At 35.0% G+C, this 58,949-nt stretch overlaps 10 protein-coding genes across 17 annotated transcripts; 3 read left to right on the forward strand and 7 right to left on the reverse strand.

Moving 5' to 3' along the window:
• Positions 1-13,146: 13,146 nt before the first annotated feature.
• On the forward strand, positions 13,147-19,581 carry LOC108813304 (DExH-box ATP-dependent RNA helicase DExH5, mitochondrial). The gene is made up of 19 exons (XM_018585828.2): positions 13,147-13,567; positions 13,793-13,947; positions 14,023-14,110; positions 14,193-14,423; positions 14,520-14,615; positions 14,755-14,943; positions 15,050-15,209; positions 15,292-15,422; positions 15,566-15,733; positions 15,813-16,085; positions 16,358-16,552; positions 16,830-17,033; positions 17,176-17,245; positions 17,332-17,480; positions 17,643-17,948; positions 18,028-18,087; positions 18,186-18,338; positions 18,441-18,551; positions 18,674-19,581. Exons 1-19 carry the CDS (start codon positions 13,373-13,375, stop codon positions 19,133-19,135), a joined length of 3,396 nt encoding a protein of 1,131 aa, XP_018441330.2. The 5' UTR covers positions 13,147-13,372; the 3' UTR covers positions 19,136-19,581.
• On the reverse strand, positions 19,513-22,520 carry LOC108835668 (origin of replication complex subunit 4). The gene is made up of 16 exons (XM_018608895.2): positions 22,348-22,520; positions 22,167-22,257; positions 22,017-22,073; positions 21,868-21,915; positions 21,687-21,737; positions 21,548-21,591; positions 21,398-21,461; positions 21,176-21,262; positions 20,942-21,033; positions 20,778-20,859; positions 20,586-20,671; positions 20,390-20,499; positions 20,192-20,284; positions 20,042-20,106; positions 19,829-19,972; positions 19,513-19,724 (listed from the first exon to the last, which is right to left on the reverse strand). The coding sequence occupies exons 1-16, from the start codon at positions 22,455-22,457 to the stop codon at positions 19,695-19,697; spliced, it is 1,254 nt and encodes a 417-aa protein (XP_018464397.1). The 5' UTR covers positions 22,458-22,520; the 3' UTR covers positions 19,513-19,694.
• Positions 22,521-23,417: 897 nt separating this feature from the next.
• On the forward strand, positions 23,418-24,968 carry LOC108812770 (sec-independent protein translocase protein TATC, chloroplastic). The gene is made up of 4 exons (XM_018585116.2): positions 23,418-23,787; positions 23,880-24,166; positions 24,263-24,553; positions 24,649-24,968. The coding sequence occupies exons 1-4, from the start codon at positions 23,523-23,525 to the stop codon at positions 24,856-24,858; spliced, it is 1,053 nt and encodes a 350-aa protein (XP_018440618.2). The 5' UTR covers positions 23,418-23,522; the 3' UTR covers positions 24,859-24,968.
• Positions 24,969-25,135: 167 nt separating this feature from the next.
• On the reverse strand, positions 25,136-26,962 carry LOC108812771 (uncharacterized). Of its 6 annotated transcripts, none has more exons than XM_057008726.1 (4): positions 26,828-26,922; positions 26,699-26,754; positions 26,522-26,606; positions 25,136-26,178 (listed from the first exon to the last, which is right to left on the reverse strand). In XM_057008726.1, the coding sequence occupies exon 4, from the start codon at positions 26,151-26,153 to the stop codon at positions 25,401-25,403; it is 753 nt and encodes a 250-aa protein (XP_056864706.1). In that variant the 5' UTR covers positions 26,154-26,178; positions 26,522-26,606; positions 26,699-26,754; positions 26,828-26,922; the 3' UTR covers positions 25,136-25,400. The 6 variants fall into 6 exon arrangements, with proteins under 6 accessions (XP_056864706.1, XP_018440620.1, XP_018440622.1 ...); XM_018585118.2 differs by having other exon boundaries at positions 25,136-26,212; XM_018585120.1 differs by having other exon boundaries at positions 26,679-26,754; positions 26,828-26,915.
• Positions 26,963-30,693: 3,731 nt separating this feature from the next.
• On the reverse strand, positions 30,694-32,046 carry LOC108811682 (NDR1/HIN1-like protein 10). The gene is made up of 2 exons (XM_018583768.2): positions 31,346-32,046; positions 30,694-30,987 (listed from the first exon to the last, which is right to left on the reverse strand). Exons 1-2 carry the CDS (start codon positions 31,925-31,927, stop codon positions 30,901-30,903), a joined length of 669 nt encoding a protein of 222 aa, XP_018439270.1. The 5' UTR covers positions 31,928-32,046; the 3' UTR covers positions 30,694-30,900.
• A 152-nt stretch (positions 32,047-32,198) lies between these two features.
• LOC108811679 (uncharacterized) lies at positions 32,199-34,433 on the reverse strand. Of its 2 annotated transcripts, XM_018583766.2 has the most exons (4): positions 33,258-34,433; positions 33,061-33,156; positions 32,730-32,866; positions 32,199-32,624 (listed from the first exon to the last, which is right to left on the reverse strand). In XM_018583766.2, the coding sequence occupies exons 1-4, from the start codon at positions 34,374-34,376 to the stop codon at positions 32,474-32,476; spliced, it is 1,503 nt and encodes a 500-aa protein (XP_018439268.1). In that variant the 5' UTR covers positions 34,377-34,433; the 3' UTR covers positions 32,199-32,473. The 2 variants fall into 2 exon arrangements, with proteins under 2 accessions (XP_018439268.1, XP_056865189.1); XM_057009209.1 differs by lacking the exon at positions 32,199-32,624 and having other exon boundaries at positions 32,711-32,866.
• A 156-nt stretch (positions 34,434-34,589) lies between these two features.
• Positions 34,590-36,848, forward strand: LOC108811680 (myb family transcription factor PHL7). Its single transcript, XM_018583767.2, has 7 exons — positions 34,590-34,773; positions 34,959-35,151; positions 35,280-35,356; positions 35,479-35,521; positions 35,608-35,665; positions 35,763-35,832; positions 35,938-36,848. The coding sequence occupies exons 2-7, from the start codon at positions 35,034-35,036 to the stop codon at positions 36,433-36,435; spliced, it is 864 nt and encodes a 287-aa protein (XP_018439269.1). The 5' UTR covers positions 34,590-34,773; positions 34,959-35,033; the 3' UTR covers positions 36,436-36,848.
• LOC108811678 (probable galacturonosyltransferase 4) lies at positions 36,703-39,769 on the reverse strand. The gene is made up of 9 exons (XM_018583765.2): positions 39,585-39,769; positions 39,464-39,498; positions 39,342-39,383; positions 39,172-39,259; positions 38,929-39,089; positions 38,399-38,673; positions 37,958-38,315; positions 37,295-37,870; positions 36,703-37,167 (listed from the first exon to the last, which is right to left on the reverse strand). The coding sequence occupies exons 1-9, from the start codon at positions 39,688-39,690 to the stop codon at positions 36,892-36,894; spliced, it is 1,917 nt and encodes a 638-aa protein (XP_018439267.2). The 5' UTR covers positions 39,691-39,769; the 3' UTR covers positions 36,703-36,891.
• A 4,711-nt stretch (positions 39,770-44,480) lies between these two features.
• Positions 44,481-48,948, reverse strand: LOC108812767 (C2 and GRAM domain-containing protein At1g03370). The gene is made up of 8 exons (XM_018585113.2): positions 48,078-48,948; positions 46,752-47,993; positions 46,488-46,670; positions 46,120-46,403; positions 45,912-46,028; positions 45,566-45,828; positions 45,325-45,490; positions 44,481-45,210 (listed from the first exon to the last, which is right to left on the reverse strand). Exons 1-8 carry the CDS (start codon positions 48,424-48,426, stop codon positions 44,731-44,733), a joined length of 3,084 nt encoding a protein of 1,027 aa, XP_018440615.2. The 5' UTR covers positions 48,427-48,948; the 3' UTR covers positions 44,481-44,730.
• A 3,600-nt stretch (positions 48,949-52,548) lies between these two features.
• LOC108808824 (probable E3 ubiquitin-protein ligase EDA40) lies at positions 52,549-54,571 on the reverse strand. 2 transcript variants are annotated; one of them, XM_057007336.1, is made up of 3 exons: positions 54,339-54,571; positions 54,131-54,244; positions 52,549-54,047 (listed from the first exon to the last, which is right to left on the reverse strand). In XM_057007336.1, exons 1-3 carry the CDS (start codon positions 54,429-54,431, stop codon positions 52,845-52,847), a joined length of 1,410 nt encoding a protein of 469 aa, XP_056863316.1. In that variant the 5' UTR covers positions 54,432-54,571; the 3' UTR covers positions 52,549-52,844. The 2 variants fall into 2 exon arrangements, with proteins under 2 accessions (XP_056863316.1, XP_056863317.1); XM_057007337.1 differs by having other exon boundaries at positions 52,549-54,044; positions 54,339-54,569.
• Between the last annotated feature and the right edge of the window lie 4,378 nt (positions 54,572-58,949).

Below are 58,949 nucleotides of genomic sequence, written 5' to 3' on the forward strand. Positions count from 1 at the left end.
CAAACTCGAAACAGACTCCTACATTGATGTCAACAAACTGACTCAGTTTAATGACTTATTCAAACTCCTAAAAACCAGGAAACTTCAACAACTCGATGACTTGCCTCTCACGCATAGCCGTTTATTCTTCACTATCTAACCTTTAGCTTTTAGCTACTCTGATCCCCAAAGACCAAACCAAATCAGAAGGCCCTCGATGATTGAGTTTCGGAACCAAAACAAGAATTTAAAAAGAACAACATCTAATGACGGTTCTTGTGTTGGGTGAAATTTCATCATGTTAACACCCAAAATTTTATTCTTATAGATCACATCAACTCTAAAGTCTCAATCCTAGGGTGGAATTTCATGGTAACACCCAAAATTTTATTCTTATAAAACACTAGTGTTTCTCCTGTGCTACTCACGATCAAAAAGACTGTTTTAAAATGATTTGACTATAAAATCTCAATTTTATTAATTACATATTCTAAAAATATGGATAACCTATGAATTTCTGCACTTAAACAAAAAAGATTGTAAACAGTAAAATAAAATTTCTCATGTTTTAACATAGATATATGTTTGCAGGTATTTTTTATTTAGAAATTGAGATAACACATTTAAATATACTTAAAAGTACTATATCTAATTCATTCAGTTTTATTTGTTTTTGCCTTGTAAACAATTTTTCCATAAAATATAGATCTACATTTTAAATTAAAAATAAAGCTAAATGGATTATAAAAAAATATTGAAAATTTATACTTAATGTTTTTGATATTTTGAGACAAAATATAAAGAGAGAGACAAACTTTAATCATGAAAAAAAGAATATCCTATTTAAATGGTACAATCACATTTGAGATTCTTTCACCATTTTTCTCAAATGCGTTCATTTTCCACCAAGCTCCAATAGTCTATGTATATTTTTTTAATGGTTATCTTTTATTTTTCTTTCATTTATATTCTATTTTCTTTATTAAAGTAGCAAACAGAAACTTGAGATTTCAAAAGAAAAAATAATATTTGCAACAAATGCAAATACTAATTTTCAAAGTATTTCATAAAAGAGACAGTATTTGAAAATATGATTTGTCGTCACTATTTTAAAATATTTCTACAAAAATTGAAATGAACTAATTTTTAAAATTCTGCATTTTATCCATCTGTAGCAAATAAATAACAGAATTTACATAACAGATATGTCACAAAACAGATACGAAGATCAATTTATAAATAAAATAAGTAGAGAAACACTATGTTACCTTTTTTTTTTCTTTTTGAAACTAACACTATGTTACCTTTGTTGCTGATAAATTGGCAGGGTTCTATGAAACTATGAGAATATAGACAAATGTTTGAGAAGTTTTTTACTATTGATCATTTAAAAAGTTTCACATTCGCGATATTTAAAAATCTCAGAGAAGATAAATTATAAAGAGAAAGGATGAAAATTCTTAGAAAAAATGAGGAGTTTTAGATAGTTGAAATTGCAAAAAAAAAGGAGATAAAGGAAAAAAAATTCAATTGATTGTCTTTAGTTTTTCAATATTTTTTCTTATAAAACAATGATATGGTCAGAATTTTAGTGGATAACTGGTCTGTGCTTTAATATATAAAGTATACGGATAAAAATTTAGCATGCAACTCATGTACTCTAATATTGACAAAATTTCCAAAAGTTTTAAATTAATTAGATTCGACTATAAATAAAATCTTTGAATATTTGATCACTTAGATTGTAGGATTTCTATTTGAAATGGATTTATGTTTTTTATACAGTAGTTGAGTGAAGATAGTATGATCTACTCTATTAATTTACAGTCCTATTTTTTATCTACCATTTAGAAGTTGTCATTTATTTTGGATTTGTTTTAGAATTGTAACTGTTTGGCTACTTAAATGTGGTTGGCTACTGAGATATATAGGCAGAACTTATAACTTAATATAAACCAACATAAAAATACAAAGTCCATTGGTTATGTTTAAGTTAAACCAATTCCCATGCCAAGCTTTTAGAAAGCCGTTTTTCTTTAAAAAAAAACTCCCATACCAAGCCACATTTTTTTTTCTGTGTAACATAATCCAATAATACAATAACTTCAATTAGACTTCATGTGACGATACATGATCGTCTCTGCAGTATTTATGTACATAATCATTTATGTGTCTTCTCCAATCACTACCTGTTCACAAAAAGAAATCAAATTGTTTTAAATTTTATTCAACTTTAACCATACGAAACGCTATGAACAATACAATATTGTCTGCATATAAGCTTCAATCACATAGTTTTTAGATCATGTTCATCATTGACATTACATAAAGCCAAATATTATAAATCCAAATTTCAGTTCATATCAATTTTGTAATTCGAATTATTAATATTTCTATTAATTATATACATATAATCTAATATGATAGAATATTCTAACTTCAATAAGAATATATACATCTAATCTTAACTAATTAACGTGCCATGCTAACAATAAAAATCTCTAACAATCCTTTTAATTTTAAAAATATCCTTCCTAATATTCCGAGCAGCGTACTTATAACTTAAAATATATTATTAGAAAACTAAAAATTTTAAAAATTCATTTAAAATATTAATGACAAATCAAATTTTAATTCTAAATTTATTTTATTTTAATTATAACAAAATCTGTTGAGAAAAAATTAGAAAACATTGTTAAAAGTTCAAATATAGAAAACATACTAAAAGTTCAAACATTGTTTTTATAAAATAATGTAATAATGTAGTAAAAAATCAAAATTCATGTAATCTTCCAAACTCATACTTTTGTAATTTTCTAAAGTGTTATTGAAAAATATATAATTTTGAAAATAAATGTTCAAAACTTGAAAATGATAATGTTTCAAATTTTACAAAATATTAAATCATAGATAGTAAAAAATAACTTTTGAAATACACCACGAAAAACGAACTATATATGTTCTAACAGTTTAAGTGATCTAATATTTTTAAATCTTAATTAAATAAAAACTTAATATAATAACATCCAAAATATCTTATATCAATAAATTTACTAAAATGATATGATAGATGTTACTATATATGTATATAAAATTTACTAAAATAATTTTCAGTATTATTTAAACAAAACATCATTTTAACTTATAAATCCCGAAAATACTAAAATGATAGTATATGTTAAAGTATATTTTTTAAACAGAACATGTAAATATAAATTATCTTAAACATATGTATTTCTATAATATAAATATTTTTTAAAATGTATTATATGCAAGATGTATAAATTAAAGAAAGAAATATATTTCGGAGGAGGTTCTCTATATTTGATTATTTCAGATTGTTATTTATTATACATAACTCAAAATATATTCATAAGTAAAAATAAGAGCAAAGTAAAATGTATTAAACAAATTGATATATATTAATAGTACCGAATAAGAAATTTAAACAATAATATTATAGATTTACGCAATATGTAACAATAAAATATAGTATATATTCAAAAACATTTGTGATAATATCCAAAAAATGAAGAAAAATATCCGCACAGAAGTGCGGGTCAAAAATCTAGTAGTAAATTATATTTGACCTTTTGAATATTTTGAAACGTTTCCATTTTTGTTAATATTTAAAATTAAATCTATTTTTGAAATAGTATTTTCTATCGAGTTTAAAATTTTAAATATAGTCTAATAGATATATAAAAACTTTACAAGATATTAAATTATCTCCAACCACATTTTACTTACACACTTTACTTTTTGCTATATAATAAAATTCAAAATAAATATGTTTCAATTCTATTCTATTTTTTACTCTATACGTGAGTAGAAAATGACTTCACTCCGCGAATAAAGTAATTCATTTAATTTTTGTTAATCAATCTATTTTGACTCTAAAATAAAACACCATTAAAATATAATTCAATTCAATTATAAAGTTAATCTATTTTCTAAAAAAAATAAAGTGATATATTGAAGATAGTTTTAGAATATATTTAATTTCACTATATTTTTTCACTATAAAATATAGTTTGAAGACAAGATACTCCAATTTTATTTTATTTTTACTGTATAATATAATAAAATAGTTTATTCTATAAACATATAAATTTATTTTACTTTTTGGTCATCACTTTATTTAACTATAAAATAGATATAATTGGAATATATTAAATATACTATAGAGTTATTTTATTTAAAATAAAAATAAAAAAAGATCCATTGTAGGTAGTATTATATTAGTTCTACAAAATAATCATAACCTACAACAAAATAAGTCATTAAATTGAATTAAACCTGATTGTATTCATTTGTTAATTTGATTTTCTATCCTCTCCTCTTTTCATTTCAATCTTACAAATGCATACATCGATCATCGATGCCAATGGCAGGATTAAAATGGCAGGATTTGAACGTGAATATGATTTCACATAAGGAATGGTATTCGTTCACATGACTAGAAATCAAATTCCAGCTCCATTATTGGTGGTCTATGATTAGTGCTTTAATTATGACCAATCAACTGGTCCACGATTTAGTCTAATCAAACAATTTACAGTCGATGTAAGTAAACATTGAAAAAGACAAACAAAAAAGAGATGAAGTTAAGCATCGGTTCAAAAAATAAAGAGATGAAGAAATGACAAAAAGGGTTTGTACAAGAATTGCCAAACAAGCAAATATAACGTGGTCCTACAATTTCACTACGCACCACCCAGTCAATACTCAATTTGTATTACAGGACAAATAACAATTTTTGGTTTTTCCTGAACCGGTAAATCACTGCTAAATTACAAAATATAAATTATAATCAAAATCGTCTTCAGCGGAGCGTGGCGAAGTGTGAACACAAGCACCTAGAAAGATCTGAGAGTCAAGTCTTCATGAGTGACATGTGCAATGTGAACTACATCAAGACGCGTTTTAGGATTTTTATCGTTTAAAATTCTTAGCTATCAATATCATCACCAAAGTGTTTCATCATAGATCTCTCCAACAACAGCAGCACATGTTATTTTATTCTAAGATTTGTTATAGGCAAGTATAGAAGAAGACTCTAGAAGATTTAGGTACATTATGATGATTGATGACTAATGAGTAATGAGGTCATGCCATTCAGAGAGAAAGGAACTTTACGCATGTTTTTTAATTAGCTAATTTCAAAGAAAATTCTAAGTTCATACCCTGATTAAGACTGACACTACCTTCACCTTATATTTAAGATTGCCATTATGTTAACCTTTTTCCCTCAAACCATTGGCATAAAATTAATAGTGACGTTATTAAGAGTTGCGATTACGGAAGAGAGACGTAAGCACATCATCATGTATCGTTAAGGATTAGTTGAATTTTGAATGTGTATCCGAACGCGATAAATCACACAACAAATGCTATGTCATAGATACAACTGTGAGAAAATTAGTGTTAGCAAAATTGTAAAACTGAATAACATAAACTTCCACAAAAGAACACTAATGTTTGCCACTCTCCATCTTTCATAAAGTTCATGGGAACTTGCAATTTCCTTAACTTGTTCTCCTCTCTTAAATCTTTCTGACATGTTACAAGTAACACCAATATTTGGACGTATGTATATAGGTCATGATCAGGACTATCACCATGACACCATTGATCATGCGTGCTTTTCTAACATGAAGAGAAATTACAGATTTACAGGCAATGTGCCAACTCGTCGTGGGCTTATCTTGTTAACATGCAGCTTTAACTGCAACTGAGCCCATTGTCATTTGGTCCCATAACTAATCAGCCGAGAAGTCCCTATTTTACGATTTATCTGAGCACTTCTTCCTAACCCATCTAGAAACTCTGTGAATTAATAAACAGTACAGACTAATAAATTTATTTAACTCCAAACTATAATATGATACAAATTAATAAAATAATATTTTTTAGAAAATTGTTTATAAATATGTGTTCTTATTTAAATCTTAAATTAATAATATATAAAAAATTAAATAAATATAAACTAAATATTATATTAAACACCATTGGTGCATTAGTTTGACTAAGAGTTCATTAATGCTTTTACAGCCGAATATTTGAGTCTCGAATCACAGCAAAAACAAAATTATGCAAAGAAGGCTTACAAGAGATATGCATCATGACTCAAGGAATACCGTCGAGCGTGGATCCAATAAGATGACTTAGATGATATAATCAGTCATGAATCCTCATAATACAAGATAGAATTGTCGGCTGTAATATGAAAACAAAAATATATGTATATATAATATGACTAGGGTGCAGGCGAATGAATAAATTAATAGTACAAATATATGTTAATGTTAGATTTATTTTAACTAAAAGTATCATTGACATTAATAAATTTCTCACAACAATTTTTAACTATTTATTGACCTTACATTAGTAAAATATAATTATTTATTTTCTCTCAATGTCTATTCTAGTTTAACTATTACAATAAGTCAATAATTTTTGCTTAAAATTACAGTAGTTTAGAGTAAAATTATTTTCGCTCTCAGTTATTTTGTTTGTCTCTAAAGTTAGTTTTTATACAATGCCAGTCTAATATATCTTTGAAATCGACATATAATTTTATAAATATTATTAAAATACATGCACATTCAAGCGATATATAAAAATAATTTAATTTGACTTAATTATAATAAAAATAACTGTATATTATTCTAAATTTGAAAAATATATGTAACTCAATATATTCACAAAATGACTGACTCGACTAATCCAACTTATTATAAAATCATAGATTTAACTACAATAAGAATATATAATTTTATTATAAAATTTATTTATTTTATGAATGTAAATTATAGAATGAATCAAAAAATATTAATAAAAAAATAAAATATTAACCAACTGTTACACACTTACAGTTTAGTTCTTTTGTAAATTTATTACTTCATTCTAAGCACAATATATGCTAAGTTACACATAATCTTATTAAAATATATTTACATATCTAAAACAATAACTAAACTAAATGCAAATAAGAAAATTAATCAAAATTTAATATATTTATAATAAAAATATTATAGTTAAATTCAAAGAAATAGATGCAATCCAATATATCTTAATGATAACTAAATCAACTGTTAAAACAACAAAACCGACTAGATATAACCTATCTAAAATCGTATCTCTAATTAAAGTAATATAATATTACTAATATAAATTATATACAAATTATAAATTAATTATAAATTAAAAGTAGATATCAATCAGTTACTATAGTATATTTCTTTATAGATATTTATATTTCATGCATAGACACGAGAAAATCACCTAGTATTATAAAAACGTACTATTTTGATAAAGTATAATACTTATAAATATTATTAGTAATATTATCATATTGTGTAGTTTAAATTTGTAGTTCTAGTTGTAGTTTAAAGTTTTACTTTTACTTGTAGTTCAAAGTTTTAGTTCTAGTTGTAGTTTAAAGTTGTACTTGTAGTATAAACTTCTAGTAAATTTATATACGGTTAATATATTAAAAAAAAAAAAAAACAGAAACATCAATCGAGAAGAGAAACAGAAACAGAAACTTTGAGTTGAGTCTTACCTTCAATCCAAGCAGACCATCTCCAAGTCAGCGACCTTCACAGCGAGAACATCCACCTGGCCAGAGAGCCTTTTAACCTGTTCCTGATGTAAACAAGAAAAATAAAATGAGTTAATACGTTATTTTCGCTAAACTAATGAAACACCAAAACAATAAAGCAATGCAATGAAGAGAGAAGAGATTACCTCTAGTGACTCAATCTGTTGATTGAGGATGGGCACCTCCTTGATCACCTTTCCAGCCTTCTCCAGCCGGGCAGTCAGCTTCGAAACTCGCCGTCGCACGAGAATCGCCTCTCAATCGCCTTTCGGAGGAAAGAAACCCTAGCTATCGAAGAACAAAAGAAAATGAATGGTCTCGGTCAATGCTTCGCGTAAACTCGAAAACGCGGGGCCAGTGCCTTACAAACACGTGTCTTGAACCCGTCTAAGAGCGGATCACGCGTAAGACTCGGGTCACCGAAAATTGCCCATTTTCGATTTAATTTTTCCTGTCCGGCCCTAAGAACTTAAGCTCATGAACCCTCTAAAAACCGCTAATAGGCATGCTCTTAGTATAGTTTTGATTGTCGACACACAATAAATGCAAGATTTTTTGATAATCCCAAGAAATTGCCTAAATTCTCGCTAACAACAAAACTTTTTGGAAACAATTTATATCACACGTTATTTTGCCTTCTACACCTTTGTTTAAGCATATTCTCAGGTTTCACATTCACATCCCCTATATATTAATCCTAGAACATTTCAACATTGTTTGGTAGCCACGTGTCATCATGAGAATTATTCTCATAATTATTAGAGAAATATGTTGGTCCATCTACACATATATTATAGTTTTTATTAAACAACTATTAAATTAATTATTAATATACAAAAGAATTTTCTCTATTATTTCCTTAAATAAAAGCTACGGAACTTCCTAATATGATTGACATATATATCACCATTAATGATTATGAATACTCCTTCCGTTTCGAATTATATGTCGTTTTAGAGCAAAATTTTTGTTTCAAAATAAGTGTCATTTTATGATTTCAATGCAAAATTTATTGACTTTTTATTCGAAGCTATTTTTCTATTGGTTGAAATCTGGTTTGATGTATTGGTAATGATGTTTTTATCTAGTAAATATACAAACTTAAATGTTTTATTAATCCGTGTGTCGAAGTCTAGAACGACAAATAAAATGAAACGGAGGGAGTAATAAAGATTTGATAATAATTCTTTTATCTTCTATACTTTTTGTTTAATTTTATTTGTTAAAAGAAATTAAACAATCACATTAAACATATAATAAAAAAATTATATTTTTTCTTATATGTTGTATTTCAAATTTTTTTAAACGACTATAAATTACTAAAAATGGTACAAGCCTCACATTATAAATTTTGTGATCAATGGTAACATTTTTCAGTTCAGCCCATCGTTTTTATTAGGCCTTGAACATTTTTTAGTGATTAACTAAATAAATCACGTATATAATAGAAAGTGTTTTGGTTTAAAAATTATTGCATACCCAAAATCAGTATGAACCATCGTCATTTTCGTTTGAAATTTGGTTACAATAAAAATATATGGTTGGGAAAAAATCTGAATCCAAATAACCTAACCAAATCAAATCCATAAAATAGTACAAAACTTTAATCAAATTGGTTAGATATCTGAACATGTTTAAAATTTTGGTATCTAAAAAAACAGAACCGAACCCGATCCAGACCAAAATATTTTGGGTATCCGATTATATTTGAACCAGATTTATATACTTAAATATATTATTTTAAAAATATCTAAAAGAAATATACAAAATATTTAAGATGCTTTTAAATTGTCCAAAATATTTAGAAATATATAAAAATAGTAAAATTATATATTTCAAATAACTAAACATTACTCAAAATACCAAAATACTGGAAATATATATTCATTTCTATCCAAATATTTAAGTTAAACCAATTTTTATGTTAAGTTTAAGTATTTTGGTATACATTATTCAAATTTATATGTAACATATTATTTTTATTTTTATGTTTTGAGAAACTTAATGTATATATGAACTTTAAGTTTTTAAAAAATTAAATGGATTATCTGAATCCTACCCCAAACCAAACATATAAAGATTCGAACCAAATTTGCAATAACCAAACCAAATGATATCTACCCGCATGCCATCACTAATCAAATGTAAAAAAATTATTGATAACGAAATATGTATTATTTAAAATATTTAGATACAACATATTTAAAAAAAAAGTTTATTCCGCGCAAGACGCGGGTTATCATCTAGTTATATATAGTTGACATTCCATACATATTTAATCACATATTACCTAAGCCCAAATCAAAATATTTATCTGACAGCCCAAACTATAATTATATACATTAAGGTTTCACATTCTTTTTTTGGCGGTTAGATAACAAATCCAATATTTATAACTAATTGGACTTATATTATGAAATCATTATTTCCAAAGTAATAATTGAAATTTTTATGTTTTAAAATTTTATATCAAAAATTACGTAACAAAGAAAAAATTTAAAGTGAAAGTAAATATTTATACAGAAAAAATATTTATAAGGTCATCGGGTCAAGCTATAGAAATAAACAACAACAATACAAGATTATTTTAACAATTTTTAATAGAAATTATAATTCCAAATAGGTTTATATATTTTATGTATTTATAAATATATTTTATTTGTTTTTAAAGGATGATAAGATTTTGGAATTGAAAAGAATTATGATCCACCTCCTCTATATTATTTTGATTAGGAAATTTAAAATTTATATCATAATATTTTATTAAACTTTTAATTTTAATTTTTTATTATAATTTCAAATATTAATTTTTAATCTAAATTTATGTTTAAATATTATAATACATAATTTAATATAAACAAAAAGTTAAAAACATAAAATAAATACCTGCCCGGTCGGACGGGTCAAGTTCTAGTTTTGCTTATTTGTCATGTTTTTATTAGGTTTTAACTAAATCATTGATTTTCTTTTTTTAGCTAAGTCACTAATTTATCAATTTAAAAAATGCCCTTACTGAATCTTATATATATTAAAACGAAATTTGTTTTAATAATATTAAATTTATATATTATATTACAATTTTCTTAATTTTTCTTATTTGTGTTTTTCTTATTTGTCATATTTTTATTAGGTTTTAGACTTTTAACTAGGTTACTAATTTATTATTAGTTTTGTCATGTTCTAACACTTTTAGGCAATTTTGATTATTTGTGATGTTTTATTAGATTTTAACTAAATCATTAGTTTATTATTTTCTTATCTAAGTCACTAATTTATTAATTTAAAAATACCCTGACTGAATCTTATATATATATATATATATTAAAACGAAATTTATTTTAATAATATTAAATTTATATGTTATATTAAATTTAGTTAGTTTTTCTTATTTTTCATATTTTTATTAGGTTTTAGACTTTTAGCTATCTTACTGATTTATTATTAGTTTCTAACTGATTCGTTAATTTGTTAATTTAAACAATACCCTTAATTAATTTTATATGTAATTAAAAACAAATTTTACTCTAATCATATAAAATTTCTATGTTATATTAAATATTAAATAATTAATTCTAAAATAATATAATAAAATAATCAAAATTTTTAAAATAAGATAATTCTTATATATATTGTGTTTCTTTCTGAAAAATATTTTTATTATAAAAAGTTTAATAAATTAAGATACAGAATAAATATAATTAAATATTAGTCAAGAAAAAATATTTATATAAAGATATTTTCTAAACTATTTTTAAAATATGAGCGTTTTAAAAAATTTAACACAATAATAAATATATATTTTGATAACAAAATTATTTAACATATACAAATAATTTGATGTTTGATTTAACCATTTGAAAACATAAATAATAACTTTTATGCTGTTTTTAGACTAATAAGACATAAAATAATAAGTATTGATAATAGATTATGCCAGCAAATGCGGGCAAAATACCTAGTCTATCTTATTAAAGCTGAAGTACAATTTCGGTGTGTTTGGATACTTGGATAAGAGTATTAAAAAAAATTGGTGTGTTTGGAAATATGGATTGTAGTCTTTTAAAAAAAAAATTGTTTGGAAACAAAAATAGTAGTATTAAACAGAAAAAGTAATGGGCTTAAGTTATTAAGTCCATTATAAAAGAATGTTGTCAATATATATAATAAAAATACAATATAAAGCCCAATTTAAAATACCAACTCAAATTATGGGTTTTATATTTCATATTAAGTTTTTAAAATATAATATATGTAATTATTTATATGATGATACATATTAAATACTATTAATTATATAATTACTTATATGATGGTACATATAAAATAAGATTAATTATATGATGAAATTATACCATATATAATAATGACTAAGGATGGGTTTTCAGACATCCATACGGGTTTGGTTCTGATCGGTTTGCGTTTCGGGTTTTCGAGGTCAAAGATTTCATTCCTATTAGGATGTTTTTAAATTTTTGTTTGAGTTTGATTCGGATCTTTGCGGGTTTGGTTTGGGTTTGGATAACCTATTTAAATTATTTTTAAAGTTTCAAATCACAATATATTTTAATTTCTCAAAATTTATAAATAAAGTAATATATTACCTATAAATTTAAATAACATATGTAAGAATACCTAAGCTTAACATATCAATTGGTTTGATTTAAAATTTTGGATACGAAATCAATAATTATTTTAAGTATTTTTTGGTGATTTGAGTATACTTTAACTATTTCAGATATTTGTTTTTGACTATCTATATATATTTCAAGTATTTAAACCAATTTAAAATTATAATTCTTGATGTTTTATATACGTTAAATATAAAAATAATTAATATATAAGTATATAAATCTATTTTTATATAAATTAAGCTGCACGAATACTTCGGTTCGGATCCGATTCGGTTCTCTAACTAACAAAATTTTGAATAATTCAAATATTTGATCAATTTATGGTCAGGTTTGGTACTATATTTACGGATTTGTATCAGGTATGTTCTTCAGATTCATTTTACCAAACCCTAATAATTACATGAAAAGAAAATATCAACATATTTTTTAAAATATACATCCGCGGAGGTGCAGAGATCAAAGTCTATAATCATTTATTTTAACAACAAGCCAAATAAATATGTTGATTGAATAGTAAATTAAAAAAAACTAGAGAAATACATAGTTTACCAGAGATATTCTATGTGTCGAATTTATTATAAAGAAAATTTTATTAAAATAAATAAATTCAATAATTACAAACAAATAATATATTTTTTAAGCGCGGATCAAAATCTAGTTAAAGTTATTTAAAAAGTCAAAATATCTATTGCGAAAATTATAAAGTCAAAGTCTAAAGAGAAACCCGAATTATTTTGGTTCACTTTGGTGAAATTTCCGACCGACCCGAACTAACCAGAACTCGCAGCCCTATATTAGCAGTAGGACCTTTGTTGTCTTATTTTTCAAGTCCATGAGAAAGACGAAACCCATTAATCCTCGAGTCACGAACGATGATGTAATGTCAGGAACTCGAAAACATCTTAAAATCAAATCTTTTCTTTTTTTTTTTTGTCACTGCAAAATCAAATCTTATCTTTCCTCAAGGATTTGACTTTGCTAAGTATAGGGAGTAGGAAGGGTATTTTGGTATTTGTCACCACGGCAAGTCCAGTCTGTAAGTAAAGTTCAATCCTTTCGCCGGAGATGTCGCGTTAAAGAAGATTTACTCTTTCGGTTGGTTTCTGGGAACGAACGAACGCCTTTGCTCTTTTTTTTTTCTGCTTTGGTATCTCCGATGAAGGATCGTCTCCCTCCTCCTTCCCTCTACGTTCCGCCTCACCAGCGACTTCGCTCCGTCCCTCCAGATTACGCGTTTCACCCTCTTCCTATCTCCCACACGCAATCACAAAAGCCACTCTTGCCTACTACTCGCTATGTCTCCGCCTACGATGACACCGTCTCCGAGGTTGCTCCTTCACTCCCCGACCCGGTAACTTGTCTCTCTTTTGGGTTGACCTCAAAATTCGATTTTTTTTTTTTTTTTTTGGAAAGGAGCAGTTGAGTTTATTGATCCTCCTGCAATGGTGAAGTACTTAGTTTTTGAGTTGCATGTTCTTGAAATCAAGTTTGATTTATTAACCTATTGCAAGTCGCTTCCTTTCCTACTGTGAAGTCTTGTTAATTACTCACTGAGTCAGAGATACGCCTTTTGCAGGTTGCATTTCATTGTGCTAACTTGGATGAATGGAGAAGGAACTTGTCTATGCTTTTGCGCGATTCTGCCAAGCAAGAAGTTATTTCCAGGGAGAAGAAAGATCGAAGGGATTTTGATAAACTTTCTGCACTCGCTACAAGTATGGGCTTGTATAGGTAAAACCATCCCATATCTATCAGTCACACTCTATTTGAGAAAACTTCTTTATAGAAATCTCTTTTTTTCTGCAGTCATGCATATGCTAAGGTTGTTGTGTTTAGTAAGATCCCACTCCCCAACTATAGGTTTGATCTAGATGACAAGCGACCTATGAGGGAGGTAATATCTACTCTCCTCTTGAGTCTGACAAGAGGCTTATCTTTCTTATGGTTTCTTAGAAAATTAAAAACGAAATTGATAGGTGAGTGTGGACACGGACCTTGTTAAAAGAGTTGATGCTTACCTCAAAGACCACCTCACTAAAAAACCAAAGAGGACGAATTCCTTCTCAAGAACTAGTAGCACAAGCAGTATGGCCACCGATGAAGGGCTTCTTGACCAACCTGAGCTCCCGGCTGCCAGCAAGACGGCGATGGACAAAATTCTTTGGCAAAGGAGCATACAGCTGCGTGATCGACAAGACTATTGGGAGGTTAGGCATTATCACCTATCTATTTATGTTTGGTCCTTAATTTTAACTAGCTTCACTTTCGTTGTGTTGAGTTTTATATTTTCTTTCATTGATTAGAAATCGGTAGAAGGTCAAAGAATGCTGGAATGTCGCAGATGGCTCCCTGCATATAAGCAGAGGGATGCTGTATTGTCAGCAATATCACAAAACCAGGTATGCAAAGAAGAGAATGGGGACACGCTTATGCCCAGTTGTTTGACATATATATCCAATGAAAAATTGAATATGAACTTAGACATTCTTGCTTGTTTTGTATTTGTTCCGATAACCCACCTCATTTTTGGTATGTCAGGTTATTGTTGTCTCTGGAGAAACAGGTTGTGGCAAGACCACACAGATTCCACAGTTCATATTAGAATCAGAGATTGAAGCAAACCGTGGAGCTTTATGCAGTATCATATGTACTCAACCAAGAAAAATATCTGCTATGTCTGTATCGGAGAGGGTTGCTTGCGAGAGAGGAGAGCCGTTGGGTGAATCCGTGAGTTTTCCTATATCTAGTTGGCTTGGATCCTTATACATGGAATTGTTCACTCTATTAACTGATATAAGTTCTCTTTCTTGTTCTTTCCGCAATTTTCGTGAAGGTTGGATATAAAGTTCGATTGGAAGGTGTTAGAGGAAGAGATACTCGCCTACTCTTTTGCACCACAGGCATTCTGTTGAGAAGGTTGTTGGTAGATCGAAATTTAAGAGGAGTTACTCATGTTATCGTGGATGAAATTCATGAGCGTGGAATGAATGAAGGTATACTTGTCTTGTCATGGAGCACCTCATTTTGAGCTTAGCTGGAATGCGATTTCTAACTATATTATTTTTGTGTGTTTAGATTTCTTGCTTATCATTCTTAAAGATCTCCTACCTCGCCGCCCAGAGCTTAAGCTGATTCTGATGAGTGCAACTTTAGATGCTGAACTTTTCTCCTCATACTTTGGTGGGGCAGGTGTTATTCACATTCCAGTAAGTAGGAAATGTATTATGTTACTGAGGATGTTGTCCATCTTTATGGGATGACTTTCACAATATTGCCTATCTTCTGCTGACTCGACACTGATTGATCTATCTATTAATATATTTTTCTTTTATTTTCTTTCTCACTACAGGGCTTCACATATCCAGTATGTAGTTATTTCTTAGAGGATATTCTGGAGATTTCCGGGTACAGATTGACGCCGTACAATCAAATTGATGATTATGGTCAAGAAAGATTGTGGAAGATGAACAAACAGATCCCAAAGAAAAGGAAGAGTCAAATTGCCTCTGTTGTGGAGGTATTAGAAAAAGAATACCGGTCTACCTTAGTTTAGTTGTACGTTTTTGGTCCTCATTTCTTTTTCCTTATGTAAACAGGATGCACTGAGAGCGGCCGACTTGAATGAGTTTAGTCCTGGGACTCGAGAGTCTTTATCTCTTTGGAATCCTGATTGTATTGGTTTTAATCTCATAGAAGCTCTCCTTTGCCATATATGTGAGAATGAGAGTCCAGGTGGTATATTAGTTTTTATGACTGGATGGGATGATATCAGCTCTCTGAAAGATAAACTTCAGAATCATCCAATCTTTGGCAATCCAAATCGGGTTATGTTGCTTGCTTGCCATGGTTCTATGGCTAGCTTTGAGCAGGTAATTTATTTATTTATCTCTCCTGATGACAAGTGACAACATGCATCCTATGCTAGTGGTACTAGGACACAGTATTGTAGTTGATTTGTGTTAGTTGCAGTCTGCATTGTATAATGATTGTTTGAAAAAGAAATTTTAAGTTCATCATTTGCAGAGCTGTTACCATTTTCTTCTCCTTTTCTCTCTCTCTCTTTCTTTTGCGACCGGGACGTTTGTACAGGGTGAAACCATACTTATCAGTTACTGTTTGCTTCATCTTGTGCTTGATGCAGAGGTTAATATTTGAAGAACCTGCAAATGGAGTAAGAAAGATAGTTCTGGCCACTAATATCGCAGAAACGAGCATCACGATCAACGATGTTACTTTTGTTATCGACTGCGGAAAGGCAAAAGAGACCTCCTACGATGCATTAAATAACACCCCCTGTTTGCTTCCTTCTTGGATATCCAAGGTTTCAGCCCAGCAGGTATTTCTAGTTTGTTCAGAGTTGATAGCATTTGAGGATTTGATAATAATCTTGACAGTAAATAAGACTATCCCCATCGATTAGGAGTGACCATTGGTGACAGGGACATGAATTAGTAGACCGGTTTACATAGATGCAGATATACCAGTTATTAGATGTATTTGTTTGTGTTATGCGCACTTGCATTTAAAATTCATTGGGCTATATTAGAATTGAGTATAAGTATCCATTGCCAACAATCTTGAATCTCTTGACTGCTCATGGTTTGTGATTGCAGAGAAGAGGAAGAGCTGGTCGTGTTCAACCTGGCCAGTGTTATCATCTGTACCCAAAGTGCGTATATGATGCTTTTGCAGAATATCAGTTGCCTGAAATTTTGAGGACGCCTTTACAGTCACTCTGTTTGCAAATCAAAAGCTTAAATTTCGGAGCCATATCTGAGTTCTTATCAAGGGCATTGCAATCTCCAGAACTGTTGGCGGTATGGTTAGATTTTCTTATTTAGAACTTAACTCATGTTAAGGTGTTTGCTTTAAACCAAGCTTATAGCACTGAGTGAAATAGTAATATCTTCAGTCTAATTTCTTTGGCTTCATGTATTGTTTCTTCAACTTTACCCGCAGGTTCAAAAGGCCATTGAATATCTTAAGATAATAGGGGCATTGGATGAGAATGAACAGCTAACAGCTCTAGGTAAGAGGAAAAATTCTTTCATCTGAATAATAGCAGTTTTGAGTGCAGGACTGAAGTTTATCTCATGTGGCTGAAATTCTTTGCAGGTCGTTATTTGGCCAAGCTTCCCATGGAGCCAAAGCTTGGAAAAATGCTCATACTAGGAGCCATTCTAGGCTGCCTTGATCCCATATTGACTGTTGCGGCTGGTCTTAGTGTGAGAGATCCTTTCTTGACACCTTTGGACAAGAAAGATGTAAGTCTTTCTCCCACCATGTATAAAATCAAATGCAACCAACTACGTATCATTTGTTGGTCTGTTTTACCCAAAGACATCTCGTCTTCAAATCAGATTGGTACGACGTGTTGTGAAATCTCCCTGTCTCCTGAAAGATGTGTTTGTTTTTAACTCTCACAGCTAGCAGAAGCCGCAAAATCCCAGTTTTCACGTGATCACAGTGATCATCTTGCACTTGTTCGGGCATATGAGGGGTGGAAAAGAGCTGAGGAAGAAGCTGCCGTATATGATTACTGCTGGAAAAACTTTCTCTCAGTTCAGTCGATGAGAGCTATTGATTCTCTCCGAAAAGAGTTCTTCTCACTACTTAAGGATACCGGATTAATAGATGGAACTCCAGCGACCTGCAAGTCAGGAGGAAATGATGAGAATCTTACCCGAGCAGTTATTTGCTATGGATTGTATCCAGGAATCTGCTCGGTTGTGGTGAGTACTTCACATGTCCTGCTCTCTCTTTTATTCAGCAGTGTGCATTATTGAGCATTTACTTATATGAATCATGCAGCATAATGAGAGATCATTTTCCCTGAAGACTATGGAGGATGGCCAAGTTCTTCTTTATTCAGTATGCTTCCTTCCATCCAGTCAAAATTAATAAGAGTATTACACAACACCCCTGTTTGGTTGGAAATTTACTATATTTATTTTTTGCTCTTTCTATAGAATTCTGTAAATGCCCGGGAAACAAAAATACCATATCCATGGTTGGTTTTCAATGAGAAGATAAAAGTGAACTCTATCTTCGTGAGGGATTCAACAGCTGTCTCTGACTCTGTGCTTATCCTCTTTGGCGGTAGCGTTTCCAAAGGAGACTTTGTGAGCTTCTCTGTCTTGTTTTTTTTTTGCTTGTATTTGGGTTTCTTTGTTGACTGGCAGAACTGACATAAATTTTTATTGCCAACCTCTTGTTTTTGGTAGGATGGCCATCTGAAAATGTTGGGAGGATACTTGGATTTTTTCATGAAACCTGCTGTTGCAGTGATGTACCAAACCTTGAAGAAAGAGCTTGACGAGCTGATACAGAGCAAAGTGAGTTTCATAATATCTCAAAACTAGTCAGCTCCGTTGTTGTGTGTAATTCAACTGTGTTAATATAGATCTGACCAGGGAATATACATCTGAACAATGAGTACTTTTTCAAAACTTTTCAGCTACTTAATCCCAAAATGGACATGCAAGCACACCGTGACCTCTTATTGGCTATACGGTTATTGGTCTCTGAGGATAGATGTGATGGAAGCTTTGTGTTTGGTCGCCAACCACTTCAGCCTTTAGGAACGTCGGCAGTGTCAACACAACCGACATTGGTTTCAAGGACCGAAAGTGGGCCAGGGGGTGACAATTCCAAGAGTCAGCTCCAAACAATGCTCACAAGGGCTGGTCATGCAGCACCCATGTATAAGACAAAGCAACTGAAGAACAACAAGTTCCAATCCACAGTGGAGTTTAACGGGACGCAGATCATGGGACAGCCTTGCAGCAACAAGAAGAGTGCCGAGAAGGATGCTGCCGCTGAAGCGATACGATGGCTGATGGGTGGGGGTAAGGAAAGTCATGAGCACGTGAATCATATGTCAAACCTGCTGAAGAGAAGCAAGAAGGATCACCTCTGATTGCCTTTTGCTGAGACCAATGCCTTTGTAAAAGACAACAAGAAAAGAGGCTATTTCCAAATATTTCCTGGGCGAACCTGAAAGCATAAGTGGGAAGAAAAAGGATGGACTCGGAGCATTTGTGGCATGCGACCAGATGGGGTTGAAGGGAGATAAATACTCATAATATAACACAGAAAGGGTGCAGCTAGAGTAAACTCAGTTGGTGCAAGCACACAAAGATAAGAGAGAGTTGATCTGGATATGGTGAATTAATGTGAGCATTGAAATGCGGAGTCTGTTGTCTGTTGCAATTCTTGGCATATGGTGTAATTCTAAGATGGGGTGGACACTTTATAAGATGGGGTTGAATGTTGTAGTAGAGCTGCCCACATGTAAATTTTGTAAGTTGTAGCAAGACTCTTGTAATCTGATATTGAACACGTGAGTTTTATGTTGACATAGTCTCTCCCTCTATATCAAAACTGAAAAGACTGGTTTTAAAGAAAGTAGCTTCACCATTGAAAAAAAACATACACATACATGGTCACTAAAGAACGGAGGGACAGAAACACAGAGATCAATGGTCCAATAACTTGAGAAGAATCGCCTGTTCCAGCAGAAGAAAATAAAAAGATTCACCAAGTTGAAATCAGCAAACAAAAGAGAGCATATACGAAATGGAGACAGATCATATACGAAATGGAGACTTACAGGGCAACACGCATGCGATCTCATTCCTTGATGGAGCTCAGAGGCCGATATTAAAAGCTTCATTGGACGGTATTCACCTGCCTGAGACTGTCCTCTATTCTCTGCGTAGCATATAACTTCTCGCTCTCTCAGGTGCTCAAATGCCTGTCATGCCAGCAATTTAGATCACCAACATGTTCAAACCGTGACATCTCATTAGAGCTATACACTTACACGTAGGCAGACATTTTGTGCGTAGTAGTCTGAGGTCTGAAAAGAATCGTGTATCGTCTTATACTCTGCCAAACACATAGAATCCCACGTCATTTTCACTGTGGTGAAACCCGTATTATTTCTTGAAACCAAATTAAATTAGCAGATTACCTTTCATCACACTGATGAAGTTGTATGAGTTTTGCTCTTTCACTTCTAACCTCCTCATGCATACTAAAAGATAAAGCTCCAGTATGGAACAATCTGCTTAACAAAGATGGTAGTGCCAATTGATTTAAATATGTCCCCAAGGAAAATGCATAAGAAAAAAAACGTTATCTAAATACTTTTCTAGTTGGCTTATTATACCTCTAACGGCTTCCAATTTTGGTTGCCTTTGCATACTTGAAAGTGCTGTTTTGAAGTTCTCAAGAGAGAGGAGGCCAGATTCCAAATTCATTGAAGAAACAGCGCGGAATCTAACATCAAGAGATAGCCTCAACACAGAGAAATTGACATTTATTTAAACAAGAAAGTAGCTCACTCTTGGAAATGACGAACTTACATAAACTTCAGAAAACTGTTGACAGTGGAATTGGCATTTAAAAATGTCTTCAGCATGTCTTTGAATCTCGTATCTGATGTTATACTCTGCACAGTACACAATTTTAAGAAAATCTTAGTTGGAGACAACAAGAATTGACATCATATAGAAAATATGCATGGCATAATACTGATTGGGAGTGAGTATTAGAACCTTAATCTTTTCATTGAACTGAGAAACATATCCACTGGGGAAGCTAGAGTCTGCTGGGAGAGAAAGCAGGTGTTCCAATAAACTGGAAAGATAATCATATTAGTAAAACAAGTTCCATTGGGAAAATGTTTTCTGCACATTACAGAAAAGAAGCTGTTCATTACCTGTCAATTTCTTCCCTAGATGGAGGAAGAAACAAGATTTTCCTGTGTGAAAAGCGAGATCTCACCCTTTTCTCAAGGAGTTGGTCAGCGTCCTGTGGTAAGAGATTGCATATTATAAGATTTTGAACCAGAGTACTGTACTCAGAGACATAATAATTATAGAGTTCTAGAAAATAAATTAACTAATAATAGTATTTAACCAAAGCATGCATATCTGTATTGCCATGCTCATACCAGGCGAGAACTAATTCCGACGACAACAGCTTGGGATGTCACAGATTGCATAGCATCTAGCAAACTGTACAGCAACCGTTGCTTTCCCTATATATAACCAAATATAAGTAAGTTTTCAGAAATCACCAACGTCCATTTCCTTAGCCCATCAAATGTTCTGCACTACCTCCAAACATTAGGATGGCCTGTGTTATTTTATAATAGAGAAAACGAGTCACTTGCCTGTGCAAACATGTCGAATTCATCAAGCACAAAGATGATTGTCTTATGTGCTAGTCCACATTCCCTGAAAAAAATCTCAATCAGTTCTTCTGAGTTGAATATCATCAACACAACCAAAATGCTCTTTAGCGTCAAGGTAACTATACTCACCGAAGCATAGCTATAATGAATTGCGAATTCTCATCGAATGATGCCTGAAAATGCAAAAAAAAAAAGAAGAAAAAAAAAAGAATCAAGTCAATTGCCAAACAACTAAGAGTATGACAACTGAAAAGAATGTCATATATACCATTTTGGAGAAGAGCAGGTGGTGTTCCATACACAACTGTCTAGCAATTTCCTGAAGAAAAAAAGCAATGCAAGCCAGTGAATATCACACATACATTAGGTGTAACTTAATCCACGGTCAACTAAATTTAATTCGGAAAACCCTTGGATGTGATGAACATCATTATGTCAAGCTACCAGACCTTGAATGCACAATTATCCTCACTATGCAAGAGTCCATTCAATCTGATCTGCATCCAATATTCCAAACAAAGGTTGATAGTTAAGATAAAGAGGAATTATGATATATAATTCCCAGTGTAGATGTCTTATACATAAAAATCACACATACTAGTGTTACTGAATCTGGATACTCTTCCATTAAATCACCAACAACAAGATCCAAGACCTGGAAATCATTTAAAAAAAAGAAAAAACTAAAATCAAACGCTATTAAAGGAGAGAGAGAGAATAAAGAAACAAAGGCTGAGAGGAGCAATACAGCAGCTTTTCCAGAGCCACGAGGGCCCAGAAGCAAGATCGAATTGTTGCATCCTTCCGTGATAGAGGTCGATACAATGAACTTCAACTTGCTATGATAAAAAGATTCGATTTTTTTTTTAATTTAGAGTTTAGCAAAATGAATCCAATTTACGGAATTTTCAGACAGAATCAAATCAAACCTGTAGTTGCTGTCTGAAGAACCGGAAAGTGGTCTGAAGACGAAAGTAGGATCGCAGAGCCTCCCGCGAATCAGATTTAGGGCTTTCTCTGCCGGATTCTCTTTGCCCATCGGAGAAAGGTTGGCGGGAAAAGAAATGACTCAGCCCTCCTCCTCAGTGAACCCACCGTAAGTTTGTAACCAACCAGTAGTACTGAATAGGGCTGGGCAAAAAATCCGAACCCGAAAAATCGAACCGAACCCGATCCAAAAAAATAGCACCGAACCCGAACCGAAATTGATTAAATATCCGAACGGGTTCAAAATTTTGGTATTTAAATAACCGAAACCGAACCCGAACCGAACCGAAATATTTTGGGTACCCGAATGTATCCGAAATAAATTTATATACTTAAATATATACATTATTTTTATATATAATGTATATTAAAAATATTAAAAATATATAAGATACATTTAAGTTTTCCAAAATACTCGGAAAATATATGCAAATAGTCAAAAGCAAATGTTTAAAATAGCTAAAGTATACTGAAAACACCAAAATAGTTAAATATCTATTGATTCTTTATCCAAATATTCAAAGAAAATCAATTTATATATTAAATTAAGGTATTTTGACATATATGTTATGAAAATTTATATGTAATATATTATCTTTCTTATAGATTTTGAAAATTTAAAGTATATAATGAATTTTGAAAATTTAAAAACATTTTAAATGGGTTATCCGAACCCGAACCGAACCCGCAAAGATCCGTACCGAACCCGAACCAAAATTTAGAAATATCCGAATGGGGCTGAAATCTTTGACCCCGAAAACCCGAAACCCGAATGGACTGAACCGAAACCCGAATGGGTACCCGAACGCCCAGCCCTAGTACTGAATGAAGTTTATGGGCCTTTATGGGCCTTTTCTTTCTGTGAACGTTGTCGGCTTTAAAATTTACATGAGGCGAATAGTAACCAATCGTATTAAACTAAATGTAAGTTTATGGGCCGTGATGGGCCTTTGCTTTTTCTAAACGAAGTCGTTTTTGGTATTTACATGCGGCAAACGAAACTCGACTTGAACCAATCGTTCTCTGAGGCTCTTGGAAGCAAGCAAGCAAAGCCAACAAGAGAGGATTGTATCTGGGATTGAAGAAGACAAGACATAGAGATAGAGAGAGAGAAGCGATGGGCAGCACAAGCACGGCTTCTGCTGCTCTATTTCACCATTTCCAGCTCACCAGTATCAACCTGGATTCCCCTAGAAAGCCTCCGTACAACACCGTGAGTTTCAGCAATTCGTGGAAGGAAAGTGGACCCCGACACGGTGTGACGCGACGCCGTAGCCAAAGGTTAGACCCGGTGGTCCGCTTTTCAGCTTTCGGTGAAAATTCCGGAGACTCACCTACGGAAACCACTCCAGGCGTTGGCTCTGCTCTTGAAGACAGACCAGGTATGTTAGTTAAACTCCGGTTTTCTTGTTTTGTGTAATGAATCAAGGGCTTTGTTATCTGATACATTAGTAAACATATTACCGTTGCACAGCTGTGGAAGATGCGTCCTTTGAGCAAGAAGACAAAACAAGTTCCATCTATGGATTTCTTTATCCAGATAAAGAGGAGCTCCCTGATGACAAAGAGATGACTATATTCGATCATCTTGAGGAGCTCCGTGAGAGAATATTCGTCTCGGTTTTAGCTGTGGGAGCTGCAATCTTGGGATGCTTCGCCTACTCCAAAGATCTAATCGTGTTTCTCGAAGCTCCCGTCAAAACACAAGGTGTACGGTTTCTGCAGCTAGCTCCAGGCGAGTTTTTCTTCACAACTTTAAAGGTCAGAGCACTCTTGGACTAGTAAGCTAAATAATCATATACTCAAATGAGCAAAAAGATGACTTCTTTATTGCTTTTTATGTTTGTTGTTGTTCAGGTCTCGGGTTATTGTGGGCTTCTACTAGGGAGTCCAGTGATACTGTATGAGATTATAGCTTTTGTACTTCCTGGTTTGACACGAGCTGAGAGAAGGTTTCTGGGGCCAATTGTGTTTGGTTCCTCCTTGTTGTTCTATGCTGGACTTGCCTTCTCCTACTGGGTTTTAACCCCTGCTGCCTTGAATTTCTTTGTCAACTACGCTGAAGGTGTGGTTGAATCTCTCTGGTCTATCGACCAGTACTTTGAGTTTGTACTTGTGCTTATGTTCAGCACCGGCCTGTCTTTCCAGGTGCGTAGCAATGAGAATATAAAATGTTTCAGGTTTATTATATAATTATATATACATCTTCCTCACCTGGAATATGGCTTCTCGTTCGTATACAGGTTCCAGTAATTCAGTTACTCCTGGGACAAGTAGGGGTGGTGTCGGGAGATCAAATGCTTTCAATATGGAGATATGTAGTGGTGGGTGCGGTGGTTGTAGCAGCTGTGGTCACGCCCTCGACAGACCCTGTCACTCAGATGCTCCTAGCAACACCGCTTCTGGGCCTCTACTTGGGTGGTGCTTGGATGGTCAAGCTCACAGGTCGGTGAAGAACTTGGCTGTTCAAAGAAAGACAAAAAAAAATCATGTGTATCTTGTAGAGTATATCACTTTTCCATGCAAGAAACCACAGTTTGGTATCTAAAGCGTTTATCTGAAACATAGTCTTCTTTGAATGTACAAATTTAGCAACCAGAAAAAAAGAGAACATAGATATCTCAATGGGGCTATATAAATCATTATGCGCTACGACCCATGAAAATTATATTTGTCATTGACCATTAACATGGAGACACCTACAACATGTGCTACAAAATGTCTCTCGACTAGTTGGAACAATTTCATTATATAAACCAGTTTTTAATAACACTCGAGAGCTGAAAAACAACATGGTCAATGCGTCCAGAATCATTTAGGATTGTTTTCAGTAATTTGACTGATGTAAGATGATGAAACATAAACAACGAAGAGAAGTGCCACACAAGTAAATCACAACAATATTAAAGAGTCTTTGTGCTAATGGTTGCACAACACTCAGTTCTGATGACTGAACTTAAACAAATGCACTTCCTAATGCCCCCCGTCCACATTTTCACTTGTCTGTGTTGTGCTCTCTTTTCTCATCTGATAACATTCCGTCAGTTTCGGATGCTGACTCTCTGTCATGTTTATGATGCCTACTCCTTCGCATTGCTCCATCATCCTCACTTGAAGACTCTCCCCATCGACCCCTTTTGTGTTGCCTTCTCTTTCTACTCTTTCCGCTATCCTCTGAGTCGCTGGACGAGGCTGCACCCCTGTTGTGCCTGTGATATTTCCCTCGTCTTCTTCTTCCTCCTTTCTCTTCCTCGCTATCGCTTGAAGTAACCACCTCATTAGGCCTGTGATGCTTTGCATGTCTTCTTCTGGCACCTTCCGCATTGTCATCATCAGAAGTCTGCCTTGAGCTATGCGACTTGTGCCTCCGGTGGTGCCTTATGGTCTTCCTGTGCTCGTCCTCTGACCCGCTGCTTTCGTACTCGTCACTGCTACCTGAGGACCTTCTCTTATGCCTCCTGGATTTCCTATCTTTCCTCCTGTCGCTGTCATCTGAATCAGAGTGTGCATGCCTCCGGTGCTTACTGTGAGTTCTCCTTGACTTTCTTCTCACCTGAGGGCTACTATCACTTTCAGAGCTCGATTCAGAGGCATCCCTATGTCTTCGCTTCTTTGACTTCTTCTCTTTGGTTTCAGCAGCCTTGGCAGCCGCCTCTAGCTTCTGCTCCCATTTCAGAGGAGCTTCCTTCTTCGCAAGAATCTGTCGTTTCTTCTCTTCCACCATCTGCATGAACTTCTTGGAGTCCATTTGGATTCAAAAACCAGCTGAAAATCTGCATTTTGGTATGAATACAACCAAAAGTGCATCTCACAAAAGAGAAGAAGAAACAATGTTAGCTCTTCCATCCATTAACAGTCGAAACAATCTTCAAAAACAAAAAAAAAAAACAATCTTCTTCAAGGTAAAGCACAGAGAACAACTATGAGGTTGATAAAACAACTCAAACGTATCAAAAGTAACACTTTAGCAACTCATTCAGAACGTATCAAACAGTAACACTTTCAGCAAATTGCTATTAGGGTTTTACTAATCAACTTCAATAAACGCATAAGACAAACAGATAAAAATCTAAAAAAAAGCTTTGAAACTAACGCCATAAGAACCAAACTTCTTACCTGATGCGAGTAAAAGGTAAGATTAGCCCAAGAAGAGAGGCAAGACAGAGCCTCCTGCTAAGACAAATCACAACCGATAACGAATCTGCAAAACAGGGTACAAGTTGTATTCAAGATATCAACGATAGGTTCAGACACTAAGAGAACAAGAATCAACCTATAGAAAAGATGAATTACAGTGGATTACAAGACAACTCGAAGCAACAGGTGCAAGGGGAAACCGGAACGCAGATCTATAAGATCGGTGCTCAATTAGGGTTTATATCTTGGAGAAATTGGAAATCTGACTGAGAGTAGGGTTCTTACCGTAAGGAAAGGAAGAGAGAGAGGAGGAGAAGACAACCTCCTAGGGCTTCGATTTTAGTCTTCTCGGAATGGTCTTCGAACAGATCTGTCTTCAATTTTTTTAATACCGTGTTGTTGTTTTTCCCCAAGCTATATACAACTTTTTGTTGACGACTACTTCGTGCCGTTTACGTATAAAGCTCATACACATCGTGTCGTTTACTAATGGCCGAGGAAATTTGAAAGCAGCCCTTTGACAAAAGTATCTCAAATAAAGTTCTTATCAAAGTAACATTTTAGCATTTAATGTTATTTAGCTATTTCATTAAATTTTAACATGTTAATAAATATTACACCAATTATTAACAAGGGTCAATTTGCTCTATGGCTTAAAAATGAAGAATATAATCATTTAATAGTAATCAATATTTAAAAAAAAAACAGTAACCAATATTTGATGGGACATTTTTATCACAATTTTGACCATAATCTCCCTACAAACATTTGTGCGTGCGAATGCTATGTCCAGATGACAAACTACACTAAACTATATATGTTAACTAAGTAGTATATAACATTCAATTTATAGTAATAACATCTTAATTATTCTTAACAAAAATAAAACATAATTGTTTACTTACTATGAAAGAAGAAGAAAGAAAAGAGAAAAAGAACAATGGGGAGGAAGATGAATAAGTTGGGAGGGAGAGAGGACGGGAGAAGGGAAGAGGAGGAGGATGGAGGATAATGGAGAGGTGAGGAGGCAGGAGGGAAGGAGGAAGGATAAAAGTATGGAAGAAAGGAAGGAAGAATGGAGAGAAAGACCGAGGAAGGGAGGGAGTGTAAGAGTGAAAGCGATATTGGACGAATCTATACTATTCTGATGAATAGATTAGTATATTATAATATAATGTTTATTCAAATATTGTATGAAAGCTATATACATTGTCAATATAAATACGTTTGTGAATTTCCATTAACTTAGAGTATTCATTCAACACAATAACAAAATAATACCCTTTATAAAGCATGAAATTTCAAAACGCAAATACACATTACCACTTTATGTATAAATTAGGTGAACTATTCTATTTTAATATGGTTTTAATATAGTCTAGTATAAACTTCGATCGAGATGTTTAAAATACCCGATTATTCTTTTCCAAATTATGATATATGTAAAAAAAATATGTATGTTTCTGCCAGTATAATTATTTGAATGAATGTTGATCAAAAAAAAATTATTTGAATGAATTATATTTGACATAATAGCTACATACCAAACAAAATTGATAGGGGAGAGGAAAAACGAAATAAAGGAAAGAAAAAAAAGAAAAAAAAGAAAGATAAAGAGATGATCAAATGGCTGAGGGTGATCAAGGATAAGTAATGTAATATTACATATGATATATACATAATATTATAGCATGCTTGTTACTATGTACATATACCTAATTTTTTTCTGCTATGGATATGTGTCCTAGTTCCCCTATTACCAAGCATGTGTAAATAGGAGTTTTTGGAGCATTCTTGAAGTCTCTTATTTGAGATACCTCGTTTCTTTATTTTTCATATTTCTTTTGTTTTTAAATACTTGATGTTTTGGATGATGGTACAAGAATTAAAAAATATATTTTTTATCTTAAAAGTAACATTGAAAATAAAAATCAAAACTAATTCAACCAATCATCAAAAAGATTATAAAACATTATTGGTCACACAGTTTTCAATAAAACTATAACTAATATAAAAATATCAAAACATTATCTATTTCGAAACATCCAAAACTCTTCAAAACATCATCTAATTTGGAACAGATGGAGTACTTTTTGTTTCTTATTTTCATTGATTGAACATTTATTTAGTATCTACCACTTTATATCATTTACTCCGGATGGGTTTAATCTCTGTCTTTCTTCCATAATAACTTTATCTCAAAATTATCTATTTTTTAAAAAACAATATGGCTAAAAGCCTAAGAGATCGACGGTTCAGAAAGCCAAATTGGAGATAGGAAATCAACATATAACATAGCTAAAGGTGAACTCTTCGTATCACGTGTAAACTTGTCCGCCGTTGGATTTTATGCTCTTGAAATATGTTTGATTTTAAAATCAGGAAAAAGTCTTACTATGGCAAAATTCCTCCATATGTATAGCAAATGTTGAACATTTTCATATGAGAACACAATCTTTTCAAAATTATCTATTTCAAACATCAATACCAGCAAAGTAGGGTATATCCCATATTAGTACATCCTCTAACAAGTTATTTCGGATGGGCTTAATCTCTGCCTTTCTTTCATAATAACTCTATCGCAAAATTATCTATGTCAAACATCAATATCACCAGAGTTAGTATATATTAGTCAAAAAGTCAACTTCAAATAAGTATGACATATATTAATCAAATACATATGTAATAGGGTAATTCTCTCAAATAGAAATTTTTTAAAAAATTCTCATAAAATAGCTCTCAAAAAATAAAATGATCAAAATAATCTCTTTTTGTTTTAAAATTTTTAATTTTAATTTTTTTTATTTTAAAAATTTGAACATATTCCTAAAACCTCACCCCTTAACTCCAAACCCTAAATATTAGATTAGTTAATCCAAAGGTTATAAATGCATATTTAATCTATTTTGATCATTTTCTTCTTTAAGAAGTTATTTTTGTGAAAATAAACTAAAAGGTTTATCTAAGAGAATTTTTCTATGTAATATTCCTTATATATTAAAAAAAGCATTACAATATTTTTTGTAGTCACATGTCATCACCACAATTTTTGTTGGAATTAATAAAATGTATCTATGTGTTTGCACGAATTTAATTATATAATATATTTATTATTTCATAATATGTAAAAAATATATAATACATAAAAGTAATTTATATATAATATTTTTTATGCACAAAGCGCATACCTTAATCTAGTTTGTAAGATATTGTAAGTGCAACTTAGCAAATTGTTAAATATCTAATAATACTCTCTATGTTTTATAATAAGAGTCATTTTAGGTTTTTTTATTCTATTTCAAAATAAATATCATTCTACAATTTCAATGCAACTTTATACATTAAATCTCTTTTATTTTATTTTTTTGAATAACCAATATATTTTTATTTAAATCATTTTCATTTAATTAATCATTCATTAAATAAAAATATATTATTTTATTATATAATTTTTTAATCCTCGTGAAAAGTGTCAAAGTGATCAGAAACTGAGTGAGTATTTCTTAAGCTTAAAGGCTTTGAACACATGAAAGAATGCAGGGTCAAACTACATTATTGGGTGTACTAATGAGAATTATTCACTCGACTATCTACTAATTCATACTATTAATTAAGAACAAATAATAAATTTAATGATTTTCTTATTTTATTTTGTGTGAAAAAACCTAAAATGACATATAAATTGAAATAGAAGAAACAGTTTTTAGAATTTTTCTTTTTTTGATAATTGTAGGACCCTAAAAACTTTCTAATCTCAAAGAGACTTATCCCAAGAACATTGCATCTGGGTATACAACTTATTCATCAATATATAAAGCTAAATGGCTAAGGTGAATTGAATCCATGACGAAAAATTCAGCTGAATCCCATTTGCCACTGAGCGAAGCAAGACAACTTGGTTTTAGTTCTCTGTATTCACCCCAGTAATATCCAACATTTTCAAGGTCAAATATGTTTTTTTCTCTAACAAATATAACACAAACATACATCGCCTATCTCCCTTGTCTCAAATAAAGCACGAAGCTTTTCGACATGTAGTATCGGATTAATGCGTACGTGACTATATGACTTATAAGCAAATGTAAAACTAAGAGTGGCCAAAGAAGGGATTACAGAGTGATTAATTATTAACTAGTGAAATTATTAGTGACTTCGGTAAACAACACTGTTACTACTTCAAATATCGCGTGTACAAAGGAACATTTTTTTTGGGGTCAGAATACAAAGGAACATAATAAAACAAAACAAAAGAAAAAAAATCCGATATGGATCCTTTTCCGTTTCTTTACCAGTTCAACTTTTTTTCGCAACTCCACAATGTTTTAGGGAGTGGTCAGTACTATTGTTATAAATTGAAGTTATACGCTGAGGCCATCAAAGCCACATTGCTTGTAAATCAGAGCCTGCTTCCTCGGACTAATGCCTATCCCGCAATTCACTGATACCTGCAATATCACATCAATACAATAACAAATAATAAATGGAAAGTATTAAAGACATAAAGTGTTATGTCCTGATAAGCACAAGATTAGGAGTTGTTATTTATGGGATTAGCTTTTTTTTAGCTAGTGGATTAAAGACAATGCAAAGTGGGACAAGTGGTGGTGGTGGTGTAAGGAATCCATTACTTAACAACAAATTCTTCTTCTCCTCTTTTTCTTTTTTACCCTCAATTCTTTTACTGTTTGTGGTAAATTTCTTGTTCCTCCATCTGTTCACACACTAGGCCAGATCCACAGTGGAGCTCAAGCTAAAATCCTCTACGACAGAACTGAAAAGAAAAGAGACAGAAGTTGTAAGAACCTGAACGCCCGGGGAATCGAAGTTCATGACCCGGATCTTAGCGCTAACATCTCCTTTAACAGTGAGCTCAACTCGGTCGTTTAACGAAGCGTCTCTGACAAGATCAGCCGCGTTGCCTTGCATAAGATTCACTCTATCAACAGTAATGGTCGCCTCCACGTCCCTAGTGGTATGCGCGTCTTGGTAGAATCCAGGCACCGTCGCTCTCCCCAGCGGCAAGCCTTTGTACATCACCGTGAAGCTTGACTCACCGTACCTGATCCCGACTTTGTTCGGGTTACCGGCGGTGAAGAGCATGCGGATTGTGAAGGAGAGGGAGGCGGTGGTTGGATCCGTAACGCTAGGGTTGGGATTATCCGGGGATGTGATTCCCATGTTCATCACTGCCACTTGCTGCAGATCGAACTGTGGTTTCTTCGGCTTCACCGCTAGCATCACGATCAGCACCACCGCGAGCACCACAAGCGCGAGAAAAGCGAGGAGGAGGAATAAGCAGCAGCAGCATCCCTTGAGAGATGCTGATGATGAGGAGGAGGAATAGTTTCGGTAATACGGTTGCTGATGCCTGGGTGGAGGAGGCATAATAGGTGAAATCAGGAAGCTCTCTCTGTCCTTCCTAGTCTCACTTCAATGGCGGTGCTGTGAAGGAACAAATGCTGTAATGAACAAAAGCTGTGAGAGAGAGAGAGAGAGAGAGAGCACAGTATTGACGACGAATTAATAGTCTACCATATACGATTTTAACCACAATAAGAAAATAATTAAGATTAAAGCAAGCCAATAATTCTCAATCTCACCGTCACCAAAATGATTATATACTAGTAAATAACCAAAGTCATCACTTAGATTGAGATAACTGAATGCCGGCAAAAAGATTGAGATAACTGAATTTTTGTGGTGAGAAACATATGTTTTTATGTACTAGAAAACAAACGAGGATAATAACTCAGATACAAACACACAGTAAAACACAAGCTTTCTTCTTCTTTTGTTACATATATGTCTTGTATGAAAACGTTTTGGTTGCGTTGTGTTGAAGTTGACCTGATGTTGAAAGACACTACTTCACTGGACTTGTGATGATCAATCAAGCACATATGCCAACCTGTTTCTTTTACTGATTCTGTCTCATTCCCTCTTATCTTCCTCAATATCTTCTTCCGTGTCCGAGTCAGTATTCTTGTCTAGCTTGACTAAGCTGATATCACCATCTTGCTTCCCCCCTGTCAGAGATTGACCTTCCTCGTTTTCCTCATCCACTTCTCCCGAATACGCATACCTGTCCAAACCATTATTTTCAGTAACTCTTAGCTCCCAAAACCAAGCTTCTTGTCGGTATGCTATGCTAGACAGGTACCAAAACCTTTAAGTTGGTGTAACATACCTTTGAGAGTTCTGGGACGGGGTCCAGAGATAGCAAATTATACATAACAACACAAATGCAATAACATCCCAGAAGGCAGTTATAGTCCAAGCAGTCTGCCATCGTTCATTAAACGGATCTGTTGCTTTGAAGTGCACCTGCAGGGAACAAATCATCAGGCAAGCTGGATACATTCCAAGAAAGAAGGAGATATCTTGATTTCACCACCAGTTTTAGGTCATCCTAAATAATATGTTCAAAAGCGCCTTGACCAGCAATTTTCCTCAAGTATGATTTGAGTTAATACAATTTTATTACATCAGTACCAAATAAGGCTTTGACAGGATGGTACCTCATACACTATCCAAGCAACAGAGGCAACAACCAAAACAGCAAGAGCATTTGAGAACTTCCGGTAAATATCCAACTTCACCGATGTCCGCTTCATCTGCACAAGAATCGATCATAACGAAGTTGATAAGCTACTACTCTGTTGAATCTTGCCTGAATACCTTACAGAGTTGCTAATCTGAAAAGAAAGAGATATACCTGTAACTGTTCCAGAGTTCTCGATAGAGAGGTAAAGATCCACAAAATGAGAAACGCATCCAGGAAGGCGTCAGGCAGGACAAGAAAAAGTTTCGCTCTTCCAGACACATCATCGATTATACCAACATTCTCAGCAATATCAAGCATCTCCGAAGCTACAAAGTAAGTAGCTCCAACAAGGAGAACCTTAGAAGTAAGACCACCAAGAGTGGACTTAACAACCCCAAACCCCATGGAAACACAAAGAATGAGAATCCGAGACACAGTCTTTCTAAAAGCACCAATGGTAACAACCCACGTAGTAAGCGCCAAAGGCCTCTTCCCGGTATTATTAAAATTCGCATAATCAAAGTACCAAAACACCATCTCAAGCAACCCAAGAACAATAACAACCGTTATACAATGCTGAAGCTGCAATATATCCTTCTTAAACCTCAAATACTGAAAGAACCAAACGGCGCTGAGAAGCAAATACGCAAACGACATGTACACATAGAACCTCATCAACGGAGCCATCCTACCGGGAAGGTACCCCTCTGGATTCTTCCAAACAGTCTTCCCAGTCATCTTAAGCCCCTTGAGCTTCGAATCGCAAGATATAAACAAGAGATTGTACATTCCAGTCTTCTTGATTTGAATCTCGGCGTCTTCCATCTTAGCAGAAAGAGTTTTCCCTTTGAATCGGGCGCGTAAGAGGATAGGCCATTTTGGATCGCGCGAAGAAGGGATCCTGATGATCTCTCCTTGCTTGCAGCCTTGAAGCTTGGATAGATCTGGAGTGCAGCAGATAGATCTCTGTCCGCCGTAAGCCGAGCCGCCGATGTTGTTACGATCCGAGGCCTCGAAGATCACGGCTTGGACTAGGCCGTTGCGTCCTTTTCGTTGTAAGTCGTTTTCTCTCCAGAGAGTGATGTTCTCGAATCTGATGAAGGATCGGGAGGAGGCGAAGATGCCTTCGCTGCCGCCGTAGAGGAGGAGAGAGTTGCCGACGTCGTGGAAGGGTTGGGATGGGTAGATGTGGGCGGAGGATTCGGAGACTTTGAAGTGGAAAGAGAGGAGAAGAAGTGGGAGGAGGAGAGAGAGGTGGATCAGAAGCTTCCCCGAATCCATGGTCGACATTATCGGGAAGGAGGAGGATTATCCGGCGAAGCTTTGGAAGCGGGAGAAGAGAGCAGCTGGTAGTGAGTCGCTACCAAATTGATCTAACCACTGGCCTTAATGGGCTTCACTGATCCTTACTGGGCTTAACTGGGCCTTGGTGGGGTTTGATCGAGAGATCCGGCCCAGTGAATACATGTGCAATAGTCAATGCCACAGACGCGAATTCGATCTATCGAAAGAGGCTGAGAAGGACTCTTCTACTTCGTCGCTCCTCAGGAAAAAATCGAAACTAAGACGACTGAGTGAGGTTAAGAGCATCATCGGATACAGGCAAAATCTGCATCTGATTAGATTGGAGTGTCGGAAAGACGAAGAAGAGGGACGCCGTTTGATTCTTGTATAGATCCACCCAAAGGTTTCTCCTTTTTATTTATTTATTTAGTTTCCATTTTCTATTTCCGGCATGTGATTGGGTGTTCATCTGATCTGCGTAGAATTTTAGACAAAGCCCTTAAACTTGAGTGTTCTCACTATCTTTTATCGTATTTACTTTTAAAGTTACGACCTTTAATGGACCTCGAATCATTTCTATTGCTGCAGAGATTTTGACTGCCTGATGATTTTGACCAGAAACAACTCATTAGTTTCGCTTCAACGTTTATATCTCTTAGCCTGATGGAAGCAGACGACGGTGGCAACAACTCTGGTCATGCTTCCAAACAACGTTTGCGTTGGACGCACGAGCTACACGAACGCTTCGTTGATGCCGTGGCTCAACTTGGCGGCCCTGACAGTGAGTTTCCCCTTTTTCTCTATGCTAATTTAGTAACTCATGTTTTCTGTAGTCACGAGAGGGAACTACTGCCTATCTGTTTGGTTAGGGTTACTGAATATTTGTCTTTTCTTTCTTTGATGTCAAAGGAGCTACACCTAAAGGTGTTCTTAGAGTGATGGGTGTACAAGGGTTAACTATATATCATGTCAAGAGTCACTTACAGGTATACTGCAAATGATACAAAGGCCTTGTTTATTCTCTTTTTTCTTCTTCTCCTCAGTCTTTTAAGTGTGAATGCATCCCCCAGTTTCTTTCGCTGATTTTTGTACATGTTTTTTGTCGCAGAAATATCGACTTGCAAAGTATCTGCCAGATTCATCATCTGAAGGTACGTGGACATTTAGTTCCTTTATTTTTCTCATGCTCTCTGCCGCCTATTTACCTGAAACTGGAGTTTCTTTAATTTTTTTCCAGGGAAGAAAACCGATAAGAAAGAATCTGGAGATGTGCTCTCTGGGTTGGACGGTTCACCGTAAGTGAAGTTTCATTGTTTGAGTTAGTTTTTGATGCTACCACCTGGTGTTTCTGATTTAAGTGATCTGAAAGAGGCTAACACCTTTCGATTACAGGGGAACGCAGATTACTGAAGCCCTCAAGTTGCAGATGGAAGTTCAGAAACGATTGCACGAGCAACTTGAAGTATGCCTTCAACATGCTACTCTAAGACATAATTAGTTAGGATTTCAGTGTAGCAATAATAGCATTTACTTTGCGTGAAATATGACATTCTTTACTGTTCTGTAGGTGCAAAGACAGCTGCAACTACGGATAGAAGCACAAGGGAAGTACTTGAAGAAGATAATTGAAGAGCAACAGCGACTCAGTGGAGAACTTGGCGAATCCTCAGCCCCAGTAACAGGCGAATCAGATCCTGCAACCCCTGCCCCAACATCCGAGTTTCCCCTACAGGGTAAATCTGGCAAAGAATGTGAGCCAGACAAGAGCCTTTCAGTTGAAGAGTCTCATTCATCTTACCGGGAGGCATTGACACCAGACTCGGGGTGCAACATTGGGTCTCAAGATGAGAGCGCAGGAGAAGAGAGATCATCAAAGAAGCCTAGATTGATGAGAGGTGGTGCAGCTGGTTATACATCTGAGATGGTAGTTGCGCACCCAATACTGGAGTCAGGCTTGAACTCTTCTTACCATCAGTCAGACCATGCTCTCGCTTTTGACGTTCCATCGACATCACTGCTAGGAGCTGAAAATGGACTGGACAATGTCTCAGGAGACGATCTATGAGTTGTGTGTATCAGGTGGCATCTGTAGTTGAGTGTATTACATGTAGTTTTGTTGTCTATCCTTATTCCTATTTTAGTGAGGAGTTTACTCCTAGTAAGGTGGCCACAGCTCTCTTATTATATACACTTGCCACTAGCATGAACAATGAATATATATGTCGTGTTGTGCTGTAATTTGGTAAAAACACCAACAGATTTACTTTCTTACAACACACTGAAAGTTTCTTCTGAAGCTTTTTAGAAGAAAAAATAGTGTTCTTCAAGGATATTTTCAGATTAAAAGAACAGGTATATTTCACTAATAACATCGGTCATCGGTCGTGACTATCCAAACAAATGTAGTTTACGTATCATCTACAATTTGGTTTATCATGTAATGAAGATCTCATCAAAAAAAAAAAACAAAAAAATAAAGTTTGACGCATATTACAAATGCTCTCCACTAGAGACTCTAATTCTAAGGATTGATGTTGCAGTCTCTGATATAAACGTGCTCATAGTCGACGTGCTTTGACCAGATGCCTCGATATTTTGGAAGCCCAATCTCTAGCCATGGTTTGAGGTTGCCGTTATAGTGGACCACGGCTGCTCTCTCAATATCCCTCTGGTTCACACTTGGGTTGTATCCAAGTCCCAGCACGTGCCATCTCCGCTCTAGCGGGTATGTTCGTTTCCAAAATGTGATGAGACCAGGCGGCAGCGTCCCTAGCTTCCATAATTCTCGGTCTTGATTCTGCAAGTGGCAAAACAGTTCGTGTGCAAGAGATCAACAAACATTTCCTTTAAATCAAAGACAGATGCGACATAGCACACACATCCACAAGCAACTAAACCATAAGTGAAAAGTATGTTATGCGTACCAGATTCTGCCATCGATGGTAGACCTCTGTGATGTTTTGCCTCTTCCATTGGTCCAGGTCAAAAACATTCATACCATACGCCCATCCACAAGCTCGAGGGTCGAAATTCTTGGAGATGAGTGGATTTGAGAAGTTGAGATATCTGTCGAAGCGATGAAAGCTTTCCCCACAAGTCTCTACAGCACCGTTGACATTACCCTTCAGATCAACTGACCAAAGACCAGACAGGTCCTTCTGCACAACTATATCATCATCCAAGAAGAGCACCTTGCTGAGCTTTGGGAAGATCTCAGGCAAGTAAAAACGAAGATGATTAAGGATGGATAAGTATTTTGGATTCCGGAACTTCAAGTTGGCATCTGAATTTGTGTGGTGTGCCCTGAAGTAGTAGTCTATCATCGATCGGGAACTAAGCTGTTTGAGAACAGGACTGTAGCTTGAATTCAGCCATGTAAACTCTTCAACGTTCTGAACCTGGATGGTGGCTTTGCCTGGTGGGTTTCTTAGGAACCACATCCTCATTGCCGCATAGTTGAGTCTGTCTGTGACGATGTGGAAGACATGCTTTGAGGGATGCTGCCAATAAAACCATTAAGACAGTAAGTTTTTACAGAAAGAAAACATATTCAAATGTTCAATCGGATAGATAAAATTACTTGTTACCTTTGCATTAGTTATGGTAGAGTTAACAACAACTGATGCAGCCAAAACATTATCAGAGAAGAGGGCATAGTGATAAAGCTGATTATCTTCTAGTTTCTCCTGATTTGGGAATTGTTGTTCAGACGAATTCAAAGCGTAGTAATCGGTAGTAAGGCGTAGAGGGAGGCAGTGAAGGCCCTTTGGAATCGTCTTGGCAGTCAACTGCGTCAAGAACATGGTTTGCTTCTTATGGGTCCCTAGCTGCTCCTCTGCCGAGTGGAGCATTGCACGTAGCTTCTTCACAACCGTGGAACAGTCATCTTGGATCTGCTTTCCTTTGGCCAATGTTAGCTCCATTGCTTTCAGCTTTTCTAGAGCACTGGGTTAAAGAAAAAAAAAGAAGATGACAAGAGAAGTTAATCACAGGAAGAAACTAACAGGTCATTTCTAAGGGACACTTACTTCTTTGGCAGATCCGAATCCATGGAGGCATCTGAGACAGCCCGTTGAACTTCTTTAACACGGAGACGAAGCTCTCTCACAAAATGTGGATTCGCCTTGGCAGCTGGAAGTGAAAGATAAACCTTTGCCCTAATCAGCTGATCTTTGAGATGCCTCACGTGAGCATCAGGCATCAACCCATTTCCTCCTCTCTCTTTCTCAGCTCCAGAATCTTTAGGCTCTTGCTCATCAACCTTTTCATTGGTTTTCTGGGTCAACTGAACTTGCATCCTTTCCTACAAGATGGTGAGATCGGTGCACAACTTAATTACAGTATCATTTTGGCACAACAACACCAATGGCCCATAGCATGCAATTAGGTGGTGGTCACAATAACTACTTTAGCAGCCACTGTGCAAAACAATCTACCACAAGAATAAGTCCAGTTTCTCCTAATTTACACTATCAAGCACACAGTCAAGACTGGAGACTAACAATGAGGAAAATCAATCTCAGTTACTGCATACTCTTGCCAGGGAAGTGAAACGTACCTTACTCTGGGAGGAGTCAGCAGAGACGTGTACATCACTTGGCTTATTATCAATCTCTGGAGCAGCATCAGTGACTTGTTGGATGGGATTGACAGTTAGAGACTGAGTCTCATCGTCGGTGGCCGAGAGAACTCGAGCAGCAGACAATTGGTCTCTCGTTTCTGAAAAAAGGGAATAATAACTGTGACAAAAAAGTTGAAAACTTTGGAAAAAGGGGGGAAAGAAACAAGAGGAGGATGATACCTTGCCTCCGGAGAGACGAAGAATCAGAGTCTTGCGTGGAATAGAGTACACTACCCACGACGTCTCTTCTCACCACCGCCGGAGATTCCTATAACGCAATTGAAACAAAGAGACTAAGAAGACTGAGATAAGATCTCTGAGACGAATCGAAGTAAAGGGGGAACATTCACCCGTGGAAGCAGATTTAGTCGATTTTCGTCGGAGTTGAAAGTCTGAACAAGAAACAGTAAAGCATTAAAAAAAGGAGGTAACTTTGAAGAACACATCAAAGGAGGAAGAGAATGATACTGACCAGAGCAGTAACGTCCTCGAGGAATTCGCGTTTAGCTACACAATCAAACAACAGAGAAGTAAGACAATGCGATCAAATCGATTAATCGGAGATGAGAGAGAGAGAGAGAGAGGAAACTGACAAGATGGGGTCTTGAAGGAGGCGGAGGGGTCGGTGGTGTAGAGGAGGATAGGAGCAGCGACGGTGAGGAGCAATAAGAAAAGAACAAGGTTTCGGAGCTTCACCATTGTCTTCGTCGTCGCATCAAGATCAAGAGAGAGAGATAGAGAAGAGCATCAATGTGGTGGTGAATGATTGTTCTTTCTTTTAGTGCGAGAATAGAGAACCAGGTGAAAACTAGCTGTTTTTTTTATAAAGACGATTTTACCCTTTTTACTCGGTTTAAGAGAGTTAATTAAGCGCATTCATCAATTGTTTTCGTTTCTTTCAAATCATTCAGCAATTAATATTATAAGTAGGCCTAACTGTATGATGTTTAATAATCTGATAATGATGTTTTAAGAAAGTAGATTTGTGTGGTTCAGATTCAATAAACCGACACGAGTTTAGTTGGCATATACACTTTCTTGAACTCAAATGTCTCAAAAATTCAAGAATGAGACTGTTCACTGAATATAGTAAAATACTAGATACACAACCAAGAGTAAAAGAGAAAAGACTTGTGAAGATCTAATGGATATCTCTCTGTCAAGTATACGGTAGAGACAACAATACAAGTTGTAACATAATGTTTGTCATCATCGCTCCATGTGAGACCTCCAAAAGCAACATATGTGACTCAACTTTAAAGGACATTTCATATGGCTCCTGGACTCTCGCCCCATAAGTGCATGTGGATGGATCATACGTTCTTTGGTTTCCGGTTCGTGGTCACAGAACCTGTGAGATTGATTAGACACTGTGATGGATGGATAGTTCAAGTCTACTACACTTGCTTCCTTGGGGAATTTGAACTGTCAAGTCATAGACTAGTCCGGCCATTTCCTGCTTGGTTTAGTCTGATATGCCCTGATCCGTAGTTGAATGAGTTTGCCTTGACGTAGGACAGTTGAGCAGCGGACTTACTCTGTTGTCTCTGTGTTCTTGCTACACGCGAAAGCAATAATGAGTGTGTGTATCTTTGCTTTTGACCACAAGGAACTTGAAGGGATATCACACCATCCTTGTCCATTTTCATGAGGAATAATGTTTTGTGTGCAACTTCTTTCCCTCGTCTAGAGGCACACTGATCACACTCGGGGGCTCTGCATTCAGACACAACAGAGTTACACTCTTATTTATCTTTTCTATTTATTTATTTATTTATTTATTCACTTGAAACCGCTAAAGCTTCTCCTTCTTCAAGAATGGATGCAAAGCCGTTGCTTTGTAGTAGTAATAAGATTGCGTTTGTAGCCTTCTCATGACTGCTAAGTTGCATGAAGAACAGATCAAACACTAAGAACATAGGCAAGAGGCGCACAAATAAAAAAACAAAGACTTGGAAGTCTGTCATATCATATCTTCCCAAAAAAGATCCAAGAAAGTCAAGATGAGATTCAGCTACGTGTCTAAGGGCTAAGGGAGAGATTTCCCACAGATTTTAATTATCAGATATCAAGGATATAGATCAGTTTGGTGAATACATCATCAAGCCCCCCTGGTGCAACTCTACATATTTTTGTCTTTTGGTGGTAGTTAAAACCTTTGCTTTCATCAAATAACCAGTTCAGGTTAAGAGACAATCAAAATGGCCAATGAGACCACTACACGTAACGTTTGAAACCGTGGACGTCAAAACATTGCTTTCATGAGATGTAAAAACAAAAAAAAATGTGAGATTGTGATGGTTTACTATAAGTGGAAAACTTAAGGAGAAAGATATTATCATATAGTCAAATAGCACATGAAAACTCTCCTCTTTAAATATGGGGATTGACGTCACATTAGTTTCATCATCTTTTTATAAGCTAAACACCTTCCTTTGCTTTGTTCTGAAAACTTTCAAGATAGCCCTTCTTTTCTCAGAAAGCAAAGCACCTCTTTTAAGTTTCTCTCTACATCTACAAGATATGGCAAAGGTACGAGATCATTTCTTTCTATTTCTTCATTCCCATTTGATCAAATCATATGCATCACTTGATTTTTTAAGATGAGTTTGGCCATGTGATCAGCAAACCATGGTGCTGAAAGTGCCGCCTATGAGTGAAAAATCCAGGATCAAAACGATGAAGATTGTGTCAGTAACATACGGTAAATTTATACAATCAAACATCACAAAAAAGAAAAAAAAAACACAAGCCTAATGAAAAAGAATCATACGTTTTCAGGAGTTACGGGAGTATGGTTGGAGAAAGAACAAGGGAAGCTCACGGTGGAAGGAGAGGGAGTAGATATATCTGCGCTTGTCCAAACTCTGAGGAAGAAAGTAGGCTACACTGACATCATCAAAGTCATGGTGGAAGGAGAGGGAGTGGATATATTTGCGCTTGTCCAAACTCTGTGGAAGAAAGTAGGCAACATTGACATCATCAAAGTTATTAGGGCAACATTTTCATGATGATGTGTTCTTGGGGCAACATTTGACATATGGTTTCTATTTGCGTTGGTGTTTCCGGTTTCTAGTTTAATGGATATTTCACTTGTTTGAAAATCACTAGATTTCAAGATATCTGTTGTTGGATGATGAAAGTAGCAGGAGTTACAGATTTATGAACATTCCAAAGAAATGGTTAAACCTTTACATAAAAATGTTGTTGTGACAGCATTAGATCATATACAACACCGCCCTTACCATGCCTTAAAACCCCTAAACCAACCAAAACGATATTTACTACTACTATTACTATGGTTTACTAGCTTAGATCTAGATTCGGTTTTGATAAAAATTTCGGATGAAAACGGAAAAATATATACACATAAAAGTATAAGAAACCAGCTTCAGATCCTGATGGCTTTAATGCATAACATTTATTGATGGAACAAAGGCGAGCTAGAGCGTAGTGTAAAAGAGAGCATGTCAACTAGAGATCACACCATCCTTCACAAAGGAACTTGAAGGGATCACACCATCCTTGTCCATTTTCATGAGGAATAATGTGTTGTGTGCAACTTCTTTCCCCTTGTCTAGAAACAGACTGATCACACTTGGGTGCTCTGCATTCAAACACAACAGAGTTAAAACTCTCTTATTTACTTAAAAAGAGGAAGAGAGTTTTTATCTATTTTTTTAATTAATTGAAATCACGCTATTCAAGAATGGCTTCAAAGCCGTTGATGTGTCTGTTGTATAGTAGTACTAAGATTGCGTTTCTATCGTTCTCATGACTGCTAATTAAGCAGAATATAGGCCACGCGCGTGAGATCCCAAGTAAACTTTTTTAAGTTAAGCCAACCAACACAAAATGCAGTCCTGTTAATATATATGCTCACATTCGTGACAAGAAGTTATTCCTAACAGCAAAAAGCAGGGACATGAAACAGAGACAAGATAGTAAACAATGAAAGAAGAGCTTTCCCACAGATTTTTAAGTATCAGATATCAAGTCTGAAACGCATATACCAAGATATAGATCAGTTTGACACAACTTGCTTCTACACGTTGTTGTTTTGTGGGTAGTAGTTAAACCCTTTCTTTCATCAAATAACCAATTCAGGTTAAGAAACAATCAAATGGCCAATGAGACCACTAGAGGTAACGTTGAAACTGTGGATGTGAAGACCTTTGCTTTCATGAGATGCGAAAATACAAGTCAGAGAGTGATGGTTTACTATAAGTGGAAAACTTAAGGAGAGAGATATTACCATTAGTCAAATAGCACATGAAAACTCTGTACCTACTCTTTAAGTATTGGCATTAATGTTCTTTGTTTTCAATCATCTTTATAAGCTAACCACCCCCTTTGATTGTTTCTAAGAAACTTTCAAGAGCCATTCTTTTCTCATAAAACAAAGCACCTTTAAGTTTCTCTCCACAGCTACAAGATATGGCAAAGGTACAAACAAGATCATTTTCCTTTTTTTTTTCTATATGATCAAACCATTGCATATCTGCAACACTTGATTTTTAAGATGGGTTTGTCTATGTAATGCAGCAAACCATGGTGCTAAAAGTGCGTATGAGATGTGAAAAGTGCAGGACCAAAGCAATGACGATTGTAGCAGGAACATTTGGTAAATTTAAACAATCGAACAAAATAAAATCACAAAACCACACTCGTAATGAAAAAAGCAACATACGTTTTCAGGAGTTACGTCCGTGCGGTTGGAGAGAGGACAAGGGAAGCTTGTGGTGGAAGGAGAGGGAGTGGAGATAGCTGAGCTTGTCCGAACTCTGGGGGAGAAAGTAGGCTACACTAAGATCATCTACGTTGCTCAATTCTAAGCCCTATTTTACACACCACTACTCTTATCTAATTTTAAGTGCTTTTTCTGGTTTCATGATGATGTGTTCCTGGAGCAACATTTGTCATGCTTTCTATTGCGTTTGTGTTTCCACTTTCTAGTTTATGGATAATTTCACTTGTTTGAAAATCACTAGATTTCAGTTTTCTATCTGTTGTTAAATGAACTCTGTTGCAATAGACTGCTAGTTTGGTTAAACCTTACATAAAAATGTTGTTCTGACAGCATTAGATCATTTACAACACCTCCCTTACATATCATGCCCTATAATCACTAAACCAACCAAAACGATCTTTACTACGGTTCACTAGCTTAGATCTAGTATTATCAATGCAGTTTATTCATTATCTAGCTAGCAGTTAAACTCCCTTAAGCAGATCTTTTGAGCTTGGATAACTTTGTCAATGCCTCTTCTAAGGGCTTTACTGATCTTGTCTTTCCTCCCCTGGATAAACCCACAAAGCAAGAAACCACAAACAAACAAACAAACTCAGATTCAGTTTTGAGGGAAATTCAGGATGAAACTGAATAATATATATATATATACACACACATGGAAGTATAAGAAACCAGCTTCAGATCCTGATGGCACTAATGCATACATTCATCCGATAGAACAAAGGCGAGCTAGAGCTTAGTGTAAAAAAAGCATGGCAACTAGAGAAGAGGAAAAAGCATTGAACAACAACACACGAAGTGACTACAATTTTGATCACTTTCGAAGAGGTTTAGGCAGAGCATATCACCACAATAATCACAAAAACTCTGTTTTCACTACAGACAAACAAGTCAGCTATTATATAACGTAAGAAGAATAAGGAATGCTTTTGAGCTTGAGCGCTAAATTGGCCCTCCATTTCTCAGACCAAAGTCTATATATTATGCTACTTGCTGCTGTTGTCTTGTCTGCTGCTATATTCCTTCTCCAAGAATCCAAATACCATCTTCAGCCGATCCTGCAGGTTTACAAGGATGTTCTTTGTCACTCTTTTCTGATGTCTACTGCTCTTTAGCCACTCAATCCCAAAGTATACTCGCACGTATGTCGAATTTGGTTTTGAGGCCACTTCTTCCATCTGGTATCTAAGATGGAGATTGAAATAATCTCCCAACGGAACTCCATGGAGAGTCATGACCTCTTCCACAAGCCACCCATTCTTGTCTGGCACAAGGGACTTTTGCTGTGTGCTTGTTACTTCTCCTCTGTAACGTGATATCCTCTTATCTCTGTAGTATGTCTGCCTCTCATACACATCAGCTTTCTCTGACTCCCATGGACTGCATGAATAGCTCTGGCAACACGCTCTCTCCATAGCCTTTCGATCTAATTCACCCCCACCAAACAACTCCATAAAGAAACTTACCTATAGAGTTATTATAGTCAATGCATGAGACGGTATTCAAAACTCATTATACATTCTTGCCAAAAGATTTAAGTGTCTCCATGTAACACATTAGAGTAAAAAGGAAAAACTCACCGGAACAGAGAGAGTCAAAGAGTAGACCTCAGAGAATCTGACGTCATCAATACCCAAGAAGGAACCACTCTCTTCACTTTGAAGTTTCTGCTCTGATTCCTCTTCAACAGCTTGCACTTTCTGCTCTGGCGTCAACGATTTTGCTTTCCACAGAGCCATTATTGTCCTAATGAGGACGTTGATATGAGTGAGCAAACTAATAAATAAACCATTAGGGAAAAGAGAAGGACTCGTCACTTACTTTTGTGCTACATTGAAAGACACAAAAGAATGGAAATGGAACTTAAGCCTGCCTTCCTCATCATGTGTTTTTGCGCCAATCTGCGCGTCCTTTCCTCTACCTGGTCTGAGAGTCATGACGACAGTGGGACTCCCCATCGAAGCAAGAGTGGGAGGAAGCACTTGAATATCCTCTATATCTTCCCACAGGAAAAAAAACTTCGTTTTGTTACCAAACAGGCTTGCATAAAAGCCAACTATTCTTGCAGACAGGAAAAGACGACCCTGCAGAAACAAACACTAAATTAAATTCAAAAAGGATGCAGTTGAATACTAAAACAATGTGATGAACAACAAGATATCGTCACCTGCAAAGGCATTTTCCTCTTTAAGTGGCATGTGAAGTCATTAATCAAAAATTCTTCTTGTGGGAGACCAAACAGCTTCTGAAAGGCTGAGTTTGTTTGAGGAGACCGCACATTAATCTGAAATTTCAATTTTGGCAGATAAGAACGCACATTAACGAATAAATATCATCATTAAATGTTTAACTAAGAAAGTAGTAGCCACACATACCTTCTTGCCCACTTCTTTCTCCATCTTAGTTAAATAGTCTCTAACAACATCTCCACCTCCTGTATGATCCAAGAAAACCCTCAAGTGCAGTTTGGACTGACAAGCCTGAGCGAGTTTCCCTTGAAGTGGAATCCACACATCAGCTAGATCAGATATATTAGACCTCACAAAGTTTATCTCAGCATGTCCCAATGAAACAGCCTCGTCGAAAGGTCCGTCGAAATCGTAAACCTCAATATTCAGTACAGAAGGAGGATCAGCCATCGCATCAAATTCAAATATTTCTGCACAAAAAAAAACAAGAAGATGAAAAATCAAAGATCTTAACCATTCAAGACATAAGTAAAACCATAGAGCAACCATTTTACCATTCCACTGAGGATGAGATTTCTGGAACTTGATGGAGCTGGTTCTCGTCTTCCCATTGGAAGTAAATACAATATACGGATCACAATGCCCGCTTGGATCTACAGCTGCTAGATCGACCCCTTCTATTAGAGCAACAGTTAGCAACCAACCATCTCCATGAGCTTTGATGCCATGATCACTGCCTACAATTCAAAGTTAATGATCATTCAAATACACACAGAAGGTACAAATGAGACGCCACAGTAAATAATATGAATATTTACCTTTCTGTTTTCTTGCTTGCATGAAACGTGAAATCAACTGCAATACTCTTTCGCACTGGAGAACGAGAACCCCACTAACAACAAACTCTCCAACTGAATCCGGCAAATCAAGGCCACTAAACTCGAGCCCTTGGATTGCACTAGGTAAGGACAGCATAATATGTACAAACACATACACACCAATCAAGAAAGTGGAAAACACAGTGAAGTTGGCGAAATATTGTACTGCCAACTTCCAGTCAGATTGGGGTTCAGCTTGCAAGGAAGACAGAGCTTGCTCTTTGTTCACCCCTATGTCCTTTGAATCCACAGGCTTTACATTTTGAGCCAACAAGGTTGCGTACTGTTCGAAGCTGTCTTTTAAACCTTGCCTCGCTCCATTCTCTATCATACCTTTCATCATGGTGCTCTGAAGAAAATTCAATCTCCATGAAATCACCAAACGGGAACACTGCTCCCCAGAAGGCAGCTCAGGGCCAGGAGAGATGCAGTAAAGCACTTCAACCTTGAAGGTACTTCCGAACGGCACATCCGGAGTGGAAACAATCGCTATAACAGAGTAAACCTCTCCATCCGCTTTGAGATACGTCTGCTCCTCTGTACCTTTGACAGCCTTAATAAGTTTAGTCGCAGCCTTGAGATAACTCACAACACGCTTAACACTCTCCCCTTCGTTTTCAAGCTTCCACGGTCCTATCTGAACCTCCGTGGTCCCTTGCAACTCAGTCAAGGACGTATAGAAACTCGAATCCGGTGCGAAAAGAACAGTGTTAAGATCCGATGGAGTAATCATAAACAACTGGTCAACAAGGATCCCGCCTGGTAGATTACCAGGAGTCTCATTCCCCTGATCTCTCGACTCCATAGCCTTGATAACTTCCTCAAAGGAAGCAGGAGACGACTCATCTTCAGAGAGCTCGAGGGAGAAGATCGATCTAGAGACCTCAGATGATGATGGCTCAGAAGCGTCAATGCTCCTACTAATAGACGGTGTAGGCGCTGTTACAGCAGCATCAGTAGCATTCTTCTGAAAAATCTGAGCGATTCGACCAGCCAATGATGACTTCTGCGAGTCCTTGGAAGAAGAAGCAGCGTCTTCGGATCTACAAGGAGAGGCACAAGTGGAAGAAGGATCAGCAGAAGTCTCCAACCCCGCATCAGAGGTCCTCGAAGCATCCGCAATAAGGTTCAAATCAACAACAGAGTTCTTCTGACTGAACCCTATCCCTAGAAGTATTTCACCTAAGACACAACAAACATTGATCAAGTCTCGAACTTTTGCATAAAAGTCAAAAGCACAGAGATAAGATAAGATGCTGTTATTACCACAATCTTTCTTGGAGGAGCCTTTCTTCTTGGGGAGAAGAGGATACCAAACACTGCCAAGAGACTGATTCTCGGCATCGAAGACCTGGGAAACGGGGACACGAACCTGGCCGACGAAGTCGTCGTTGAAGTACTTATCCTCGTCGAGAACAGAGACGACGAGCTCGTCTTTCAAATCGTCAACGCGGAAGGTGAAGTCGTCGCCCCATTTGGGGTTCAAGTTCTTCTTAACTACTTTGGTCCTCGACCTGTGTTTGCCGAGCTGCAGCCTGACGTAAGGATCGCTGAAGCCGTTGAGATCCATGGCGGGAAGGTTCCTAGCTTCAACGACTCTGACCTGGAGCTTCATCTCTTCTATTCACACAAACGAGATCGAGCAAGGAAGGAGAAGAAAAAAAGAACAAAAGGGTAATGAATAATGGAGCAGAGAGTTAGGAAAGGGATGGCCTTTACGAGAGAGGGCCCGCCATTGATGAAGAAGGGATCACACAAACAAAAAAAAGAAACAAAAAATCAGATAAGGATCGTAATCGTAAAAAGCTGCTTGATTGATTTGAAACAATGAATGAGGGTGGGGATTAGAGAGAGAGAGAGGAATGTTTTAGGGGTCGCCGGAGACTTATGATCAATTCCGTGTGAAGAGGGTTGAGGAGGAAGGAGAAGGCGTTGAGGATTTGACCTTTGCATTTTTGTAAAAATGAATGACCTTTTCCTATTTTCACACCTTTTCTAATTTCAATCTCTCTTTCTCTCTCTTTCTTCCACGTACGGAACGGTCTAACCTTTTTCGCACCATTTTATTGTGATAAAATAAATAATTTTTGGATTAGATTTGTGTTTCGCCGGATGGAAAGTAGCTCCGGCGTAATATTCGCTTCTTTTTTACGTGTTAGATTCTGATTCCGGCGGCTCTCTCTCTCTCTTTTTGGTCTTTACTAGTAGTGAGTAGTAAGTAAGGCTTTGAATTGATCTTCTCAGTTTCAGTTTCCCACTTTTGGATATATTTAATGAATGAACCGAACCTAGCAGCTTTCTTAAGGCCGTGTAATCATATCTTGGGCTTTTAAAAGGCCCAAGTTCTACTGGACCTTCCGAAATTGTAAATAATGTAGCATGGTCATTGCATCTTCTCAACTTTACAAACGCACCTAAAATTTTCTAGCTAAATATTTTAAAACAAGGGTATAAACATTTATAAAATAAATATACTATAATAATTTTTGCTATATACTTTAACTTTAAATTAATTTATAATTTTATGCATAATTTATATTAATAATATTACATTACTTTAGTTAGACATATGATTTTAGTTATCATTTACGTATTAAATTACATTTATTTATCTGAATTCAATTATTTTCGCTTCTTTTTTACGTGTTAGATTCTGATTCCGGTCGCTCTCTCTTTTTGGTCTTTACTAGTGAGTAGTAAGTAAAGGCTTTGATCTTCTCAGTTTCAGTTTTCCACTTTTGGATATATTAATGACTGAACCTAGCAGCTTTCGTAAGGCCGTGCAATCATATTTTGGGCTTTTAAAAGGCCCAAATTTTATTAGACCTTCCGAAATTGTAAAGAATGTTGCACTTATTTTAGTTTGGTTATTGCATCTTCTCAACTTTACAAACGGAACTAAAATTAGCTAAATATTTTTAAACATCAGTGTGTCCACGCGGATATTAATTTTTAATTTTAAAACATCGATAGTTTTTTCATAACTAATATTATATATTTTAGATGTATCAGTATATAATTATAACTAATTATATTCAAAAGATACATACCGAATTGGAAAAGATAGTTATTTTTAGTACAAATATCTTCATTTCAGATCTATTGGTTATTTAGATATTTTTAGGTTTTTATACATTATAACCAAATTCATCCGACCTAAAAGAATCCAACTCAAAACTCACACATAAATTTATAATATCCAAATGAATCCTAATTTCAAAAATAACCAGTACCTAGATAGGTACTCGAATATTCATGCTTAACTTATTTTGTAAACCAATAAAAAATATTTCTATGCGTTTAGCTAAATTAAGTGAAACATAAATAGTTTTTTTTTATTTAGTAAAACAGTTATATGGAGTAGAAAATTAAGTAATAATAAATGTAATATATTTTTCAACGACTGAAACTAATATTAAATATTTTTATTTTTTTACGAAATAAATATTTTATTTGCTTACAAAATATATCTTTCAACTAGTGAAACTAATATTAAATATTTTTTTTAGTAAAACAGACTAAACCAAACTTTTAACAATATGAAAAATTTAGTTATTTTACATTTTGATTTTTACAATTGGTACAAAGTTAATGTTTATTAACTAAAAATAAAAATGTACACTATTATTATTTTGGTAATATAATTAATGATGAAATGTATTGTTAAGGTAAGATAATTAATAAAATTATTAAATTAAATGAATTATTATTGTGATGGTAATATAATTAATGATGTAATGTATTTTTAAGGTAATATAATTAATTAAATTGTTAAATTAAATGAAAAATGAAAAAATAATTAACGTAAAAATTTGTTAAAATGAATGTTAATTCTATTTTATTTTGTTTCAATAGAATAGATACTTATCAATACATACTTGGAAGACATTCCATGTCCATTATTTGTGAAGTAATTTGACACATGTCATCATCATATTTAATTTTAACAAAAAAAAATAACATGGCTTACAAAAAAATGACATGACATTTATTTAATTTTGACATATACAGTTTTTCTTATAAATATTTATAATTTTTGGTAAGATGTTTTAAATATGGTAATGACCATTAATTCATATATGATCATTAATATTAATTTTCTATATAAATATTTATTTTTGGCAAAATTATGAAAATATAGTAATAACTCATATTCCACTACTAAACTAATATATATATATAATATATATATATATATATATATATATATATATAACACTAATAAAATTAAGCTAATATAACTACAAAAATAATTCTTTACATCAACTTATATATATTATATTTTTATAATATCTAATCTATTAATTTAGGGATTGGTTTTTATCTACTGTTTAAGGTTGTAATTTAAATTTTGGTCTCTTTCTTAGTTGTTGCTAGAATATATCACATCTCCTACAAAATACATTCTCCTCTATGAACATATATATCTCTGCTACGATGTCTTGAACAATCCTGAAAATATGCAAAATATCATAACTGCTTAATAAGTACTATTTATTATAATAGATAACAAAACCATTTATTCGATAGTAACATAATAACAAATATAACTGTTAAATTGTGTCTAAACTACCTGATATTATTGTGATCTATATAGAGAATCATAACTAATTAAATGGAAAGTTCATGTTTGCTAAATCATCCCGTCTTTGCTTATCACTAAAACATTTCGAAATCATCCCGACTTTGCTTATATAGCACCATATAGTTATATATATTTAATATAAATAATATATATGTGTCTAATATATATATAATATATATATATATATATAAATATTACACAAAATATATATAATATTATATACACATATTATATATAGCATATATTAAAATTAAAATTTAACAAATCAATTTCCGCCCTTTAGGGCGGGTCCTAATCTAGTATTAGCTTAATTTTAAGTGTCCATCAACAAATACAAAGCTAAAACAACATTAATTAAATATTTTTTTGATAGTTAAATGATTAAAATTTTATTTAAATTTATTTTGTTCATGTAATTAACAAATTAATTCTCTGGATTTGACATATTTATAAAACAAATAAAATTCAAAATTTATTAAAATTTACATATATATATGGTTATTTAAAACTAGATGATAAATTTACATAAATATAATATATTAAAATTTAAATAAAATAAAATTGAAATAGTTAAACGAAAAAAAAGAAAATAAGTCTACAAAAAATATCTTTTTGATTTTTTTTAAACCGTTAAAGTTAAATTTGAAAAGTTATAATGTCTAGATATAAATATAAATTCTCTTTAAATAAAAAATATTATTTGTAAAACTAATATTTTCTGCGCATAGCATAGAAAAACACCTAGTACAATTCCTAAAAGAAAAGCTTCAATCAAACCGCGAGTATCCATATTTCTTGCATATACAATTCCTAATGGACATAAAATTTTGCACACAATGTTAGACCCAAATATCCTGATGTCATTCACATAGATTCAGAAAGTACCAGTTTAATTTAATTTGTTGAGTCCTAATCGAATTTTTCAAATTCATGACAGAAAAAATACTATTAAACAGAAAAACAAAGTTATACTCTAATTTTAGAAAAAAACTACACAATAAATTAAATGTGACTACATTTCCTCAGAGTAAAGACTAGCAATAATTATCTCAGTCGGCCTTCTCTCTCCCTTGAATCAGTAATCTATGTTTTACTTTTCAAAGTTCCATTCTACACCATTTCCTCAGAGTTAAAAACTAGCAATAATTAAGTGGATCACAACTGTATGAAGTCTCTGGTCTTGAATTAATCATGAATTCGTGGTATGTTTACATAAGCAATACTGAGAAAGTTTACAAGTAAGATGCTCACTAATTAACAAGATTAAAATAATCAGAGATTTACAGTTTCATGCAACCGCTTTGCCCATCTTCTAGCCATAAAAGGATCATGATAGTCCCAAGTTCCTGTATTCATGCTTCTTCTCACACTATTGCTGTTCATATAGTCATCATCCCTCTCACCTGCAGATACACAATCACCAGTTTCTATCCCTTCCTTATCGTCAACTAAGCCCAATGTAGTCTCCCTCCTCTCCTGATACACTCATTACTGTCTCCTTCCACATAGCTATAGCAGAGACGAACACTGACGTGTCCACCAAGATCTAGCAACACTTGCCTCTCTTCACCACCTCTCAACTCGCCTACTTTAACAATCTTCCCTTCCATACCAATCCTCAGTTGAATATCACTCGCTACTCCTCCCAACACGTTTTCAAGAAACTCTTCCAACTTATGCAACACAAAACCATTCCAAGTCTCAGCACCAAACCCCACGTGAAACCTATGGACCATGACACCTCTATGCATCACGCTGTTGGGATAATATGAGCTACTTGAGATATGCAGAATGCTGCACTGTGGATTCTTGTATGCACGGTCTTGGAGTACTTTAATGCCCTTAAGGATGCCTTGAGAAGGATCAGTTTGTCCTGTATAGAAGAGACGGTCAATGACTCTAAGAGCTGCCCGCTTTCCACATGAAGTCATGCGTCTCAGAGCAAACACGCGTGATGCAACACACGAGTATGTCACTATGGCTAGACGATCAACCGGTCGAAGGGAGGAGGTTACTAATATCATTGCTTGCTTGAGAAGGCGAGAATGTGGCCCGCTTGGACTCGCAACCAACACCAAGTCAACGGGTTGTGGATCTTTCAGCTTCACCGAGAGATAGGCACTTCTTGTTCCCAAGGAAGTGCACAGTACTGATGGAGAGAACGAACTGGTCAAGTGACTTTGACTTGTATCGAACCCGGTTCTACACATTTGCAATGGAGAATATGCACCTTGGAGAGGCTGGAAGCAGCATGGATAAGACACGAGATTGGGGGCAACTGTGAGAGGGACTAAAGAGAAGTCTAGACGAGGATAAATGGTGGTGGAAGGGGAGATAGGATCATCGTCGTCGTAGCGAGCAGAGCGGAGTAACGAGCGTCTTTGGACGCGGGAAGTGGCGATGGAGTCATCAAGAATACGAAGAACAGGGTCGTCTAGTTGGCGTTCAGAGAGGTGTGGAAAGGAAGGAGGAGGGAGATGGGTCCAATAGGCGCGGCAAACAGGACAAGTGACACTTCCATGACGCACATTGGAAGCAATGCACGAAAAGTGGAAGGTGTGAGAGCATTGTCCCGTGAATGTAGCTTCACCGGGAGAGTGATCATCATCATAGTGACTCAGAGGTTCTAGACAAATAGCGCACAAGGTCTGCTGAAGCAACGACAAAAAACCCCACAGATCCATGAGTAAACAGAACATGTTTAGTTAAAACGAGAGTAAGGCGAATGGGATACCGTAGAAGTAGGATGAGTGGAGTCTGCTTTATCTATGGCTTCTTCATAGACCTCATGGTGATAGGGCAGAAAAACATTATCTGGCTTTATAATAGCTTTAGATCCCCGTGAACTCTGTTTCACATGTGGAAAGACAATAGCTTTGTCAGTGAAAACCTCATGAAACACAAGTTGGTAAAACAAATGACAGGAAGGAGAAGAAGCATACCAGAGGAGGAAGAAGAGAGAGAGAACGACAAGCAGCTAGGACCAGTTTCTTTGTGGCCTTCCTCAGCTTCGAAGTTGTTCGTCCCATTCCCATGAGGAGAGAAGACAAAAGAGAGACGAGAAGGAATCTCGCACACTCAAGGGATGTTCAACTGTTTGAACTTTGAAGATAGGGCAATGTGATACACGAAGAGTATTAATAGAGACGTTAAGGATAAAGAGTTAAAGGAAAACAGCTTAAAAGAAAAACTTGACCGCGACTCTTTCGGCTTTTGTGTGTTTTTGACTGCTCTTCTTTTTCTAATTATCATGTAAAGAAGTGCTCAAGAGGCGCACTATTTTTTCAAACTAAAAAAAAAAAAGAAAAACACATCTGAGACAAGATTGGACCCACACACTCTGTTTCTTCTATTTGTCATTGTGTCGTTACTGGCTTCTTATTCAACACACAACACAAGACAACATTCATACCTTCCATGGTCCATAGTCCATAGTCCACACCTTTTTTTTCGATCCATAGTCCAGACATTTTAAAACAAAATTTAGAAAATAACTACAAACCTCTTTGCTTGCTTTATAAGATACAGTTTCCCATCTCAGAGGTATCACCCTCCTCCTTGCTGAGCCAGTCCATACCCTCCTCCTTGCTGAGCCAGTCCATCAAGTAAATCTCTTTGACAAGCCAATGCCTCATAATATATTCTACAATAGGATTGTAATAAGAGATGTCTTAATGACCAGTACATGAGAATTAGTCCAAACAAGTATATCACTAGTGACATTGTAAAAATGTGCTAATCATGTAGAGGGACAATGAATTACAACCAAAAGGCACATAGAATAAATATTCTTTAGTCTGTATTCAAGGAGAATCAGATTTATAAGAAGAGGCCTTTGTACAACATGACACCAAGCAAACATCACCATCATGACAAGACAAGACAGCCTCTCCCCCCCCCCCCCCCCCCCCCCCCCCCCACCAATACTTTACACAACGCATATAGATTCAAATCAAATAATCACATACTATTCATCTATCTTATTAAAACAGAAACATTCTGTTAGACTTAACATTTATTTTGTAAGTTTTAAATTAAATACACATTTATACTTTATAGTTAAACATACATTAAGTCACTAATGTTTCTTTCTTTATACTACTATCCATGTTTCCAAACAATATAACTTATTTCTTTATAGTACTATCAATGTTTCCAAACAATATATTTTTATACTACTATCAATGTTTCCAAATAATACAATAATTAATCTTAGTTATTTTATATCTATCATTTTCTTTTAAAATTTTGTAGAAACGTCATAATTTCATAAATTGCAAAATAGTGAACTTTAAAATTTCGATTATAAGATTACAAATTATGAAACTATTACAATTTAAATCCAATTAGATTACATATCGATCATCCATCAATTCAATCGGTTAGTCTCGGGTTTTAGTGATTTTTTAATATGAATATTTTAAAAACATAAATTGAATTATCAGATCTCCGGATTAACCGGTATAATCACAATCGGGTTGAATTTAAAAATACTGATTTAAACAAAAATATTTTAAATACACACTCTTTAAAAATAACCAAAATATTTGTTAAATTATTAGTGAAATTTTTCATCGTAAAATATCCCGCGCTTCAAAAGCGCGGGTCAAAATCTAGTTTTCTCTTACAAAAGGTCATTAATTTATAAGTGATCCGGTCAAAAGATGGAAAAGTAGAAATTAACGGTAATAAGATTAATTTTAATCACCCACTATTATTCACCTTCTGTTACACATAAAAGGGCATAACTATAGCTATAAGTGATCCGGTCAAAAAGAGGAAAGTAAAGATAATCGGTGATAAATTAGATTAGTGTTGTAAAACTAAGTGGAGAAACTTGTTTCTATTATTAATCTCGACCAGGGGTCTTACATATATATATATATCAGGTCGTGTTTATCCTAAGTGGATAAGTACAACAGTCGATAAGCATTATCTCCTGCGGTCGGTACGGTCCTGGTCGGTCCGGTTATGTCGATCACAATCTGGTACATAATACTCCCTCTTGATCGACACATCCGGTACTGGTTCGTTGCATGCTTAATATTGCCTCATTAAAACCTCTCCTGGAAAACCCCAAAACCAATTTGGCAAAATGGGAAACCATGGACAGGAAAAAGAGTACAACACATGAACTCCCCCTGATGAATGCATCACTGTTGTAGACGCATTCCATCTGGTATCCGAGTCTTCCTGAACGTTGAAGCTGCATGTGACTTGGTGAAGATGATCAACTGGATACTCCTTGAATGAACTAGTGAATGTTGGACGTCTTGATGTCTTTGGAACTCCATAAAGATGTGGTCAGGATGTACATCTTTGCTGCTGATCACTCCATGTCTTGGTCGGACTGATGGCGCTTCGAACGATGCTCGGATGGACTTTATAGTCTGCAATAAAAACTTTACTTGCAGGTCCTTTTCATGTCCAACGGATATACTTTGGTTATATGGCTTTATCAAAACATGGACATTCAATATATATTGAGTCTTCTAACCCAAACACATACGAACCACTTCTCTTTATATCTTTTGCCCATTTGGACTTATTTCTCTTTGTATGTGCCAATTGTTTTATCCATTGTAGCCAATCTTTCTTTATTTCCTTTTCTCGATCCATTTTATGTTATAGACCTTGTCTATACACGTCCAATACCATGAGTGTCTAAGGTCATACCATAAATAATTATTTGCTGCAATGGAACTCATCAAACTATGAATTCGCAGTCAAATGCACTCATGTCTTTTATACATGGCTATCGATCTTTTCTTGCCTTTAGCAATACTATATTTATTAAGCCACGACCAGGTATGCTTCTGGTCACTATCTTAGATTATGGTTCTCACTTTAGGCGTGCTGACTTAATCATACACACACTCACACGGCTATGATTTTTCTACAGTTTTACCATATGTAAGACATAGCCTTTTTAATCAATTGATAACTTGTATCATTGAAACTATTGAACCATTGAACCTCTCTTTAGGTTGGTTTGTTATAAACATAACACAAGGAATTATAATATCCTCTATAGGGATCTATGGACTGATTGTACCAAGTATTTCCTTAGTCTTTCATTATCATTTGCAGCTGCCTTGTTTCAGTCCATGAATAGCTTAGGAACAAAACTATTCAATGAGAATTTTTTTTTCTCATCTTTCTGATACTCTTATCATTTCTTTATCCAGTGATCAATATGCTACTTACTACATTTCTTTCTTACTTATATCCAGACCTTTTCGAATTTGTAGTAGCATCCACCACATAGGAGTATATCTCCTTATAATCTGTTCTTTTGGTCTCTGTGAGTATCCTTGTGTAATCAAGCCATTCCTTGAATACTTTAAATAGGAATATGAACACCTTAGTCCATGTCTCACGATTTCTTTTCCTTTCCCACACAGGACCTATTTTTCACTGGTTTTATCTTATCAGATGGTGTTTCTTTATATGGCCAATACACCCATCTCTTTTATAGATTCTTTGAATCTTTCTTTGAACCCCCACGGTTTCCTTTAGTCTATGAATGCATTCTTGTATTCTCGTGGGTTCTGATCCTCGCTTATATCTTTTAAACTCAAGTGCTATTTCCTTATGCATCTTTATCTTTTATGTGTCGACACTTCTTTTATAGTGTTCCATTGTGTTCCAGACATGAACTAATCGATTAGAGATTTCATTCTTACTAAGAACCTTCATTTACCTTGCAGTTTGGCGTCCCAAACTACATGGTCTGGTACCTTAGATGTTAGCTGCGCAGCCATATCTCAATGTCTGGTCTGGTTTCCCTTATGACCTCGGATATGTCATTTCTATGCACCTTTCTTTTCATTTCCGAGGTTCCTTATCTTATGGAACATATTGGTCTATCTTTAGACTCTATAGCAACTTGATTATGTCTCTTCTAGGACATTAATTTCGTGGTGCTTAAGCTGGTATGACTTAGTCATTCTTTTCTTTTCTTTTCGGGTCTAATCTGTCTGGCATTCTTTTAGCTAGCTTTGTATGATCTTTCTTTGGACGTCTTAAATCATATTCTCTGGTCCGAGGATCTTGCCAAGACAAGGATGGTCAATACCATTCCATTTCTTTATACTTGTACCAGCTTATTTCTTTCTCCCCCTGATGTTGGATAGTCGGATTTAATCATGCAATCCGTAAACCTGGCCTTAATCTGATCACCCATATTTGGCTCAAGGTTTCTTATAAAATCGTGGGAGAAAGCATTCTCATATCCAACATATATTCCCAATCTTATTTCATCTTCTTATGAGGTTCCATCCTAGACGGCACATATTATTGTGGTGGTCTATACATAATCTCTTAGGATGGTCTATGTCTGGATCATGACCCTTTATCATTCTTAGATGGGAATATCTATGCTCACTTTATATGGCCTGATGCATATTTTTATTACATGTAAATCCATGTGTTCCCAAGCATTAGCTAGTGATCTTTGTACACAAAGAATTCGGCCAAGTTCTATCATGGTCATAGACCATGTCACTCGGATTTTTAGTGTTGTTCATGTACCACGGGAGTGTCATTTCTCC

This window comes from Raphanus sativus, chromosome 4, assembly GCF_000801105.2.
Source record: "Raphanus sativus cultivar WK10039 chromosome 4, ASM80110v3, whole genome shotgun sequence".
NCBI classification, from domain to species: Eukaryota; Viridiplantae; Streptophyta; class Magnoliopsida; order Brassicales; family Brassicaceae; genus Raphanus; species Raphanus sativus.

Coding starts and splice junctions, on each gene's coding strand:
- LOC108813304 (XM_018585828.2), top strand. CDS start 13,373: ATGAAGGATCGTCTCCCTCCTCCTTCCCTCTACGTTCCGCCTCACCAG. Junction 17,949..18,027: donor CAGGAATCTGCTCGGTTGTG/GTGAGTACTTCA, acceptor TGAATCATGCAG/CATAATGAGAGATCATTTTC. Junction 18,088..18,185: donor GCCAAGTTCTTCTTTATTCA/GTATGCTTCCTT, acceptor CTCTTTCTATAG/AATTCTGTAAATGCCCGGGA.
- LOC108835668 (XM_018608895.2), bottom strand. CDS start 22,457: ATGGGCAAAGAGAATCCGGCAGAGAAAGCCCTAAATCTGATTCGCGGG. Junction 20,500..20,585: donor AACAGTTTTCTGAAGTTTAT/GTAAGTTCGTCA, acceptor TCTTGATGTTAG/ATTCCGCGCTGTTTCTTCAA. Junction 20,107..20,191: donor CTTCATCAGTGTGATGAAAG/GTAATCTGCTAA, acceptor TGTGTTTGGCAG/AGTATAAGACGATACACGAT.
- LOC108812770 (XM_018585116.2), top strand. CDS start 23,523: ATGGGCAGCACAAGCACGGCTTCTGCTGCTCTATTTCACCATTTCCAG. Junction 23,788..23,879: donor TGCTCTTGAAGACAGACCAG/GTATGTTAGTTA, acceptor ACCGTTGCACAG/CTGTGGAAGATGCGTCCTTT. Junction 24,554..24,648: donor GCACCGGCCTGTCTTTCCAG/GTGCGTAGCAAT, acceptor GTTCGTATACAG/GTTCCAGTAATTCAGTTACT.
- LOC108812771 (XM_018585119.2), bottom strand. CDS start 26,153: ATGGACTCCAAGAAGTTCATGCAGATGGTGGAAGAGAAGAAACGACAG.
- LOC108811682 (XM_018583768.2), bottom strand. CDS start 31,927: ATGCCTCCTCCACCCAGGCATCAGCAACCGTATTACCGAAACTATTCC. Junction 30,988..31,345: donor TCGATTCCCCGGGCGTTCAG/GTTCTTACAACT, acceptor GTGATATTGCAG/GTATCAGTGAATTGCGGGAT.
- LOC108811679 (XM_018583766.2), bottom strand. CDS start 34,376: ATGTCGACCATGGATTCGGGGAAGCTTCTGATCCACCTCTCTCTCCTC. Junction 33,157..33,257: donor GAACTCTGGAACAGTTACAG/GTATATCTCTTT, acceptor ATTCTTGTGCAG/ATGAAGCGGACATCGGTGAA. Junction 32,625..32,729: donor CCGTCCCAGAACTCTCAAAG/GTATGTTACACC, acceptor TGGTTTGGACAG/GTATGCGTATTCGGGAGAAG.
- LOC108811680 (XM_018583767.2), top strand. CDS start 35,034: ATGGAAGCAGACGACGGTGGCAACAACTCTGGTCATGCTTCCAAACAA. Junction 35,522..35,607: donor GCCAGATTCATCATCTGAAG/GTACGTGGACAT, acceptor ATTTTTTTCCAG/GGAAGAAAACCGATAAGAAA. Junction 35,833..35,937: donor GATTGCACGAGCAACTTGAA/GTATGCCTTCAA, acceptor ACTGTTCTGTAG/GTGCAAAGACAGCTGCAACT.
- LOC108811678 (XM_018583765.2), bottom strand. CDS start 39,690: ATGGTGAAGCTCCGAAACCTTGTTCTTTTCTTATTGCTCCTCACCGTC. Junction 39,260..39,341: donor GACTAAATCTGCTTCCACGG/GTGAATGTTCCC, acceptor ATTGCGTTATAG/GAATCTCCGGCGGTGGTGAG. Junction 37,871..37,957: donor CTACCATAACTAATGCAAAG/GTAACAAGTAAT, acceptor TTTTATTGGCAG/CATCCCTCAAAGCATGTCTT.
- LOC108812767 (XM_018585113.2), bottom strand. CDS start 48,426: ATGAAGCTCCAGGTCAGAGTCGTTGAAGCTAGGAACCTTCCCGCCATG. Junction 46,029..46,119: donor AGAAAGAAGTGGGCAAGAAG/GTATGTGTGGCT, acceptor TTGAAATTTCAG/ATTAATGTGCGGTCTCCTCA. Junction 45,211..45,324: donor CTTTGACTCTCTCTGTTCCG/GTGAGTTTTTCC, acceptor ATAACTCTATAG/GTAAGTTTCTTTATGGAGTT.
- LOC108808824 (XM_057007336.1), bottom strand. CDS start 54,431: ATGGGAATGGGACGAACAACTTCGAAGCTGAGGAAGGCCACAAAGAAA. Junction 54,245..54,338: donor TCTCTCTTCTTCCTCCTCTG/GTATGCTTCTTC, acceptor CATGTGAAACAG/AGTTCACGGGGATCTAAAGC. Junction 54,048..54,130: donor CCACTCATCCTACTTCTACG/GTATCCCATTCG, acceptor TCGTTGCTTCAG/CAGACCTTGTGCGCTATTTG.